The sequence below is a fragment of the Prionailurus bengalensis genome, chromosome C1 (assembly GCF_016509475.1).
Source record: "Prionailurus bengalensis isolate Pbe53 chromosome C1, Fcat_Pben_1.1_paternal_pri, whole genome shotgun sequence".
Lineage (NCBI taxonomy): Eukaryota > Metazoa > Chordata > Mammalia > Carnivora > Felidae > Prionailurus > Prionailurus bengalensis.
In genome coordinates this window covers 104,775,368-104,839,055 of record NC_057345.1, presented here as the reverse complement: position 1 = coordinate 104,839,055, position 63,688 = coordinate 104,775,368, and the positions used below count along the sequence as shown (strand labels likewise).

The 63,688-nt window shown below is 44.1% G+C and overlaps 1 protein-coding gene, 1 long non-coding RNA gene and 8 other non-coding genes across 10 annotated transcripts; 3 read left to right on the top strand and 7 right to left on the bottom strand.

Annotated features, from left to right (window-relative positions):
* Nucleotides 1-10,087: 10,087 nt before the first annotated feature.
* LOC122481077 (myomegalin-like) lies at nucleotides 10,088-16,732 on the bottom strand. Its single transcript, XM_043576079.1, has 3 exons — nucleotides 16,420-16,732; nucleotides 15,518-15,637; nucleotides 10,088-10,560 (listed from the first exon to the last, which is right to left on the bottom strand). Exons 1-3 carry the CDS (start codon nucleotides 16,535-16,537, stop codon nucleotides 10,550-10,552), a joined length of 249 nt encoding a protein of 82 aa, XP_043432014.1. The 5' UTR covers nucleotides 16,538-16,732; the 3' UTR covers nucleotides 10,088-10,549.
* A 4,751-nt stretch (nucleotides 16,733-21,483) lies between these two features.
* LOC122482389 lies at nucleotides 21,484-21,647 on the top strand. Its single transcript, XR_006297171.1, has one exon. It is a non-coding gene; the product is annotated as a U1 spliceosomal RNA (small nuclear RNA).
* Nucleotides 21,648-25,697: 4,050 nt separating this feature from the next.
* TRNAQ-CUG lies at nucleotides 25,698-25,769 on the bottom strand. Its single transcript has one exon. It is a non-coding gene; the product is annotated as a tRNA-Gln (tRNA).
* A 9,576-nt stretch (nucleotides 25,770-35,345) lies between these two features.
* On the top strand, nucleotides 35,346-35,509 carry LOC122482396. The gene has a single exon (XR_006297177.1). It is a non-coding gene; the product is annotated as a U1 spliceosomal RNA (small nuclear RNA).
* Nucleotides 35,510-40,087: 4,578 nt separating this feature from the next.
* LOC122481076 lies at nucleotides 40,088-41,912 on the bottom strand. Its single transcript, XR_006296745.1, has 2 exons — nucleotides 41,136-41,912; nucleotides 40,088-40,571 (listed from the first exon to the last, which is right to left on the bottom strand). It is a non-coding gene; the product is annotated as an uncharacterized LOC122481076 (long non-coding RNA).
* A 35-nt stretch (nucleotides 41,913-41,947) lies between these two features.
* Nucleotides 41,948-42,021, top strand: TRNAN-GUU. Its single transcript has one exon. It is a non-coding gene; the product is annotated as a tRNA-Asn (tRNA).
* Nucleotides 42,022-50,477: 8,456 nt separating this feature from the next.
* TRNAK-CUU lies at nucleotides 50,478-50,550 on the bottom strand. Its single transcript has one exon. It is a non-coding gene; the product is annotated as a tRNA-Lys (tRNA).
* Nucleotides 50,551-51,448: 898 nt separating this feature from the next.
* Nucleotides 51,449-51,520, bottom strand: TRNAH-GUG. The gene has a single exon. It is a non-coding gene; the product is annotated as a tRNA-His (tRNA).
* Nucleotides 51,521-52,348: 828 nt separating this feature from the next.
* Nucleotides 52,349-52,420, bottom strand: TRNAG-UCC. Its single transcript has one exon. It is a non-coding gene; the product is annotated as a tRNA-Gly (tRNA).
* A 1,926-nt stretch (nucleotides 52,421-54,346) lies between these two features.
* TRNAE-CUC lies at nucleotides 54,347-54,418 on the bottom strand. The gene has a single exon. It is a non-coding gene; the product is annotated as a tRNA-Glu (tRNA).
* Nucleotides 54,419-63,688: the final 9,270 nt, after the last annotated feature.

Here is a 63,688-nt window from a genome sequence, read left to right as displayed (position 1 = left end):
GAGTACAAGTCATCTCCAAAACCCATTCTCCCCTGAGACACATTGGTTAGATGTAGTAAATTCTATGTATGCCTGGCTGAATTCATCTCACACCGAGATTGTACAAGATTGTTGGCTGTGTTTAAACCCTAAACCCTCATATTATGTGGGAGTGGCTACAAATGCTAGCAGTGGACAAGACATAGAAAAACATGTCATAAAATTGCAAAATCCAAGCATGTCATTGTGCCCTTGGGGTTCGCGACCAATTTTAACGCTAGGAGACCTCCAAAGGCAGGGTTGGTGCATAGTGTCCCAAGAATATAATTGGCAGACCTCCCCTTACAAAAACTCTTGTGCAGAAGTGTACATTCCAAGTAGTTCAGATACCGATAGCGCCCAAGATATAGCATACTGAGCCCCTACTGGAGCCTGGTTTGCTTGCTCATCAGGAATTATCCCCTGCATTGCAGCTGCGTACTTTGGAGTCGGCACCCGAGAGATTTGTATCCTAGTTCATATTCTCCTGCAAATATACCTATAGAGCGGAGAGGCAGGGAGAGAACATTTACTTCTATTAGAAGGACAATCCAGGACAAAAAGGGCAGCCCCAATCCTTATTCCACTTCTGGTGGGACTAGGAATTGCGGGATCCACAGCTGTTAGAACTTCTGGACTCATCGTAGGAGACCAAAATTTCAAAACCTTGAGCAAGCAAGTAGACCTAGACCTAGGCTACTTGGAAACTTCAATCTCTCGGCTAGAACAACAGGTAGATTCTTTAGCCGAGGTTGTATTGCAGAACAGAAGAGGACTTGATTTACTCTTTATGAAGGAGGGAGGCCTTTGCATGGCCCTCGGGGAAACATGCTGTTTTTATGCCAATAATTCTGGAGTAATCCGAGACACTCTCAGCCTGGTCAGAGATAACCTTAGAGCTAGAGAACAGGACAGACAGGCCAAGAATAATTGGTACCAAAGCTTGTTCTCTTGGTCCCCCTGGCTCATATTGTTGCTCACCGCCATAGCTGGGCCGCTGCTATTGTTACTTCTTGGGTTAACTATCGGCCAGTGCATTATCAATTGGGTAGTACAGTATGTCAACAGACGAGTTGGTGAAGTAAAAATTATGATGATTAGATCCAATTATGTCCCCTTAGTCCCTAATAATGAATCAAGGGATTGATTCATTAACAAGACAAAGGGGCCTTAACGACAGAATGTCTAGAATAAACACCCACATCCTGGAACTTGTTCCTTTATGTTGTTCCCATATGCTAAGACAATGTGGTTGGGGCTATAAAAACTCTATACGCTGGCTGTTTGAGGTCGCACTCTGATCAGGAGTGTTGGTCCCGATCGGTTGGCCTTGCCTCTCGTTGCAATAAACTTTGCTGTGACTGTCACTGGTGCCCATAGCATTCTGTTTCAGGAGTCGTGTGGATGCAACAACAGCAGGCTCTGTGCTGGCAGCTCAGAGCCTGGAGCCTGCTTTGGATTCTGTCTCTTTCTCTGCCCTGGTCCCCACTGGTGCTCTCTCTCCCTCTCAAAAATAAACATTTTTTTTAAAAAGTGACTTTATTAAAGCATGGGGACAGGACCCTTGGGAAGAAAGAGCAGCACTGGGGTTGTAAAGAGAGACTGGTTATATACTATTGAGTTCGGGGAGGTAAAGACGAAAGGGAGCCCTTTTGATATGCTACAAGAAGACTCCTAAGATGCCAGGGGCATTAACATTAGGACAATAGGAGTCCCTGGAGAAGTGTTATATTCTATATTTGCCTCACTGGGCTCAGGTTATAAAGAAACTTAATTTTACCTGCCATTTCCTTCTTGCCTTTGTTTCCCACATCACTAAGCAGAGGAAGGTGATATTAGGTGCTCCAGGAAACTATAGGTTTGTCGAGATTAGGCTATTGATAAGATCGCTATTTTCTTGTCATTTACTAAGACATTTGTAAACTGATGGAGACGCATGTCCTGTATGACTGTGATTTCTGTTAACCGTTTGTCCCCCCCCCCCTTTTTTTTTGTTCTTGGGCAGCCAGGAGTGCCTGAGGAATATCACACATACCCCACCTTGGGGGTGGGGGAAGTTGTGCTAGCTCGTGTTTGGCTCCCAGCTTGCGGTATGGTCCCTCATCAATCCTACCTGAAGCACAAAGAAAAAGAATTGAAAAATACAGAACTGTAGCAACCTATATAGGGCGATATCAAAAGTTCTAATATATTTAGAGTTCAAGAAGAGGAAAGAGAATAAGGCAGGAAAAAAATCGATATCTAAATGTGTTGAGAAATATGTATTTACCGCACAACACTGTTGGCTAGGGTGTACAAAAGTTTGTCCTGTTTCAGGAGAGGGGACGACCCGAGGACAACCGCAGCCCGTACCTGTGCGCGTGGATCTCACCCACCGCTCACCTCCCTCCCTTCCTCCAGATCTTCTCCAGGCACCTCTTCCCAACGCCCAATCAGCAGTTTACACGCAAAGAGAACCAACGATGCTCGGTGGACCAGCACATCTCCAGGGGAGGAACGGAGGCTGGGACTGTCATTCACGGCCCGCAGCGCGCCTTGGGGGCGGTGACAGCAAGAGCACAGGCTCGGCCAGAACCCCGTGGGTGTTTGCATCTCTGCGGGTGGCATGTAAGTGTGGACACGCTGCCCGGTAGTGTGGAATAGAGTGCGGAACGGAGATAGCCATGTGCGGCACGGAGATAGGAGAGAAGAGGAGGACCCCAGGGGGAAAGAGCGCGCGCAGGCAGGAGGGCCTCCTTCCGCAAGCCTGAGGACCTGGATTGTTGGCGAGGAGTTTGAGAAGCGACCCTGGGACCGACATCACCACCATCCGGCCTTCATCACTGGAGCTTTGGGACTGGCCGCGGAGCCGCTTGTGCATCTGCGTCTTGCAACACGCTGGCAACCCAGGGATGAAGAGAATTCCTCCTTGAAGGGAGACATGGCCAAAACATGACCTTACCGAGAATCTAGCCCAGGCCAAGGTGGGGAAGAGCTCCAAGTCCCAGCCAGTGCATCGCCAGGGCTAGTTTTCTCGCACCCGCCGATTAATTGCGCCTCCGTTAGAGTTGAGCTCACCCATCCTTGGGGGGTGCCGTCCTTCTGATGAGGGATCATGGGATAGACTGAGGACAGAGTGCAAGCTACCCCACTTCATTGGATGTGTGTGACATTTCTCAGGCACTCCTGGCTGCCCCAGGACAAAGGAAAGGAAAGAAAACAAATGGCCAGCTGATAGAGATCACAGTCATACAGGACTTGGGTCTCCATCCATTTGCAAATATCTCAGTAAATTACAAGAAAAAGGCAATCTTATCAATAGCCTAATGTCTAGAAACCTAGAGACTCAGTTTCCTGGAGCCCCAACATCAGAGAGGTGGGGAACAAAGGCAGAAGGAAATGGCAGGAAATTAAGTCTCCTTATAACCTGCAGCCCATTGACTGATACTAAAACGTTTCCCAGGAACTCCCTACTGTCTTAATGCTAATGCTTTGCTAGAGGGAAAAACCACCTTAGCTGGACAATAGCAAGGCCTCAGGTATCTCCGGAGTCCTCTTTAGCACAGCAAAGTCCCCCTGGAGGCCTCCCTTTTGTCTTTACCTCTCCAACTTCTATAACCAGCCTTTGTCCACAACCCAGACTTTTCCAGACTGCCCCGTGAGGACAGAAGGTCTCCGCGATGAGGCGGGAGGGGAGGCGCCCCAGCGTGAGCCCCAGCAGTCCCCTACATCCCCCAAAGGACTTGCAGCGACAGAGGCCATGACGGCTTTCAAGGAAGCCTCGGCTGCCCTGAACTGGATTCTGTGTCCTTCCCCTACAGCCTGCCGCCCCTGTCAGCTCTCCCAACTTAATTGATGCCGACATCCTCCCGTGTGCCCCTGCCAAACTCTGAGTTCGTTCTGACACCAGCTTTCCTCAGACTCCATGTCCATTAAGTTGGTAATTAGTGTTGTCTTGTAGATAAAGTGGGGACATTGATCTACACCAGGGGTTCTCAACATTGCACCACTGATACGGTAATTCTTCCTTGTGGAGGGGTTTCCCATGAATTCTATGCCATTTTGGTGCACTGGAGGCTGGGGCTTCCCTGTGTACTCAATGCCAGTAGAAGCCAAACACATCCTCAAGTCGTGATAATCCAAAGTTTCTAGACATTGCCAAATGTCCTAGTGGGAAAAGGGGTGGGGCTGGGCAAGATGACCCTCTATTAAGAACCACTGATAAACTGCCCCTTGTCTGAATTGGGGTTAATAACCTTCTTCATAAATGTGGGAAACTGATTCAAGTCTTGGCCCTGAGCTCATTCAGAGATTAAGATTTGAGACTTTAGTCTCAGCATCTTTGGGCCATGCTACCTTTGCTCCTTTTCTTTGCTTTTATCCTAAAATCAGCCTCATTCAAGCCTGGCCTTCCAGGCCAGGCTGGAGTTTGAGTCAACTCAGCAAGGTTCTTCATGACCCTTTTGGAACCTCACACTTCTTTCAGTTTAGCCTGCAGAGAAGATACAGAGATAGCACTTTGTTCTTTACCTGAAACCCAGGGAGCAAGTGAATGATCAGCAACCTCGCTGATTGTAGTCTCTGTGGCTTGCGCTGCTCTCCAGAGCCTTTCGGTCCCACAGGCAGGGAGTTATGTCGTGGGTCACTTCTGGTCATTCAAAACAACCAGATTGGGAGAGACACATAGGAGAAGCCAGCTGCTACCTCGGACATGTCCACAAGGGGCCCCAAAAGAGTCCTGGCCAGAAAGAAAGGCAGCCATTCCCTCCTGTTAGGAAGGGAAGAAAGCCTGTGAGATTTCAGGACCTAAAGTTACCATAAATCAACCTCATCTGGATCCTTGTCTTCCCATGTCTGGTGAAAGTGAGTTGAGTCTCCTTGCCAAAGTAAACAGACAGACAACCTTGGTCAGGCTACCAGTGAGTAGGCAATCCCCAATCTTGCCTTGAACTTCCTTAGCCAGGATTTCTATGGATTCCAAGGGTGCAACTGAATACTTTTTTCATTTGCCCTTACTTAAAGAAGAAAGGCGGCCCCTGGATGGCTCAGTTGAAGGAGCATGTGATTCTTGATCTCCAGGTCAAGTTCGAGCCCCGGGGTGAGTGTAGCAATTACTTAAACTTTTGAAGGGAGGAAGAGAGGGAGGAAGGAAGGGAAGATCAGGTGTGAAGGAAGTAGGAAAACTGCTACATTAAGGAAAGCTATCATTCTTGATACCCTCACAACCCCTCTCCTTAATTTTAATTGCACTTTCCCAGGTACATCCCCAGGTGGGACCCATTTTACTCTCAATGTACAGTAGATAGGGCCATGTATGAGGTTAGGAGGTTCACAGATGAATATTTGAAGTATAATAGTCATTTTTTAAAAATATACATTCCAGGGGCACCTGACTAACAGTCAGTAGGGCCTGGCACTCTCGATCTCAAGGTCATGAGTTCAAGTCCCATGTTGGGTGTACAGCTTACTTAAAAAATAATAAACATATACATTCCAGAAAAACATATAACACACTAAGCTCAACAGTATCACATTTACAAAGATGGAAAAGAAGAATTATATATTAGCAAATGAACACTGTCATAAAAGGGACCCTAATTATCTGTTGTTTCCACTAAGGAAAAGATCTTTTTCCTAGATCTTTTTTTCTTTCCTAGTCTATTCTCTCACTTTCTCAAAATCTGACATTCAGTGCCAAATCCTAACGTTAGTGTTTTGATTCCAGACTATTCTTTCCACTCAGCATGTTTGCCTCTCTTTCATCCTCTTATATTTAGAAAAAAGTTGTCTCTTTTTTAATTTTTTAATGCATCTTTATATTTGAGAGAGAGAGAGAGCACAAGAGGTGGAGGGGCAGAGAGAAAGGGAGACACAGAATCTGAAGCAGGCTCCAGGCTCTGAGCTGTCAGCACCCACGAACCATGAGATCATGACCTGAGCCGAAGTTGGACGCTTAGTCAACTGAGACACCCAGGCGCCCCAAAAGTCAAGTCTTTTCTTAAATCTCCAATTTGCAACATCAGATCTCACACTCAGGTTAGCCAATTAGAGATCTTCCGTAGGCCCCTATGTTGCTAGAAAGAAAAAGTGTAAATAACACAAGGCTTTATTTCATAGTAAACGGTTCCTAAAATCAAAGGCCAGAAAAGTGATCTAAATTTTTTTTGTTCAGGAAAAATCCAGACTCTGCTGAGTGTTGTAGACACTTAGCCTCTTCCTCAGACTTCAGACAACAGATTTATTCTTCCCAGAGGGTCCGATAGAGAATCTTTGACCACGAGAGTCAACCAGTGCATAGGAGGGCATGTGTCCTACACTGAAATGAGAGGAATGAAATGCCAGCACATCTTAATCTTTGTGACTGTTACATAGAGTTTTACATTTTTTCAGAATTGAGCTGTTGAAAAAGAAGAGCAGAACTAGAGGACTTGTGCTACCTGATTTAGGACTTACGAGAAGTTATGGTAGGCGAGGCAATGTGCTAGTGGCAGCAGGGTACACAAATAGGCTGAACTGAGAGCCCTGAAATTGACATCTACTTGGTCAACTGGTTTTCATAAAAAATAGTTAATGAGGGAAGGAAATAGATTCAATAAATGGTGTTAGAACTAGTACCTACATAGGGTGCCTGGGTAGCTCAGTCAGTTAAGCGTCCGACTTCAGCTCAGGTCATGATCTCACAGTTCGTGAGTTTGAGCCCCACGATGAGCTCTGTGCTGACAGCTTGGAGCCTGCCTCAGATTCTGTGTCTCCCTTTCTCTCTGCCCCTTGCCCGCCTGTGCTCTCTCTCTCTCTCTCTCAAAAATAGATATCAAAAAAAACCCCAAAACAAAACAGTGTCCATATTGATGGGGAATGGAGACATAGAGACCTATGGCAAGGAGTTTGGATTTTAATTAAAACACGCGAAGCTCATCCTCATTTCTCCTAAAAAGCCCCCATAATTTTAAATATCTCAACCAGAAAAACAGCTACAACAGCACCATTTCATCAACGGAAATGACAGACAAGACTCCCTGAGAGGAAGCATTTTGTAGTAGCTTCTGCACATGCGCAGACGTGGAGCACAGCCAGGTTTCCCACACACCTGGCTCTAGGAGTGTTTACTGTGGGTGGGTTTTCCTTCCCTTCTGACCACGAGTCAGTGGTAAATCCCTGGTGGCAAAACAGGGTCACAGCCAGTGCTGGGGATTGAAAGCGAACTGAAAGATGAGTCAGTTGCTGTTCAGACAGACACCAGACGCTACATTTTGGATCGGAGCCGAGGTTATTGCTGCCACAACACAGAGTGCTCACCCTGCTGGCAGATGCATTTCCTTTCATATTTCCTCTGTAAGAGTATTCACATTTTGTTGCTTTGTTCTTAGCTTACTTCTGGACAGGATGCTATAGAAAACACAAATACTTAATGTGTTGTTCTTTTCAGAAATGTTGGTTTGATCAGAAGGTAGGATATTGAACAAGATAACTAGGCTGTCCTCTTCAAAAATGGAATGCCATCAGAAACAACAAAAACATGGGAATGCAAGCTGGTGCAGCCATTCTGGAAAACAGTATGGAGGTTCCTCAAAAAACTAAAAATAGAACTACCCTACGACCCAGCAATTGCACTACTAGGTGTTTATCCATGGGATATGGGTGTGCTGTTTCAAAGGGACACATGTACCCCCATGTTTATAGCAGCCAAAATATGGAAAGAGCCCAAATGTCCATTGATGGATGAATGGATAAAGAAGAAGTGGTATATATATACAATGGAGTATTACTTGGCAATCAAAAAGAATGAAATCTTGCCATTTGCTACTATGTGGATGGAACTGGAGGGTATTATGCTAAGTGAAATTAGAGAAAGACAAAAATCATATGACTTTACTCATATGAGGACTTTAAGAGACAAAACAGATGAACACATAAGGGAAGGGAAACAAAAATACAAAAACAGGGAGGGGGACAAAACAGAAGACTCATAAATATGGAGAAGATACTGAGGGTTACTGGAGGGGTTGTGGGAGGGGAGATGGGCTAAATGGGGAAGGGGCACTAAGGAATCTACTCCTGAAATCATTGTTGCACTATATGCTAACTAATTTGGATGTAAATTTAAAAAAATAAAAAATAAAATTAAAAAAAACAACAACAACAAAAACAAAGACATCGGGGGACAGTTCCAGGTAGTAAGGATGGAAGTGCAATTTAGGAACTTTAATTAGATCCTGGGGAAATATCAGTACCACAATACACACTCCTACTCCTTAATCTCTCTCTCATATTTACATGATATAGACACAGATGTTAAATGCATCTGTATGTATACACATACATGTTTATATAGATAGAACATTTTTTAAACAAAGGGAAAATTATATCTGCAGCATATATTAGGTAACATTACTGGATTAATATTGTACTTAGATTTGATAATTGAATTGTATTATTGTTCTATAGGATAATGCCCTTAATATCAGGAAATACATGCCGAAGTATTTAGGCGCGAAGTGGGCTTACATTTACTAAAGCAATAGGAATGCAGGTATGGGTGCATGTAGACAGAAAAAGCAAATGAATGTTAATTGTTGAATTCAGATGAACAGAATACAGGTGTTAGTTGTATTCTTCCAACTTTTCTGTAGGTTTGAAATGTTTCAATGTGAATAATTTTGAAGGAAATGGACTGTAAAACATGGGAGACTGAACGGCTGAGTCCTGGACTCCCCCTTACAGAAGGGTGTGACAGTCCTCAATACTACCTACTGGTACAAGAAAATGTAAGTCACTAGTCTGCTGTACACACCTATCTAAAGGATCCTTTCCTGCCACATGGGAGGGAAGTTCAAGAATTCCTTACACCTAGATAAATGGGTTAAAAAGGCTTAGGGTGGAAAGCCGCCTCCACAGGCCAAAGCACCCAAGGTTAGCTAGCGAGATATTATAATGGGATCACGAGTAACTTGCTATCCTTAAAGCTGCACGCTCCATCAATCTTAAAGAAGACGGCTAATTAGTTATATCCCCTACAGGAAACTACTTTCCATCTGGCACTAGTATCTTATTGTGCTTTGATCACAACTTCAAACGCCACTTGCCCCCCAGACCCTTTGCTTCTTACATGTAACACAGGTTGATGGTTACTATCTGATGGTTTCCTTCTGCACATTCACCACATGTAAAATCTTGAGAGCTCAATACAGAGAGGAAATCCCCGTTTGGGGCTCTTGTCTCCTCCCAGACATTTGCCTCTCTCGTTTTCATTTCTGCATTCGTTCTCTTGCCGGATAAGAGAGAACGTAGAATTCCTGATCTGTGACACTGCCACCCAGGGTTTGTCCTTCTTACACAAATCAGCCTTCTAGCCTGGAAATCTAGTAAGTTTAAGGCTACTTTATGTGTTTCAAACCTTCAGAATAAGATGTCCTGCTTTTATAGCTGCTTGCAAAAGACAAATCAATGGGTACTTATTTTCAAATATAAGGAATTTTTCAGGAAAAACAAACAAAAGCCAAAATGAGAGCGGAGTTATCTGAAACCTACCAGTTCCATGTAGATACTCTGTTTCTCCCTGTGTATTCTAAACAGAGACCTCTAGGATGGAACTTCTGCTAGACCTGTACGGGAAATATAAGGGTGAACAGCAAATTCTCAGGATCCTTCTCTGGCAGAGATTATACCATCGTTTCTTTGGGTCCCCAACAATTAGGCATGTGAGACTGCTGCTCTACTTACAGACTTTACAGATGCCTGTGAAGGCAGAATTTTTGCCTGAGTTATCTCAGTTCCCAGAGTGTGAAACACGATGTAGTTTTTGTACCTAACACCAGGTACTCAATAACCTTTAAATTTTTAATATTTTAAGTAACCTCTACACACCCAACAGGGTGCTCGAACTCAGGACCCCAAAATCAAGAATCGTACACTCTTTGGACTGAGCCAGCCAGGTGCCCCTCAATAACATTTAATTTTGGAATGAAGTGATGCACCTGGACTTTGTTGATATCACTCTGGGATGTAAATATAGTGGACATACTGAGTTTCCTTTTAGCTGGAGACAGTTTTGTGATTTTGATTTGTTAAAAAAAAATGACAGGCAACAGAATGTATATAAAATAAATTCTATTCTCTGAGATTTCTGAATCTTCATCTTTCAAGGAAAATGGCCATGTGCAGAAGAGCTGATGAATAGTCTGCAACGTCATTCTGACTTACTCTTGACCCAAATCCTTGACATTTTCTTCCAGCTGCTGCTGACTCCAGTTGTCCACAGAATGCGGGTGGGGAGAGGAGAGGGTTAGGGCATCTCGAGATTATCTGTGAATCTAGGTATTGGTGTCTCTTACGTAGTTATCAAATTTGCAGGCTGAAGGGCTGTGATTTCTGGAAACTATCCATTGGGAGTAAAAACCCAAAGTGGCCGAGAAATCTGATTCTTAGAGGTGGAGCCCTCTCGCTTTCAGATTTGGGGCTTTCACTGTTTTGTTGTTTTAGTTTTTCTCATCAATGGGGGAATGATGTTCATGACTGAGCTTTGTTGAAATAAGAACTTTTCATATTTCCACTCCTAGTTCTTAGCTGAAACAGAAGGGGGGAAAAAAGCTAAGTTAAAATGAGAATCTTCTATTGGTTCTGCTGACACCAGAGGCTGAAGTGACAGCTAAGGAAGAAAAGAGGCCATGTGCAACCTGAATGCAGTTGGTGGAGAAGCCATGGTCGGAAACTACAGTCTGGAAAGAGTTGTACTAGCAGACTAGCGTTCTAGGACAAACTAGGACAAGCATCCCGATATAAACCACTGCCCTGTGACGTGGAACACAAGGCCCCACCGCCTCATAGTGCTGAGAGCCCCACTCACTGCTGCTGCCAGTGGGTTAGCCAGATCCATACCACCTCCCCCCTCAGGATCAGTTTACTCTCCATTCTACTCTTCTGGAGAAAAATGAAGACCTTTCACACCGTCCAAAAGATGTGCCTTGCTTCAAATATGTACCATCAGAAGCAGGCAGTTCTACAAATGAGAGGTTATTTTGCATGGAAATCTTGCTCCTAAATACATGTCTTTTTTTTTTTTTTTTAAATAGGAGGGTGGTGCCAAAGGAAGAGTCCCAGAATGTGCAGGGTCCGCAGACACCATCTGTAATACTGTGGTTTATAATAAGAAATGTAAATTTGGTCTTTGTCTCAGTTTCTGGCAGAACTCCTAAACCGCTTGGAATTAGTCTTTTGATATATTAATACGGCGACATTTAGAAAGTGCCAGAAGGATGGAGGTTGATTACCAAGGGAACCGACCATGTGACAGGAGGGTTGTCTCATCCCCCCTGACCTCTGGGGATGAGAGAGGGGCTAAAGATGGAGTTCAACCATCAACAGCCAAGGATTTAATCAATCATGCCTATGTTACGAAGCCTCCATTAAAAATCCAAAAGGATGGGGATTTAGAGAGCTTGTAGGCTGGTGAACACATAGGGGTGCTAGGAGAGTGAAGCTCCCAGAGATAGCATGGAAGGTCTGCACCCTTTCCCCAAGCCCTGCCACGTGCTTCCTGAGTTATATCTGATGTGGGAAACAAAGGTAGAAAGAAGTATAAATAAAATTAAATTTCCTTATAACCTGCAGCCCACTGATAAATACTTGAGGCTGGCAGAGTGTGACACTCCTCCAGGAACTCCCTACTGTCTTAATGTTAATGCTTTGCTAGAGGGAAAATAACCTTAGCTTGACAACAGCTAGGGCTCCAAGTTCCTGTGAGTCTTCTTTAGCACACGAAAGTCCTTTCTGGGGTGCCTGGGTGGCTCAGTCAGTTCAGCGTCAGACTTCAGCTCAGGTCATGATCTCACAGTTCATGAGTTCAAGTCCTACATCAGGCTCTGCTCAGAGCCTGGAGCCTGCTTTGGATTCTGTGTCTCCCCCTGTCTGCCCCTGCCCCACTCGTGTTCTGTCTCTCTCTCAAAAATAAATAAACATTAAAAAATAAAAAAAATTAAAAAAAAACATATGAAAGTCCTTTTGGAAACTTTCCTTGTTTTTACCTTCCCCAACTCCCAAGTAATAACCAGTTGCTCTTCACAGTCCCAGTGCAGCTCCTCTGGTCCTGTCCTCGTGCTTTAATAAAATCACCTTTTTGCACTGGAGAGGTCTCAAGAATTCTTTGTTGGCTCTTGGCTCTGAACCCCAATACTCAAACCCCAATACTCAAAAAGTATTGAACCCCAGTACTTTTAAACCAGTAATCAGAGCGCCTGGTTGGCTCAGTCCGTAGAGCACGTAACTCTTGATCTCGGGGTCATGAGTTTGAGCCCCACACTGAGCACAGAGATTACTTAAATAAATAATTTGAAAAACATAAAATAGACCGTAATCTAGTAAGTAAAATATTTCTCTAAGTCCTGTGAGCCACTGTAGCAAATTAAACCCTAGGAGGGGGTTCTCAGTCAACTCTGATTTCTAGTCAGTCAGATGTACAGGTGACAACATGGATTTGCTACTAGCATCTGGAGTGGGGGTCAGAGGAGTGCAGTCGCACAGGACTAAACCCCTAACCTGTGGAATCTAGTGCTATCTCCTAGTAGGTAACTTCTACCTCTGGCCATTGAGGAAATAGCTAACTACTTTAGCTATTAGTATTAGCTAAAGCCACAGGACCTATAAATGAAAGACCTGAGGCTAAAATCCATGCCTCAAGCCTTTTCACTAATTCTCTAAATTTAAGAAAAGGGAGAAGAAAGGCTCCAATCTGGAAAAAGGTAACAGGCTCTACAGTCTATTGAGTACCATGTTTAGGACAGGAATAAGGCTTTATAGAAAGTTTCATGTAAGTATTCTTGTAAAGAGATTAGAGAAAAAGAAATCAGAAAGAGAAAAGGGAAAATTAGCAAATAAAGAGCAAAGTTAAACCTTGGACTGATCCATTTATACTCCGTATTTTCTTTTTTTCTAATTTTTAAAAAATGGTTATTTATTTTTGAGAGAGACAGACAGAATCCAAAGCAGGCTCCAGGCTTCAAGCTGTCAGCACAGAGCCAGACGTGGGGCTCAAACTCACGAATTGTGAGATCATGACCTGAGCTAAAGCTAGACGCCCAACTGACTGAGCCACCCAGGTACGTCCCTACACTCTGTATTCTGTATTCAGAGCTCCACATCAGGCTCTCTGCTGTCATTGCAAAGCCCACTTCAGGTCCTTTGTCTCCCTCTTTCTCTGCTCCTCCCCCGCTTGTGCACACGTGCATGTGCCCTCTGTCTCTCAAAAAACAAACAAACAAAAAAAACCACTAAAAAAACCCCTCAAATCTTATCTGATTTTCCTTTATCTGACCAGAGCAGAACATACCAAAAATACAGGTGCCACATGAAACCCTACTTCCAAGGGAGTTTCCTGGGAATTCAGCGGCCATGGAGACTGTCCATTACCAAGAGAATCAAAAAGTTCAATAGAGTTGTCCATACCTTTCCAGTGAAGCCCTTTGTTAAATTGGTACATAAATTTTTACTTCTGGGTGTTCTGGGAATTATTAATTACTAAGCAATTACCACATGCATGTGTAACTGAACCTTGTCTTTTCTCATGTTTATCTATTGTTAGTTAATTCAAGGTCCCTGGACCATTCAAACCTAAGTAGGTAGAGGAAAAATTCCTCCCCAGTACTCTTTTAGGATTTTGCTTAATGAAAAGACTAATCAAAAGCAAAATTTTTCAAATTGCAACTGGTAATCATTAGTAGGTTGTCAAGTCAACACTGTAGACTTTACTACAGACTTTACTTAAAGAATCAGGAAGGAAAATACTAGATAAGACCCATTACATACAGTAAGGGCTTTTTTTTTTTTTTAACATGACACTGGATCACAAAGAATTGTTTTTTATTGTGTCTTGTGATCAGAAAAATCCGAGAAACTGCTCTAGATAGACTGGTTACAGGTCTAATCTATATATCTACCTCTTCTTTTCTCTTTTTTCCATGCTATACAAACAAGCCTGTTGAGAGAGGAATTTCCAAATCCCATCAATGACTAGTGTTCGGCTTTCCTAAGAAACTGTACATCTGGGATACTTCTGTATTGGGTGACCGTGGTAGACTGACGGTCCTTCCCTTTGGTAGCCACATATTTGAATCACCTAGGAGCTTTTGAAAACTAATATCCCAAACACACATGAAACCATTTTAATCAGAATCTCTAGTATGGTAGCTAGGCATTTGTGTTAGGCAAAACCAGGTTCTTATAATGACAACGTGATTTAAAGCTACTTAGGAGACCTGCCCTATTTCCCATGGTTCTCTTTGTTTCTCTCTAGCTGTCCTACCATGGCTTCTTTCCCATTGGACCTAAAGATTTTAATCTTCCTTCTTATGGTCTCAGGTGAATCTCTCTCTTTCTCAATTGGATTTCCAAGGGAAAAGTTTCCTTCTGTTTATCTACCTGGGCCTTTTAAAAACCTCGCCTCTGCATTTCCTTTTTCCAAAGCTAATTCACCACAAAGGCCCCCTCATGTCAAGTAGCTAGGCTTTCCTATGCCTGGACCTGTCAATCATGGGTAAATATTTACAGGCAGGGTCAATGGGTGCTGTGGGATTGAGAGAAACTCCCAGGTCCTTCCAGTTCTCTGAGTCATCAGCCAAGTGGTTCTAGTAATCTGAGGACAATCCTATTCAGAAGAGTCCTTGGAAAAAAGCAGCACAGGCATGAAAAGGTAAAAGGAATCTTAGGTGACCTAAACTGGCCCCTAATAGATTTGGCAGGGATATCTACTGAGGTGGGCATTGCACACAGCAAAAACTCAAAAAATACTGAGCCTGGTGTATAGGGGATAGGCTGAAGGTATTTTGCAGGTTTGTAAATATTTTTGTCAATCTGAAGGTAATTTGGTTTGGTTTTGCTTTTCTCCTCAATGGTAAGAGTTGGAAACCATAAGGTGACTGGAATATTATGTTTGAGTGCAATAGACAGTTTGTATTTTGTACCAATATTTTATTTTCTTTATACAAAATACAAGTTTGTCTTTTATTACCAATATAAGCTATACTTATTTCGATTTTTTAGTACTTTTATTTTCATCAGTTTGAAAATTGGGGTTTTGCTCTTTTAGGCTTATGGCACCTTTCTGGTCCTCATACTTCCTCAAAGACTACTGACCTAGAATCTAAATTCTGTTTCCTTGCTCTTTCAGCATTCTAAGACAGAGTTTATCTAATTTTGGCAAATTTTACTCAATCAAAATAAGTATTCTCTTATGTCTTCTCACCTCTGAGGACTGTTCTTTTCTTCTAAGCCTTGCATTAGTGAGGTGTGGTTTGTACCTGAAAGGTGAATTTCCCAGAGCTATTCATTCCTGGAGCCTAGAGTCTGGGCACCTGTAGAGGGAGCACCTAGGAGGTAGCCCTCACTATATTGAGAAAAACTATGAGAATTATGAGTCAAGAGGCTTTGGGTAGCTGTGGCCTCCCCATCATCTTTTGTTTCTATAGCTGGGTAAGGCACGAGAAAAGAAAGCTCTGAGAGTGACCTCCTCTTGTGGTTTTTGACCACTTACCTCTGGAAATACGATTCAGGTGAGCCAGAAGGCTCAGACTTTCTTTCCTGATATCTCTGTTTTCATTGTACAGCTGGGCAAGGGAGTCCAAGCTCTCCCTGTAGAAGTCAGAAGTATATCCTATTGCAGGAAATAATTGGCAGTTTAGGCAAGTTCCACACATTTGCTTAAGATAATGCTTTCTGCAATTCCTTTTCCCCTTCTGTCTCAGCCCAGGAGAAACCTCTGGGGACTCAAAGGTTGGAACTTCAGCATTATGGGGCAGATGCTTAATTTTCACCAGGCCCTGAACAAATGCCAGCTCATTCATTTGTATTATCACACCCAACGGCTGAAATTATGAAGGAGACTTTTCTCATTAAATAGTTGCTTCTTTGATATGGAAAGAGGCCCAGTCACTGTTCTGGCCCAGCCTGAGACTGGGAAATGATGGCCTCTGCGTGAGTGCAATGTAAGAGGAAGATGTGTGGAGAAGAACAACGTTGAGAACAATGAAGAGTAACCAAGACATTAGGGAGGGGGGTAAGGATGACAGCAGCAGAGACCCTCACTCTGCTGAATGAGGTGCTCAGCAACCTGGGTTCTACTGAATGACTGCACAAGAGGAGAAGAGCAGCAGAAAGTGTACAGCTTAGGAGTCACAAGAAGGCTTTTGGAGGTCAGATAACTCTTAAGATGGAGGGACAGCTCAGTCTTGGGGCAAACCTCTATCTGAGCCTATTTACTCATCTAAAAAGTAGGAATGTTAATACCTGCCCTATTCTCCCTAGTTGGGCCATTTGTAAGAATAAGTGAAGTATAAAGCATGTCAAGTTCTTGAAATCTGTGAAGCCCTGCAACACATTACAAGTCCTTAGAAAGATACATATTGCCAGAAGCAGACAGACTTGGGCCTCCCCTACCGTTTCCTTGGTCAGAAATGCTGAGATGATGTTCCAGCTTTTCTTGAAGGCAGGCATTGATGAAAAGAATTTCCCTCAGGTGCTGGTACAGGTTCTGGATCTCATCTTCTGCAGCCATTCCACCAGGACAGGGAATGAGGTAGAAGATGGAGAATCCTTATCACTAATGGGGTGGCCAAGGGCCTCTCAGCAAGATCCCTGCCTTGCACCATTCTTCTGCCAACTTCCACTTTCATCAGGAAATACCTGGGAACCTCCTGTAGGAGCCTGCAGGCCTTCAAACAAAGCATGACCCAGTGCTAAGCAAACTCCACAGGGCCACCTCCCATACAAGGATATGGGAAGTATAAAGGAGGTTGATATAAGGTGGTAAAATATGGAATCAGCCTTCAGAGTAGGGCTTATCTAGTACTGGGAAAGGTGTGGCCCCTCTTATATAAGACTTTTGGGTACTAAGGAATGTCTCTACTAAATATCTCTCCCACATGATTTGTGTCTGAACGTCATTAATAGAGGACAACCTCCCACTACATCTCAAAGTGAAATGGGAATGAGGAAGCCTTTGTAAGGGGATTGCCTGAGTAAGAAAAGGCACCCACCACTGGCAAAAAGACAAAGCCTGGCATGGCTTATATCACTATTAAAAAACTCACTTAACAGTGAGTGAATTAATATAGTCTCTTTCTCATGCCTACAAGAAGACATAAGACATATAGTTCTCTAATAATCCAAACTTTTATCCCCAAAGGAAAGTCAAATAGTCAAAAAAAAAGGGGGGGGAGAAGGAAATGAAGGTTGAGGCTTTAATCTACACACACCCAGGAGGCTTTCATGAGTCAGGATTCACTCTTACTGGCAGATCCCTGCTCCCTGACAAGGGATAAAAATAAATGAGGCTATCTATGATCAGGAACTTCTTAATTCTTAAAGTTATTGCAGAATCTGCTAAAGCAGTAATTGCCCAGCAAAGATCCTTAGACTCTCTGGCCAAAGTTGTTCTTTAAAAAAAAAAAAAAATTGGGGCGCCTGGGTGGCGCAGTCGGTTAAGCGTCCGGCTTCAGCCAGGTCACGATCTTGCGGTCCGTGAGTTCGAGCCCCGCGTCACAGATGGCTCTGATGGCTCAGAGCCTGGAGGCTGTTTCCAATTCTGTGTCTCCCTCTCTCTCTGCCCCTCCCCCATTCATGCTCTGTGTCTCTCTCTGTCCCAAAAAAATAAATAAACGTTAAAAAAAAATTAAAAAAAAAATTAATGTTTATTTATTTTTGAGAGAGACAGAGTGTGAGTGGGGGAGGGACAGAGAGAGGGGGAGAGCCAGAATCTGAAGCAGGCTCCAGGCTCCGAGCTGTCAGCACAGAGCCAGACGCGGGGCTCGCCGCGGGGCTCGAACCCACGGACCACAAGGTCATGACCTGAGCCGAAGTGGGAGGCTCAACCGACTGAGGCACTGAGCCACCCAGCCACCCCCAAAATGGTTCTTGATAATAAAATAGCTCTTGATTATTTTTTAGCGGAGCAAAGAGGTGTCTGTGCTGTGGCCAGCACCACCTGCTACATCTGGATTAACACCTCTGGGACAGTGAAAACTCAAGATATGTTTTCCTCAACACCCTCCCCTCCCCCTCTTCTTAGCAGAGGTCCTGTGAGCACATGGCAAGAGGGGGCTGCCTATAAGCCATGACAAGAGGCCTCAGAAGGAAGCTGTAGGGGAGGCTAAACTCTTTGCCCTACCCTCTTAGGGTCTCAGGCTGGGCCTCAGCATTAAGTTGACATAAAACAGATTAGCAGGAGAAGAACATAGAAATCCTTCCCATGCACATGGGAGCTTTCAAGGAAGAAGAAAGATCCAAAAAGTACTTAGACCTAAGTGGCCATGTACTAGGTGCGGCAAAGAGTAGTAATTACGAAAAGGAACCAAAATATACGAGGAGGCAAAAGACACAGATGAGGGTTTTTTTAACCAGGTCTGTTTGTATAGATTTCTCTCAGCCTCGACTTCCTAAATCTGGTGACAAGAACCTTTCTCTCCTCCTGGTATAGGGAGGGCATCTTTCCCATGGCAATTTTATCTTCTGCTCTTAGGAAGAGGAAAGGAGGTCAGAGCACTCTTGCATCTGTTTTTCAAGCATGCCCTTCGTTGAAAATAATCCTTAAGCCCAAGTGGCCTATTTGGGGGTAGCATATTTGGCCGGATTCGAAACCTACCCTAATGGCACCTGGATCTTGGACTTCCCACCCTCCAGAACTGTGAGAAATAAATTGCTGTTGTTTAAGGCAGTCTGTGGTGTTCTGTTAGAACAGTCTGAGCATGCCAGTATACCCATCCACAATGCCAGGACTTGGTAATTGATAATTTCCCTCGTGTTTGTTCCTGCTTCCAACTTAGGACCGGCCAGAGAAAGCCAGGTATGCACCCCCACCAACCTCACAGGATGCCTCTAAATTCTAGTCAGCCAGTGTGAAAATTAAGAAAGGGAAACCTCACTAGAATGGAGTTGGGAGGCCAGAAGGGGGAGCTATACCACTCAACATGAATTACAGGAAGAATTGCCAATTGTAGACCCCAACAGAAGAATTCTCAACGGGAAAGAGTCATCAATGACAGGCCCCAATAGGAAGAAGAATGTATACTGCATCTCCTACAAGAAATTGACGACCACCCCCCTCCCCCCCTCCCCCCCCCCCCCAGTGGAGGGAGCCAATGAGAAACAGTCATCACCCTGAACTCTTGCTTTTCTCCGATGGACTTTACTTCAAAACAGCCTCTCTCAACTGCCTCCTTCTCCTCCATCTAGTGATATTCCCCTCCTTTGTTTATTCAGCTTGCCTGTGGCTCTGCCATAGCATGAATGTCCTGGATTGCATTTCTCTGCTGTTCCCAAATAAGCCCATTTTTGCTGGGAAAATAACTTTTCTTTTTAAGGTTAATACCTGCCTACAGCTTACCCATGCCAACGGCCTCCAATCAGGGCACACCTGAAGCCTTCCCATTTTTCTCCTGTAAAGTTCTCCCGCTCCTCTGCCTTCCTTTCAGTTCAGTCTCTGCAAAAACACAAGCCCTGAATAAATAAGCCTTTGCTCTTCTTGCTTGGCTTTTGCTTTTTAACAGGAGCGTCACTGCAGGGTTGGCAAGGACTCCCTCGTTGACTAACTTAAGTCAGGCTCCTGGGGCCCTCAGTTAGTCCTAGTCCTCAGCCTTCCAAGCCCAGTCCAGCAAGAATCCCCCCATCCTTGATATCTAAACAAGTTCCTTGTGGCAATTTTCCAGTCACTGACTCCCTCACTCTTTCCTTTGGCTGTAAATCCACAGTTCTCCTTGCCGTCTTTGGGAGTTGCCCTCGGTTTTATACTGAAGTTTGTTTCCCCGACTGCAGTATCTAAAGCCAAATCTCTCCAGGCAATCCCTTACAGGCTGATGCCACGTCTTTCCTCTCAGGCTGTTAGCGAGTCCAAGCTCCTCCTGCTCCCTGTGTGACAGGCAAATGGAGAGGCAAGACGTGGGGACAAAGAAAGCGACTTTATTCAGAAATCCAGCAAACCGAGGAAATGGTGGACTATTCTCCCAAAGAACCATCTCCTCTTGGCATGAAATCCAAGTTTCTTTTATGTTGGCAAAAGGGGGAAGTGGGAGGGGGCTGGAGTCAAAAGGTGGCTGACATCTGCAGACATCTGAGGGAGGCCGTGTAGGTTTTTTGTCCTTGGTCAGTTGATCTCTGTGTACAGGAATCTGGTCATGTCGATCCTGTACATCTTAAACAGAGCATAGTCCTTTCTGTACCTACTTCCTCGTCTCCTCAGGTGAGGTAGATTTCAGGTGCAAAGCAGATTTTGCAAATCTTAGCTGTCACATGCCCAGTGTAGAGCTAAGCAAGCAGATCATTCTAAGCTGTGAGATGCAGCAGCAAGGGAAATAGAAGCAATATGGAGTCGGACATGGTGTTTCTGTTACAAGGCTGGTCAGATTCTCCGGAAAGTATTTCTTCACTCGCACCTGGACAGTGCGTCTGGCTGCCAGGATTCAGGGAATGGGGTCTGGGTCAAACTTGATTCACATTCAGTTGCGACACTGTCACCTAATCCCTGTTGCCATGTCCTTCAGTGGCCTCAGTGGCCACAGAGCCCTTGCTTTACCGTTTCCAGAGGAGAACTTTTCAGTAAATGTTCTGTGATTTGAGCAACAGAATAGAATCTACTTTTAATGTTCACATAGCCTTGAAGCTGGGTTTCCAGCCTGGAACACCAATAGGGGTAAAAACAGAAGGGTTGGTTTGCAGTCACCTGGCTGTTGTGTCTAGTTTCATAAATTCAGTTTCTTTCGATACCGGATAGCTTCAAAAATTTTTTGAAATGCATCGCAGAGGTAACTCACCGAACTTGAAAGGAACCCTTTCCTTTGTAGTCCTAAATGTTGCGCTCTACACATTGAAAGGTAATTTTTTTTAACGTTTATTTACTTAGAGAGAGAGAGAGAGAGAGAGAGCGCGCGCGAGAGAGCGCAAGCGCGCACACATGTGCGCTTGTGAGTAGGGGAGGGGCAGAGAGAGACGAAGCGAGAGAACCCAAACCAAGAGTCAGACCCTAAGGGGACTGAGCCACTCAGGCGCTGCAAAAGGCCTTATTTAAAGAAAGGTACACAGGCGCCAGCAGCCTCCCAGACAGGTTCCCCGCCGGCTGGAGGTTCAAAACTCACACCCTCTGCCCCAGCAGGCGGGCACTTGGAGGAAAAGAGGGACAAGCCAATTTCACCCTCCTGAGGGTTGGCTGGCTATATTGAGGAGGGGGCAAGGGCGAGGCATGGGCTGGAGGGAAGGCGCGTTCCCGTGACGTCACGGATGGGGCGTGTGCTATGTAAATAGGGGAGCGCAGGGGCTGCTGTTTGGGTAACAACGGCTTAAATAGCGTATGATCTCGCGTGCTGTGGGAGCCATTCCAGGACTGTTGGTTGCAAGTGCGTGTGCTGCGTGTGGCAAAGTCTTAGGGAGGCTCGGGGTTGTGTGGACGGAAGTGACCGTGTGTAGAGAGTGTCAGGCGTGAGCGGGTGTAGTGGGGCGGAGGGGGCGGAAGTCATACTTACCTGGCAGGGGAGATACCATGATCAGGCAGGTGGTTTTCCCAGGGTGAGGCTTATCCATTGCACTCGGGATGTGCTGACCCCTGCGATTTCCCCAAATGTGGGAAACTCGACTGCATAATTTGTGGTAGTGGGGGACTGCGTTCGCGCTTTCCCCTGGTTTTTCGTGGTAGCAAAGACAGAAAGAGAACGTGCTGTTCTGCGTGGTGGTGTCTTGGTTTAGCTAACCAGGTTTTGTTTTATTCGGTTTCTATGCATCGTCCCGGTCCTTTGAGAGCTTTTTACCTTTCTGAGTTTTGCCTTCGTTTCATTTTGTGGGTTCTGTACTGGTGTTTTGGGGCTTGGAAGTTCTATGCTCCTGCGTGTATATTTAGGCCAAAGGTGTGTTTGTTATGTGTATATAACACGTGTGAGGGCACCGTAGTGCATGCAGTTTGCATGAACGGGTGTGTTTTTTCGTAGGTGCTTTCTTTAGTGTACAGGCTTAAAGGAACTCTTTGTGGGTGGTTCGTGCTGGGTAGGCCAAGGCCATGGTGCACACACTTCCGGAAGCTAGGGAGAAACTGCCTGTACCGTGGTCCAGATTCGTTTCCGTTCGTAACATGTTTAGGCTACGCGAGGAAGCAGCTCTGAAGTTTACACGTGTTATATTCCCTGCAAATCTGAACCGCAGTCAGACCTGAATCTTGGCCGGAAGCATTGTGATCCAACCAGAAACCTACACTAAGAGAGTCTTGGGAGTCAAAGGTGACCACTTTCTCCTCTTGTGAGAGGCTGCAACTAGGCGGCCTTGCTGCGTCCTACTCTTTAAATACCTAACCTTGCCTAAGACTTCATTTTTTAAGCGTTAGTTTGCCTGTTTGGTGTCTGTCTTGCTTTTTTACGCCTTAAAGCCGTTACTAGCCAATTCCAAAGACACCACGCACTCATCCTTCCCACCCCAAAGCAGCTTTTTCTATTTCTGGCTTTGGTTTTCTCTTCCTTCCATCTCTTTTCTCAGGCCCTTTCTTGATACCTTTTATAGACACGAAAACACGAGCTCTCTCTCAGCCTCCAGTTTGCACCTGGCACTCTTCAGTAGTGTGGCAAAATTAGGAAGCTTCCTTAATAAGAGGGCAGCAAGAATTGTAAGTAACTTTTTTTTTTTTTTTAAGCTCTCAAGTAATTTTAGATGTTCCCTGTCTGAAAATGCAGTTGCGGTGGTATATCCAACTCCGGTTTAAAACCAACCAGGTCCAGTGTTGACAGTCGTGCACATTTTGCCAATTCCCAGGAACTTGCTCACTTCTGATCCACAGTTGTCCTGGCAAATAGAAACTACTTGACCAAAAACAAACGGCAGGGCCATGGCGGGAAGAACCATCAAGCCTCCCTGGTGGCTACCTCAGGAACAGCATTCAGAAGCTGCTGAGACCACTGGAGAGACTAGGAGCAGGAGTTGAGTTGGAGGTAGGGAGTAGAGTTGGGGAAGGGGTTGTATACAAACAAGGGCAGGTCCAAAGAAGACTAAAAAAGTACACTGGAATGCGTCTCGAGTATTGAGGACACTGAAAGTAGAAGATGAACCTCAAAAACAGCATGCTGAGTGATAAAAAGAATACATACTTGTTGCGACCGGCGCAACAAACACCGAGATCAGGGTCCTGAGGGTAGGGGAATGTAAGAAAAAAGGAGAGAAGAGAAGACAGTTTGGGAACAGGAGGGTCCCATGGGCTGATGGCCCAAGTGACGGCTTTATTGTTGCTGTACACAATCTTTTATAAGACTCTTATGGATCAGGTCATTCTAAGAATAAACAGGTTTCACATGATCACTGCCAGCCAAAACATTTAGTTCTGTGTACCTTGTGAACTTTCTGAACGGGTCACAAGACCTTGTTGATAGATTGCTAGCAAAACACAGTTCCCATGTTTGTTTCTATTTGACTCGGGGTAGAAAAAGGGGAGGTAACATTACTGCCAACACCCGCAGACCACAGGCTTCAGGAATTAACTTTCTCAGCCTTGACAAGGCTTTCGTATGCCCTTGAAAGTGGGGGAATGGGAGGGGGAACCACCGGGTTGGCTGAGTCAACAGGGAACCGTTGCTCGACCCGGTCTCAGCCTGGCACCGGGGCCCAGCCTCCCACACATACTCTGTGGTTCCATCCATGTCAGTGTCTAGAACAGGCAAAGCTAAGCCATAGTGACAAAACTAGATCATTGGTTGCCTGGGACAGGAGGTGGTGTGGGGGATTGGCTGCAAACGGGCACAAGAAGACATTTTGGAGCAATAGAAATGTTCTTTGCTCTTGAACAGGGTAGTTGCCTGGGTGCATCCAACTTGTCAAAACTCATCAAACTTGAAATGGATCCATTGTATTATTTACAAATTACACCTTAAGACTTTTGGTTTTAAAAACAAATCATTCCAATTTTAGTGTCTCAAGTGCAATTAATTAGTATTAGCCTTGGAAAGTTCTTTTAGAAAACTATCACTCATGTAGTGAACAATCCCTCCATATTTGTTTTGTATCTTTTTCTTCCGTGAAATTCATGCCCTATTAAACTCAATACTTTCAAATAAAAATAGGCTGTATAAGAGCTCAGTTTTTTATACAAGAATATTTGTAAATATATCCTCCCTATAGATTTATCAAATATGACTCCATTAGTAATTACCTAATGCATACAAAATTATTTTTTTATTTTAAGCTGTTTCAAAATTTTACATATACGTATTTTGTACATCATTTGCATTTTACCATTTGTGTAATTTTACCATGTATAGCTTTTGCAAAAAATGTAGAACAACTTAAAAATAGATTTGAAGAAAAATATGTAAAGATGTTAGAAGTAGTTAATTCCAGGTGGTGGCATAAGGATGAATGCTTATCTTCTTCTGTTTGTTTGTTTGATGCCCGAGGTGGGGCTTGATCTCAAGACCCTGAGACCAAGAGTCGCATGCTCTATGGACTAAGCCAGCCAGGCGCCCCTATTTTTCATAGTTTTAAACTTAAAAAATGAGTGTCCTGGAAGTGAAAGAACAGAATAGATATGAAAGAGGTGTGGGTAGGTGAGAGGAAAACATAAAGGGGAGGGAAAATCTGGTTCTGGCAGGAAGTGTGTTTAAGTTGGAGAGTTTGAGGGAGCACTTGTGGGCATAAGAAGGGTTTGCGGGAGGCAGTGGGGTCATAAGGATGTTCGGATAGTTTGATGCGTGTTGCATGGTTCCTCCTAGGTGTTTTTTCAAAAGAATTTATATAGACTTAAATTTCTTGTCCAGCATTTTTAGCGGTTTTTAAAAGTAGGAGGAGTATAAACATTGTGGTTCTCAGCCTATCTTCTGGAGCCAGGATGTCTTCAGTCCAAATTCCTGCTTTCCAATCCCACTCACTGGCTGAGTGACTGGACAGGTTGCTTAATCTTTCCGGATCTCAGTTTTCTTACATGGAAAATGAGGACAGTGATATGAGGTGGGCCTGTTGAAAGGATTCAATGGTTGACTATGCTTGAGACAGGGCACTGTTCGTACAATCATTGACTGGTATTGGGGCGCAACACTGCGTAAAGACTGGATGTGATGAGAACTGATTTTATTTAAGTTACAGCCGTGATACTTTTCAGTGGCTGTGGGCCCTCCAGGGACAGGGAAGTACTGCTCTCTGACCAACCGTAATCTCCTGGGCTGGGCCGATCTGGGAGTTTATCAGCTCATCTGATCAGCTCAATCAATGGAGAATAGGAATTCAATTCCTTGCTCAAAAACACCCCGGTAATACTTCCAGTTTAGGTCTGTGAACCATCGACCTCAAAACCAGAACACTCTCTCATATCACAAACTGACTCAGAGACAAAGTGTGCAATTACGGGACGCGCCGCGTGACGTGCGTCGCGGTGCAGGGTTCAGTAGCCGCAGCCCGTGGCTTTCACCCTGAGGCCTGAGGGTGAGCCCGACGAGGGGCGGTGCTGGCCTGCCTCCCCCCGCCCCGCCCCCCGCCTCCGTGGCTGCAGTGTCCGTGCGGAGCGCGCTGCTCTGGGAACCCGGCTCGTGGGTCCCCGAATCCCGAGGAGGCGGTGGCAGCGGAGCGCGGGGGACGCGGCTGCGAGGCGCCCAGGGTGGCGCGGGGCCCGCGGGACTTCTTTCCTGGACACAGAGCAGGATCCCCCGGTCGGAAACTGCGTCCCACTCGAAGAGTAAAAAAAACTACCCTGTCCCAGTTAAAGGGAAAGGTCCCACCGAGATTTGAACTCGGATCGCTGGATTCAGAGTCCAGAGTGCTCACCATTACACCATGGAACCGCTACAGAGAGTAATGTGCTATCCCTCACTAGAGGTGTGTAAATTATGCTTTAGCGTCCATATTCCCACTGATAATCCCAAGGTATTTCTTCTACTGACCCAAGACTAGAGTATAGTTGACCTTCGAGAGTAGTCAGCTCTCTTGCTGTCTCTCTGCAAACAACCCCCCCCCCCCCCCCCCCTCCGCCTTTGACTGATTTCTGTCCTGTCACTTGTACCTCAGAAAATAAGGTAAACGCTCCCTGGGCCTTTGGTGAGGGAAGAGCTCATAAACCACATATTCTGCCTCCGTTTACCCAGAGTTTCCTGTCCAGAGGTGAAAGTTTTGCACATAGTACAGTGATTTTCGTTTTCCTTGCCTCCACCCTTTTCCCATTGCCCAGAGAGGGCAGGGGATTGTCAGAGCAAGACTTGGGTCTTCCTGGGTCCTTGACCACATAGCATCCATCACGCACCAAAGCCACCGCTGACTCCTACATGTAATCTATAAAGATGTGTCAACAGTGGAGTGGTATTGGGAAGCAGGGGAATTTTCCTTTAATTTTTCATACACTTCTGGGTTTTGTTGTTGTTAAGTTTTTCTTCTATTTCTATACCTGTTAGAGCTACAACGTGAAGTAATCCACCATGCTTTAACATTGACCTAAAACACTCAGGCACATCAAACCAAACTCATCTGCCGTGACTTAAAATCGACCACATACCATCGAGGCCATAAGGCAGGGCTCTGACTCCTATACAGTCACAGATGGTTCTTGGAGAGTTTGACCAAGTCCGTTTCATTCCAATTTCTCAATATATCATGATCTGGAAACTGCACGCTTTTAAAAAAAATCGAAGATGTATCAAGGTGCCCAAAGAGCACTCCTGACTGGGCCACAGGGAATGTGTACCCACAGTACTTACGCACAGTACTTATGTACACAAAATACCACCACACTAAATATTTACATGTGTAATGGATATAAATCCACATTACATCTCAAAATAACAATCTGTGTATTTCATTTCCCCTTTACCTCTTTTATTTTATCCCGAAGCCATTTCTTCCCTCACCCCAAAACACAGAACAGAAAAAAATTGACATCGAAAGGAAAAAGTGGCTGGCTAAACCACAGAGTCAGAAAGATGCCCAGTGCTCTGGAAGATATATTTTGTTCCTAGAGACTGGATGAGGGTTGAATTGAGGAAGGAGGCAAAGGGGGCTACTCTTGTTATGAAGACGAAGATTTTCCCCTCAAAGTTTGAGAAGACAGAACTTCCTTCTGGAAAACGAAAAGGTTGAGCAGTAACAGCATAAAGCATTCCTCCAGGAGAACTTTAAAAGGAGTCAAGGTTTATGACTGCAAGAAGCAGAAATAGACTCTGGCTGATTTCAAAAGGAAAGAAATTGGTTGAAAGGATGTTGGGAGATCACAGAAGGGCCAGGAAACCTGGAGCCCCAGGCTCTGACTAGGAGCAAGGAGAGAAATAAATGAGGTTGGAAATTGAGAGGGCAGAGAGACTGTCCTTTGTGGGGTATGAGAGCCCAAGGTCAGAGGCAGGATGTGTGGCAAGGTTGGGGGGAGGCTGTCGTGTTGGGGGCCAGTGATCAGAACTGCTGGAGAATGTAAGTCCCCCTCCTCCTCCTCCACCAGCTCCTCCGGCCTCTTCTGTCCTCCTCCCACTCTACTGCTGCACCTCACCTCTCTCCCCTCTTCCTCTCTTTCTCCTTATCTCCTTGCCCCAGCCCCTGCCGCCTCTTTATTGGAGCTGGTCTATACCTGGAACCAAGGGTTGGTGGGGTTTCTTGCTCCAGCATCAATGGTAAGTGACTTTTGTTTCAAATGACGAAGTGATCAGGTTTTGTGCCAATAGTAGCTGATCACGATCTGCATGCCTGTGCCACTGAGGCAGCCTAGAGTCTCTTGCTCTGCCCCCACTTTTTTTTTGGAGGGGGGTGGAGGGATGAACCCTTGGTGGAGGCCTGAGGAAAACACCTGAAAAGTAGCAAAAACCTGCTTAACATAGGAGCCTCTGAGATTGTAAAACGTCATGATAGCCCACACTTGGCCTTTAAGACGTGGTTAAAATTTCAGTGACTTTCCCCTTCACAACTTTTATGGCTGCCATCTTTCCTTTTCAGTATCTGCCAGAGATGACAGGGTCCATGTGTATGTCCCTCCTCTGAGAGGTTACTACGCTTTGGACTTCAGTTTACTCGGTGATCTTGCAACTTAGGTCTCTGGCAGGCTCAAACCAGGCATGATTTTGTAGATCATCCAGCTTTATCTTCTTGTCTGAGTGGCAACAGCTTTCTCTTACAACTCTATATCTTAAGCCCATGTGGATTACACTTGTTTTGTGAAACCTTTACCTTTTCATCTGCATCTGGACTAATTTGCTCTCAGTACAACCACATAAATTTCTTTAACTGATGACAGCTTCTCATGAGGCCTCATGAGCTTCTAATGAGGCTCATTAGGTGGGGATAATGAGCACCTTGGAGATCCCTGTATAACATAGGCCTGTATATTTAGTGCTGAACAGAAACCTTCCTACAGGCCAGTTGAAACATAATTATCATCCACAGCCATAGTTGAGTTTTTGTAATGGGGCTCTTTCTCCTTAATTACCATACTTGCCTTCGTACAAGTTGGAGACTGGGGTGATATTAGGTCAGATTTTCCAGAGGCAGTTAAGCGTTGCTGGGATTCCAAGTTTATGGTCCACATCAGGACTAGCAGAATGAAAATGACACTCTGGGCATGGGAAAAAGACAAAGAGACATAACGTTACATGGACACACCACATCTTTATCACCCTCAGAACGGTGGTCTCAATGAAAATGGGAATAGGGAATTGAAATCCTTGTTTTTCTAAGCAAGTGAAGTGAAATTTGGAAAAACTGGCTTAGTTGTTTAAATGACTGTGTACTCAGAATCTGAGGGTGCGTGAAGTGCAGACTTCACTGAAACGGTTCTAGGATCTGAAGGTGATGAGAGGAAGCAATACTGAAGCTTGGTATGTTCTACTTTCCAATTATTTTTCATTTTGCCTGATTTTGTGGGCCCAGGCCCATGTCACTAAGGGAGGCAATGTCAACATAAAAGACATGATACTCATTCCATTAAATTTGATAGTGCCTGTTCCTAGACATACTTTCACTTGCCATTATCTAGTCAGATTAGTGAATGCAACCTGATTCCTAGGTACATTAGTCAGTTCAGGCTGCAGTAACAAAATACCACAGGTTGGGGGGCTTAAACAACAGGCATTTATTTTCCTCACAGTTTTGGAAGCCAGAAGACCAGAGTTGGCTTCTTTTTTAAAAAGTTTATTGATTTATTCTGAGAGAGCGAGCGAGTGGGGGAGGGGCCAAGAGGGAGAGGGAGAGGGAGAAAAAGAGAGAGAGTCCCAAGCAGGCTCTGCACTGTCCGCACAGAGCCCAATGCACGGCTCCATCTCATGAACCATGAGATCATGACCTGAGCTGAAACCAGACGCTTAACCAACTGAGCCACCCAGGTACCCAGGTGGCTTCGTTTATTTATTTATTTTTTAGTGTTTATTTATTTTGAGACAGCGTGAATGGGGGAAGGGCAGAAAGAGAATCCCAAGTAGGCGTCAAGCAGGCTCCACACTCAGTGCAGAGCCCAAGGCAGGGCTGAATCCCACGACCCTGAGATCATGACCTGAGCTGATATCAAGAGTAAGACGCTCAACCAACTGAGCCACCCAGGTGCCCCTGAATTGGCTTCTAATGAGACCTCTTTCTGGCATTTGGAGAAGGCTGCATTTTCGCCGTGTCCTCCAATGGCCTTTTCTTTGTGCAATGAGAGATCTCTGGTATCTTTTCCTCCTCTTAAATAGACACCAGTCCTATTGGATCAGAGCCCAGTTCTTATTGCCTCATTTAACCATAATTACCCCCTCAAAGGCCTTACCCCCAAATACAGTCACTTTGAGGGGTAGGGCTTCAACATAAGGATTCAGGGTGAGAGTATGGAGCACAGTTCAGTCCGTAACACCAAACAGGGACAGTCCTATGATTCTTTATCTGTCAAATCCTGTGATGCTTGCCTGGTGATGGGGCTAAGTGTTAGCAAGGCTGCTGATATCGCTTGTGCTATTAGAAAAGCAGACCTGAGCTGGAAAGCATGGCCACACAGAAAAGACTGTAGGTCAAACAATAGAGCACACGGTTGCGGGGACAAGAAGCAGTTTTGCTGGGGTGATGAAGGGCAATAGTGGTAACACTCCTATTTCTACCCTTTGATGCTGGACCCATGGATCCTGGCTATGGGAGAAACAGCACCGCATACTGGATGCCAATTCAGAACATGTACAGCCTCCTGGAGAATCTTGCTCAGCCCTTCAAGGTTTTGCAACCCAGTTGGCACTATAACTGAGTCTTCAGAAGGCCGTTCCACTGGTGTCTCAAGCCGGCTGCTTCAGAATGGTGGGGATCATGGTAAGACTAGTGAATCCCACAGCCAGTGCTGCACTCTATAAATTCTGTGAAGTGAGTTCCGTGATGAAAAGTGCATTAATTTTGGGCACCTGAGTGGCTCAGTCAGTTAAGCATCTGACTTTGGCTCAGATCATGATCTCACGGTTTGTGGGTTCAAGCCCTGTGCTGGGCTTTGTGCTCACAGCACTCTCTCTCTCTCTCTCTCTCAAAAATAAATAAACAATTAAAAAAAAAGAAGTGTATTAGTTTTCTTGGGTTGCCATAACAAAATACCATAGACAGATGGTATAAATAACAAACATTTATTTTAGTACAGTTCTGGAAGCCAGAAGTCCAAGATCATGGTGCAAGCAAGGCTGGTTTTTGGTGAAGACTCTTCCTGAGCTGCACCTGTGTATGTGTGTGTGTGTGTGTGTGTGTGCGTGTGTGCGTGCGCGTGTACACAGACACACACACAACTCACACAAAGCCAGTTCTGTCTCTTCCTCTTCTTATAAGGACACCAGTCCTATTGGGTTAGGACCCGACCCGACCTCATATAACCTTAGTTACCTCCTTAAAGACCCTATCTCCAAACAGTCATGTTGGGAGTCAGGCGTCAACATATGAATTTGGTGGTTGGGGGCAGGGGACAGGGGGCACAGTTCAGGTCATAACCAGAAACAGTGCTGTGTGGAATCATACAAGGCTGGGTAAGGCATTCTATAAGTGCTTGGATGGTGGGTTTGGCCAACATTGTGTGCAGGGAAGGCAAATCTGTGTTCAGAGTAAGTGTCTATTCCAGTAAGAACAAAGGAGTGTGCCATCCATGATGGAAATGGCCCAATGTGATCAATCTGCCTTTTGGTAATTGGCTGATCACCCTGGGCGATGGTGCTGTACTGGTGACTCAGTGTTGGTCTGTGCTCCTGGAAGATTGGGACGCTCAGCAGCAACTGTCAAGGTCAGCCTTGGTGAGTAGAGGTCCATGTTGCTGAACCTGTGCATAAACTCCAGCCAGGTCAGCATGGCCACTTCGTTCATGCACCCATTGGGTGATGACAGGCTGGCTGGGGAGAGGCCGACTGGTATCTGCAAAACAGGTCACCTTATCCACATGGTTATTAAAATCATCCTCTGAGGAGGTCACCTTTGGGTAAGCATAATTTACCCAAAGATGGAGTGTTTTCACTCCATCTGAGAGGTCTGTCCACATACTTCTTTCCAAGGCTTCCTTGTCACCAACTTTCCAAACATGTCTAGTAAAATGAACAGCCACGTATACTACTCAAAGCTCTGCACACCGGAGCGGTTGCCCTTCACCGCTGTCCTTCAGGGCTGTCCTGGAAAGCAGGTGCAGGGCTCCAACTGTCCACTTTTAGGTGGAGCCTGTATATCATGCAGAACCATCTGTGAACCAGGCCCCAGGTTTCCCTTTCTATGGTAACTGTAGGGAAGTCCCCATGACACCCTAGGCACAGGCTGTGAGAGAGAAGGGAGTGTAGCAGGAATGGGGACTGCAGGGGTGTGTGACACTTCTTCATGTGGCTTCCTTGCACATTCAGGGCCTACTTGGACCCTATTTCTTATATACCACTTCAGTTCAATGACGGAGTGAGCCGCTCATTACACTCGTTAATGTGACAAAAATGTTCAAAGGTATAGTATACATGATGCCCCAAGTCCCTGCCTTTTGTAAGTGCTTGACTAGGAGTTTCCAATGATAGTTTGCCTATCTCTATTGCCACATCATGCCATGGACGATGTTTCCGTTGTTTCTTTTTTAAAATTTTTGGTGACTGCTCTCTAGTTTGCAATATACATTTACAACTAATCTAAGTCAACTTGCAAATAACACTAAAATGCTTCACAGCTAGTGCAGGTCCTTATAACAGATGCAGTTTGAGCCCCACATCGGGCTCTGTGCTGACAGCTCAAGCCTAAGCCTGCTTCAGATTCTGTGTCTCCCTCTCTCTCTGCTCCTCCCCCACTCACACTCTGTCTGTCTGTCTGTCTGTCTCTCTCTCTCTCTCTCTCACAAATAAACATTAAAAAAATTTTAAAATTTATAATAAAGGACTATAACGAACAACTGCTCACAAATCTGATAACTTAGATGAAATGAACCAAATCGTTGAAAGACACAATTTATCAAAACTCACACAAGGAGAAATTGGCCATCTAAATAGGCCTAAATTGAATCCATAATTAATAAGCTTCTGAAAACAAAACCAGACTTCAATAGTTTCACTGGTGAATTGTACCAAACATTTAAGGAAATGATACCAATTCTCTACAGTATCTTTCAGAAAATAGACAAAGAAACATTTGCTGACTCATTTTATAAGGCAAACTTTAATACCTGTTTAAAAACTAAATTCAATCAAGTACATTTGAAGATCCAATTAACTTTATTATTAAACAATTCACAAATAGGGGCGGCTTTCCATCTCGCAAGTCAAGGGGAGCTCCATTGAGTTTAAACAAAAGTTTTTAAAGGGGGAGAGAGGGCATTATAGAAGAAATTGGGAAGAGGAGAGGAGGAGGAGGGAATTGGTGAACAAGGAATGTATTGGGGTTTTTTTTTCTTAAAATTTTTTTTAATGTTTTATGTACTTTTAAGACAGAGAGAGGGACAGAGCATGTGCAGGGGAGGGGCAGAGAGAGAGGGAGACACAGAATCTGAACCAGGCCCCAGGCTCTGAGCTGTGAGCACAGAGGAACTCACGAACTGTGAGATCATGACCTGAGCTGAAGTCGGACTGAGCCACCCAGGTGCCCCAAAGAATGTATTGTTTAGGCAAGGTTGCCCTCCTACAGGGAGAAGGGGTCTATCAGTAAATTTCCTGGTATTGACCAGGAAACTCTGAGTTGACTGGTTAAAGATTACATTCTGGGGTGGGGTGAAAGTGCAGCTAGGTTAGGTATTAAGACCTCATTTACTGACCTGGGGGCCTTACCTTAAGTGATGACATTCTGGGCCTGTGGTTTTCTTTTTAACAATTACCATCTTTTTTTTTTTTTTTTTAAGTATTTTTTAAAGTTTTTTATTTTGAGAGAGAGAGAAGACAGAAACAGAGAACATGAGTTGGGGGAGGGGCAGAAAGAAGGAGAGAGCGAAAATCCCAAGCAGGCTCTGTGTTGTCAGCAGAGGGCCCAATGAGGGCTCGAACTCATGAACCGTGAGATGATGACCTGAACAGAAATCAAGAGTCAGTCAAGGTGCCACGTCAAATTCCTGTTCTTTTGATCAAACTCAATTACACTGAGAGATGTGATAAAAATTTAAGGCATTGGTACCACCCTCAGTTACCTCTTCGTGGTTCTCTGTAGCTTCTGTTGATCCTTTCTTTGGCACTTACAGGTCATGATGTTTTTGTTTAACATCTTTGATACCACAGATTACTTCCATTAGAGTTGGAGGATGATGTCAAGAACATTTCCCAGAAACCAAAGTAAGAACAAGGAAATAAAAACAGACATTTAGTTCAGGAAAGTGGATGAGTTCAGGAGGTCCAAACATGAACCGTAGTGTAACTTCCCTCCTTGGTGAGTTCCAGGTAGAGACTACACCCGGTGGAATTGTCACCCAAACTTTATTTACAGCCAATAAGGAGATCACCGGAGAGAACTTCCAAAGCCTTGACTACCTGAGCAGGGGTAAGGTAGTTCCCGGTTCTATTTAGGGTTAGGATGAATATTCAGAGTTTTGTCATTGCCTGTAAAGGCAGGCATAAAGTTATGCAGGCGTACTTAAAAACCAAGCCTCCTAAGTGCATCTAATGTCACATTAGTGAAGACTTTAACATTTTAATGAAGGAGATGTAATTGTCTGGCAAGGGCAAGGGGGAAGGAGATGTAATTGTCTGGCAAGGGCAAGGGGGTTCTGCTGGATGGGGCCTTGGGTTCCCTATCTCTGGTAAGGAATGCAGTGTCTTGGGACACCTGGGTGACTCAGTCAGTTAAGCATCTTGATTTCAGCTCAGGTCATGATCTCAGAGTTTGTGGGATCAAGCTCTGAATCCGGCTCTGTGCTGACAGCGCTGAGCCTGCTTCAGATTCTCTCAACCTCTCTCTTTGCTTCTCCCCTGCTCATGTGCACCCACCCTTCAAAAAAAAAAAAGGGGGGGGATGCAGGGTCTTACTTTTGAAATAGTAGTGGGAGTTTTATTGTCTCTGATATGGTTAGGCTACTTCGTAGCCTGGTAGAGACGGTTAGTTTTTGCACTCTTTTTTATTCATTCCTTTAAAATCCTTAACTACTGAAAATCTGGCATTTCTTTTTAATTCTGACGCCTTCTAGGAAGGTTTTTAAGAAGTGTGCTTACGCAAGTAGAGCCTGTAGGGCATCATAGATCACGGAAAACCGAGGGCCTAAAATGACTTCTCTTGTGTCACGAAAGCTACGTCTAGGCTTTCTTCTTCTGGGGACCCTTAGCCCTTTCTGCTTACAGAATAACATGTGTTCCAGAAAAAGACTAGAAAAAGAAAATTCAAAACACTCTCCCACACCTAAAGGTTGACAGTGAAAGGAATGAAATGTTCCACGAATGAAACTGAACCTTCAAGAATGGAACAGGTTTCGCCACCCGTTGTGAAGCTTAATGAGTTTTACTAGATATACTCAGTGTATATACACAGCTCTTTTGTAATCCTAACCGTTGCACTCTCCACCCAGAAAGCACTGTTTGAAGAAAGGTGTACTGGCGTCAGCAGCCTGCCAGACAGATTTCCCACAAGCCCAAGGTTTCAAAACCCACGACCTCTGCCCCTGCGGGAAAAGAGGGACAGGCCCTTGTCTCTGCTCGCGCCCCGCCCCCATTGACGGGCTGTGTGTCAGGGGAGAAAGGAGGAGAGGGCAAGGGCGGGACGTGGGCGGGAGGGAAAGGAGCGTTCCCGTGACGTCACGGATAGGGCGTGTGCTATGTAAATAGGGGAGCGCAGGGGCTGATGTTTCGGCAACTGCCGCTTAAATAGCATATGATCTCGCGTGCTGTGGGAGCCATTCCAGGACTTTTGGTTGCAAGTTCGTGTGCTGCGTGTGGCAAAGTCTTAGGGAGGCTCGGGGTTGTGTGGACGGAAGTGACCGTGTGTAGAGAGTGTCAGGCGTGAGAGGGTGTAGTAGGGCGGAGGGGGCGGAAGTCATACTTACCTGGCAGGGGAGATACCATGATCAGGCAGGTGGTTTTCCCAGGGCGAGGCTTATCTATTGCACTCGGGATGTGCTGACCCCTGCGATTTCCCCAAATGTGGGAAACTCGACTGCATAATTTGTGGTAGTGGGGGACTGCGTTCGCGCTCTCCCCTGAGCTTTATGGTGCGAAAAGTAGGTTTATTACATCCCTGTGGGTTTTTGGCTTGAGTTGAACTATGCGGGGTTATGCAATATAGAGTGTTTTCTGGGCACGTGATGGGTGATATTTCAGTAAGAGTTGCTTCGAGGTTTTTTCAGAGGTTTGGGTGGCAGATATACCGTTGCTGTAAGTGTTTGTGCCGGTTTTAACTTTATCACAGTTTTTTGGGAATATGCTCAGGTCACTTGCTTCGGTTTATATATACTGGTTTGTTGTAGTTTTAACTGATTTATTTTTTTTGACCTGGATTTTTACTTTTATTAGTTTTTTAAGTATGAAATTTGTTAAGTTGATTTCCATACAACACCCAGTGCTCATCCCAACAGGTACCCTGCTCAATACCATCATTACCCACCCCCAATCAACCCTCAGTTTGTTCTCAGTTTTTAAGAGGCTTTTATGTTTTGGCTCCCTCCCTCTCTAACCTCTTTTTTTTTTTTTTTTCCTTTTCCTCCCCCATGGTCTTCTAAGTTTCTCAGGTCTGTATGACTTATTTCACTTAGCATAATACTCTCCATCCTTGACTTTTAATCAGAGTGTACTGAGTTCCAAGAGGTCTTCTAAAGGCTTTCGGTTTTCTGAGGGCTTTCCTCATTCTCAAGTACTCTACTTGCTTCTTTGTGTAGTGGCACTCCAGTTTTCTCTTGTCAGGATCAGTCATTCCACTCAGGAACTTTCTATTTGTTCCTTCTCTGTCGTGAGGAGCCCCAAATGGCCCGGGAGCAGTCTCAACGTACACTTTAACACAGCCATTATGGCATTTGTTGCTGAGAGCATTTCTCTCAGGAGCTGAGACTTCCAGGGCCCATAATTACAGAGGTGAGAGGGAAGCAAAACGTTTACTAGTGTATCCGCCACTCCCATTTTGACCACTTGATTCCCAGACCTGGGAGAAACAGCACCATATACTGGTTGCTGATATAGTGTATATGTGTGAAATATCCAGATTCTCAAGGCATTGTCTTGTCATCCAGGTGGCAGCGAAACAATCTTCAAAAGCACATTCCGTTCCATCAGGCTACTTCCTTCAGAGCAAATTTGGCGAGTGAGCGGGGGGCGGGGGCAGCAACTGTCACATGAGTTCTTGGTCAGAAGCAATGCTGTGTGGAATTCCAGGATATGGAAGAGGCATTGAAAGTACACACAGATGATTGTTTTAAGCAGAACCACTGCAGGCAAAGAAGGCAAAACCATAATAAATGTATCTATTCCAGTGCCTCTCCCATGATGTAAAGGTCCTGCGTGATCAACCTGTGACCCACCAGCCTGGCTGATACCTTCCCTTCTTTCCTACCGGGGACTGGTATTATATCAGGAGCTGAGTTGTTCTTTGGTATTGGCTGTTGGGCCCTCGGTAGTGCTGGTTACCATTCGCCATGGTGAGTGGAACCCATGTCGCTGAAACCATGCATAATCTGTATCTTTCCTTGTTTGTGGGTCCATTGGGCAATCCTAGAACTTCTATTTGATTCTTTTTTATGATTTTCACTTTTTGTGAGATTCTCTGTTAGAGCACAGAGCACTCATTGACATTGTATATTCCTTTTGCTTTTCATATATATTATTTATATATAAAAATATATGTAAAATATATAATGTATACATTGTGTATGCATTTTCAAGTCTGCTAAATCTACTATTGGGACATCTGGGAGTTGGTTTCTCTTGACTGCTATTTTTTTAAAGTATGAGTTAAATGGGCTTCATCCTTTGTTTCTTTGTATGTCTAGTATTTTTTTTTATTGCTTCAGCACACTTTGAAAGATACATTTTAGAGACTCCAGATTCTGGTATCTTCTTCCAGAGAGTATAATTTGTTTTACCAAGCAATTTGATTACTAGCCTATGACGTTGAACTTGTGTAGGACTGGTTTTGTTTTATTTAGGTGGATCTTTGGAGAGTCCAGGGTGTTTCCAAAGTTCTCTAACTTGATATGACTCAACCTCGAAACCCTGTCTCCTCTGTTAATCTTGTCAGGGCTTGGCTTTAATATTTGCTAGGGAGAGTCAAGAGTAAGCCTTATACTAGGGTGTGGTTTTCACACCTAAAACAGAGCATTTCTGGAGTATCAGCTGAATGCTCAAAGTGGTAGAGTTGTTAAATTGTTAACAAGGCCTGAATTCCAGTGTTGACAGCACTGATCTCTAGGATCTATTCTGTTTTCCATCTTGTAGCATCTGTAATCTGGTAAGCCTTGGATAATAGCTCTCTGTACTTGAGCTGCCCTACACTCACCAAATGACCCACTGGGGACCCAAAATGGACTTCTAAAAACTGGCATCTTCTGGTGCTCTGCTCTGATGATTCAGCTGCCCTAATTTTGATCTCTACCTTCTCAGCTCAGTGTGAAGACTGTGTTCTGCTGAGATTCCACCTTGCTGGGATCAGATCATTTCCCGAACCCTTTCTCAGGGAATCATAGTCTTGCCCTACTTCTGTCCAGTGTCTATAAACAGGTGTTTCACATATTTTGTCCATTATTATGGTTGTTTAAAGCAAGAAGACTAATCTGGTGATATTACTGTGTTATAGTTGTAGGTGCAAGTACTGAATTCTTGCCAGTGACTGTAAATGAAGGATTTTAGCGGCGCCTGGCTGGCTCAGTTGGTGGAGTAGGAGACTATTGATCTCCAGGTGGTAAGTTCGAGCCCCATGTTGGATGTAGAAATTACTTAAAAATAAAATCTTAAAAATAAAATGAAGGATTTTAGGGGTGCCTGGCTGGCTCAGTAGAGCATGTGACTCTGGATCTTGAGGTCATCAGTTTGAGCCCCATGTTGGTTGTAGAGATTACTTAAAAAAAATAAAATTTAAAAAAGTGCTTTAAAAAATTACAAAAGATAGAATGAAGGATTTTACATAGATTACTGATTTCTAAACAATTTTAATACTATTTTCCATGTTTACAAATGACCTAGCCCAAGGGTTTTCTTTTTACTTTATTAACAAATAATAAGAATGATCTGAGACTGCTGGACTCACTGTCAGCATGATGACCCCACAGCACCGGAAGGAGATCTGGACTAAGTATCCTGTTCTCTGAGCATATTCCCATGCTTTAACTTGAAGAGTGGCAGGATATGCCATTCCCAAATCTGCCACTTCAACATAAGGATTATTTTGAGCCAAAGGCACTTGGGAAACAGCAGGTGCAACGTAAGCACTCTGATCTCCCCATTCCTTCCTGAAAGCAGGAGAGAAAACTCATGTGAAAGGTGCCCTCCCCAGACCAGAAGGAAAGAAACATTCTTGTCATCTGAGACAGGAAGTCAGGACCCAGAGAAACATGGAAAGACATTGTTAAAATAACTCGTGTCTCCCTTTAATCTTGCCATATATTTTGCTCTCCTTTGTTCAACCTAGTACAGAAACACGTAGGCGTACTCACTTCTTTGAATTTTCATTTTCCTGTTGGACCTTCCCATTGTATATGTAAATATCAGTGTGCTTTTCTCCTATTAATCTGCTTATGGTCAGACCCATTTGGAGTCCCCAAGAGGGTAGAAATAAAGTTTTGCCTCGCCTACAGACTTTCCTAGGACCATAAAAGAGAGGATTAGCAAAAGGCCAACTGTAAGGTGCTGGATCTGGTCCTGGTAGAGGGAACATAGTGTAGGCCTAGTACACCTAGTAGAAAATGCTAGAATTTCCCAGAATCAGCCAGTTGGAAGAGAGGCTGCTTTGAAAGACAAAATGTTGGGATGGGAGGTCCAGACAAACTGTCCTTAGTGGGGACCAGCCCCCAGAATCCATCTCTTTCCTCCCCTCCACCCAATTTTGTAGCTCTTCCTTCTGAATCTTCCTTCCCATTCCACCCCCCCCCCCCCCCCCCCCCCCCCCCCGTTTCTGGAGTCACGGAGTCTTTTCTCCCAAGCATGCAGATTTTAAACCGCTTTTCTACTGAGGACTCCTTTGGTGATCTGTGGAAACCTATGCACCATTCTTGGAATAAGTCTTTTAATGCGTAGAATAAAACATTTAAAATTACAAAGGAAGTCAGTTGCTTTCAAATCCTGTTGCCTTTGTGCCTTTTCCCATAGTTTGGTAGCAGCAGAGAGAATGAGGTAGCACCTGAGCTGGGCAGCTGAATATACGGCAACCAACCCCCCATGCCCCGACTCAAGACGATACTAGAGTTGGGGTGGTAAAAAAAAAAAAAAAGAAAGAAAGAAAGAAATACTGGGTTTCTGCCAGTCTCAGAGACAATGAATCGACAGGGCATCATTATTCTTTACCATCCAAACTGAAAAAAAAAGTAGTGGTTCCTGGGAGCCGAGTTCCCAGGGGAAGGGACCACGCGCCCTCTCGTGGCCACCACGGGAACCGCATAGCACCGGCCACGGAGGGTACCCAATGCGAAGACCGCCAAATAAAATGCACTGGAAGCTGGGAGAGGCTCAAGACCCTGAAATTAGAAGTCGTGAGCGCTACAAACTGAGCGAGCTAGATGACGCGAAGTAGATGCGCTTCTTTTCCCTCTAGCAGCTTGGAATCGTTGCCCAAATGTAAAATATCTGAGCCGAGACCGAAGACAACCTCGGCGTGTATGTTTATTAGGAAATAGGTCTGTAGAGAGTTTAATAGATTTCCTCAGGCCGGCAGCTGATTCGCACTAAGTCACAACCCAGGCCTTTGAACTTCCTACTTCTACTTCCTACTTCCTACCCAGCTCGAGGAGGGACCTGGGTAATGGATAGAAAGTGCTGCGCGGGGATACGGTCGGGCTGAGGGAGCAACTCCGCCCTCCGCTGGGCGGTTTAGAACCGCCACTCTCGGTGCTAGTTTGCGCCCAGACGGAACCCCAGACTTCGGTGGAAAGAACGTCCGGGATGATTCACCCCACGGGGTCTCCACGGGACTCACCACGGACCCTCACCTCCTTATTCCTGTTACTGGAATTTTCCAACTTTCCACAACCGTCGTGGGCACTTTTCTCCAAGTTCTTTAGGCACAAGTGTAGGTTTCCGTGACGCCAAGTGCACTTTCTGTGCCCCCGCCCTGCTTGTTCGCCTCTTCTTTGTCCGTGGTTGGGGAAATACGACAGAAAGGAACACGCATATTGATAAAGAGAATATTATTAGCTACTTTATAAAGAAAAAATATCTGAGTACACGCTTGCGGATAGCCTGAAAATGGCTACCAAGCTATAGCGAATTTCAGCTCTACTGACGTGGAATTAAAGCTACAGCTGTCTTCGTCCTACTCTTAGAACACATTGAGCATCACTGAGTTTACTCCAGTCTTAATATTAAGCCCCCACGGACGCCCTGTTCTTCAGAATTCTTTATCAGCCTCTCCTACGGTTGCCTCAGGCAGTGCACCTACGAGGAATACAAACGGTCGGTCACTTTCGTCTACATTCCTCGGCAGGGCACGGGGGCGAGGAGGAGGGATGCGCGGCCGGCTCCGGGCCGGGGCAGGACCGGGTCCCCCCGGGGGGACGGTTTGTAGCGTTTCCTTCTTTCCTGCTGTGAGCAGGGATTGTGGGCCTCCCACCTGCACCGAGGCCTGCACTCGGGGGTCGCTAGGGCCAAAGGGTGACATCTCACGGCGCTGCGGTCTTCAAACCAAGCACTTACAAGCGGACTATGTATCTTTCGGAATCGAGAGCACCAACCGCACGCAGTTGCGGTCCGAGCGGTGGCCGGCAGAGAGAAGGCCAGGGGCAGGTGATCGAAATGGAGGAACATCGGCATTTTCAGTTTTCTGTTGGCCTTTTTCTTTAGCGGCCAGAGTGTTCGCGCGCTCTCCCGGGCAGGTCGCCGGGCTGCCCCGCGCCCGCTCCGTCTCTTCTTCGGCTTTTCCAGTTCAACCCCCTCCGCCCCAGCCGCGGACGGAGGCCGCGTGGCGGTCCCGGGCGGCCAGCTCAGTCGGACCCTAGTGCGGAGTGAGTGGCTCCTAGGTGCCCGGCTCTGCCCTGGGGCACGGCGTGCATCGCGAGCCCAGGCCAGGTCCTGCCGCGTTGAGTCCCCATCTTAGCGGCGTCGCGGGCGGGCAGCGAGGTGGGGGCAAAGGGGTAATGTAGTGTCCCCACGCGCGTCCGCCTGGTGTCGCGGGGACTCACTGTGAGCGCCCCGAGTAGTTCTGAGCTAACAATTGGAAGCTGGATGACTTGGGCCTGAGAGGCTGCGGGCGACACCTGGAGGCAGGCGGCTGTTGAGGAGGCGAGGAGCCGGCGGGGACGCCGTGGATCTGGCGTTGGGCTCTCCGAGTTCCCCCCGTGAATCTGGGCCGGTATCGGTGTTCAGACGTGCCCAGCGACACGACTGTTGGCCTCAGTATCTCCCACGCCTCCAGTTTCCCGAGTAGGGGAATGTGAAGACATATCCAACCAGAGGTTGAGAAGCAATTTCTGGGATCAGGAAATGAGTTTAGGAAGTGGAGTTTCCGTGTCTCTGTGGCGCAATCGGTTAGCGCGTTCGGCTGTTAACCGAAAGGTTGGTGGTTCGAGCCCACCCAGGGACGGTCTCTTTTACTAGCTACTTGCAACTTTAGGTTACCTGTTAGTGACCTTATTTACCCTGAGAGTCGTCTGGACTTCTGTCCACTTTAAATCAGGCTCCAGAGCATGCTGCCCGAAGACTCTAGTCCCATGAAATTGCCTAAAAGAAGAAATTTTTCAGCAAAGGCATTTTTTTCAATAGCTCACGTGTAGGCCTTACCCCTGAGCCACTGCCGAGTCCTTTCCCAAACTGGGTTTTTACAACTGCACATCCTGGAAACTTGAAAATTCCCAGAACTGGGAACAACAAAACTGCTTGCCATGAAGCCTCAAGTTCTGAATGGAAATTTTGATTCCTTCACCATGGCTTTGAACAAATTATGGAATTTTCTGTGCCTCAATTTCTTTGTCTATAAGAGGGGACACATAGGAGGACTTTCCTTATGGGTTAATTTAAATGTTATAGAGATATACACATGAACCATTTGACCACTGAATAAATGTTTATTAAACATTAGCTGCTGTAACTCTTTTCAGTGGCACTTCCTCACCATTTTCCTTATTGGCCTCGTTCTTTGAAACAACTGCATATCTTTTCATGGTATGGATGGGCTAGTGTAGATGTAAACATTCCCTAATTGCTGGACAGGACATTGGTTCTAATGTTTATTCTTATAAAAACTTCTTCAGAGAACACCGTTATGCAAATATCACTGTTCAGAGAACATCACTTATGCATGGATTTCCCTAAAAGAGATTCCTGGAGGTGGACTTTCCGGATCAAAGTATTTGCCATTTCTCATGTTGCTACTTCTTGACAGATTGCCTTCCACAGAAGTTGTACCTAGTTATATTCCCACCTTCTAAGAGAACACTCTTTTCTTGGCAACCCCATCTGACATTTGATAGCAGCACAAATCCATCACTTTGGCTTGGGGAATGTTACTGCTTGTTGGTCTCACACATCCCTAAGTCTGGTAGGTGAGGGGCTAGTGCTGCGACAGTCTCTTTTGTTTTCTTGCCACCTGGGGATCCTGGGGAAGTGGTTCACAAGGTTGGATTCACAGGACTGTAGAGGAGCGGTTCCCAGTGTTCCTGTGACAGGAAGCCCAGGCTTATGCTGCTGAAGAGGAACCAAGAACTCATGCTTCAGAGAGGGATCTTCATGGTTGGTCCTGAGCCAAATACAAATTGGAAAGGGGACATGTTTGAAATGTTCATCAGACTAAGACTTTAGATAATGGATCTATTTATTTATTTATTTATTTATTTATTTATTTATTTATTTATTTATTTTTGAGAGAGAGACAGAGCAGGGGAGAGGCAGAGAGAGACTCCCAAGAGGCTCTGCACTGTCAGTGCACTGTCAGTACAGAGCCCGATGCCGGGCTTGAACTCACAAACACTGAGATTATGACCTGAACCAAAACCAAGAGCAGACACTTAACCGACTGAGCCACCCAGGCACCCCTAGATAATGGATCTTTAAAATTTTCTCTTGTGGCAGCAAGAGGAGACACTGCATTCTCAGGACTTTATTTGGGGGAATTTAATAATGGTGGCCATTCTATTGATCTTGTGGAATTGTTCTGTCTTTGCTGGTATGTGACACTTGTTTTAAAACCTCGTTTGGTGAGCTGAGGTGAATAGCTAAAGGGAACTTCTCAGAGGAAACAGAAACAGGGAACACATTCTCAAATAGATTTATAAAGTTTTATTGTGATCCTTTCCGAGGTTTTGCATGGTGTCCTAGCTCAGGCTGCTATAACAAAATACCAATAGATATGGTGACTTAAACCACAGACATGTGTTTCTCACAGTTCTGGAGGCTGAAAAGTCAAAAATTAAAGTGGTAGCAGATTCAGTTCTTGGTGAGGTCCCTCTTTGAGGCTTACGGATGGCCACCGTCTCAGTGTATTTCAGAGGGCAGAGAGAGGAGGGTCTGGAGACTTCCTGTTTGTATAAGGCTACTAATCCCATCATGGGGCACCACCCTCATGACCTCATCTAAACCTAATTACCTCCTGAGGGTTTCACCTCCTAATACCATCACATTGGGGGTTAGGGCTTGAACATACGGATTTGGGAAGGACAGAAACATTAAATCCGTAACAGGTGGGAACATAAAGAGGCATCTCCTGAGTGTCTAATATGCCCTTTATAGTGAGTGATCAGATTGCAGACTTGATTTTTTATTTTTATTTTTTAATTTTTTAACGTTTATTTATTTTTGAGACAGAGAGAGACAGAGCATGAATGGGGGAGGGGCAGAGAGAGAGGGAGACACAGAATCGGAAGCAGGCCCCAGGCTCTGAGCCATCAGCCCAGAGCCCGACGCGGGGCTCGAACTCACGGACCGCGAGATCTTGACCTGAGCTGAAGTCGGATGCTTAACCGACTGAGCCACCCAGGCGCCCCCAGATTGCAGACTTGAGAACAGTCACGTGCAGTTGGGAGCAGAACTTGTCTTTTATCTTTTCCTCCTAGAGGAATTGTGTGTGTGTGTGCGTGACAACAGAAAATCAAGGGATTATAGAAAGATACATTAAAAAATTCTCATCACCTCTACTAGCTCCCCCCCCGCAGTTCCCAAAGGCTAAACATGTACTAACTTGATTGTTTTTAATAAACAATTTTATTTTTCCATAAAGTCAACAAGCATGGCTTTATTACTTTTATAACAAAGGAACCATCTGCTTTATAAGTATACATTAAAACCCTCAGATGAACCAGGCTATCTTCACATGCTGTAGAGAAGTTGCTTGAGAACCAAACTCTTTGAGACATTGTATGTCTGAAAAGGTCTATTATATCCATATCCTATATTATATCTGCTAATTGATATTTTGCTAAATAGAGAATTTTAGGTTGAACTTATTTGTCCTCAGAGTTTTGAAAGCATTGCTTCATTGTTGTTTTATATTTGCTAGAGTTGCTATTGAGAAAGAAAAAATGTCTCTTCACTGCTGTCCGCTTAGAGCTGGCCTGACTGAAAACACCTGGGCTGTGATGTTCACCTGTTAAAACGAAAAAATTTCACAGAGCACCAACATCAGACAAAATCACTCTGTAATCATGATGAGGCAAAGAGGGAAAAAAAAGAACTACTTCATGATTGTTCGAAGGCAGAAGAAGTGTAAAGTATCCCCCAAACTGAGAAGGCACTTTGAGAAGGAAAAACAAATCAGACAACAGTTTTGGGTAACATTAACACCTCCTGGTGCCATGTGTGCACCAGGAAGTGAAAACTGTTATCCGAGTTTGAACCTTTCTAAGTTTATTTATTTATTTATTTGGAGAGAGAGAGACGGTGTGTGGGGGGGTCGGGGGTGAGGGGGTGTGCAGAGAGAATCCCAAGCAGGCGCCACACTGCCAGTGCAGAGCCCAATGTGGGGTTCTCACAAACTGGGAGATCATGACCTGAGCCGCTTAACCAACCAGCCAACCAGGTACCCCTCTGAGTTTGAAACTTAATAGACCTGCTAGAGGCCATAATAGAACACTTGGTCCCCTTGTCTCCCCTGTGATCACAAGACATGGACAGTAATGTTTGGGGGCGTGTGGAGAACATAAAACTAGAAAGATCACCAAGCAACACAGTCAAAGTGGCGGCCAAAAATGGAGTCAGTATGGCCAGCATTCCTACAATGATCATCTCTGAGCATGAGCAGAACACAGTCCAAACCACAAAAAATGACCAAACTTCCCCTCCTTTTCCCAACCAAGTAATTGTTGCTTCTTTACCAATTTCATATTTAGCCCTGTTCTTCTCCTTCTACTTTTTGAATATAAATTATTAAGATTTCCAAAGGTAGAATTGTCCCATAGTTCCCCACTGTGTCTGCTGTCTCCTTCGTTGCAATGAGCCAAGAAACCCAACTTTGATTACAGGTTTGTTCATGATGGTTATAGACTGGAGGGTATCAACACTGTAGAGAAGGCAGATGCCATTCCGATTCTTGACGATTTACATTAAACTGTTCTCCCACCTCCCTTCCCAAAAGCTTACAGGATCTCCTCTTTGTCTCTACTGTTTTTTTTAAATATAATTTATTGTCAAATTCCTTTCTATACAACACCCAGTGCTCATCCCAACAAGTGCCCTCCTCAATGCCCATCACCCACTTTGCCCTCTCCCCCACCCCCCACCAACCCTCAGTTTGTTCTCAGTATTTAAGAGTCTCTTATGGTTTGCCTCCCTCCCTTGTCCCTACTGTTTTGAAACTTGATGATCTATTTTTATCCATGATACTGAGTACTTAATGGGCCCTTTCGTTTATATTAATATTTATATAAATTTATATTTCTTCTGTATCACTCCAGAGATGTTGATGTATATACAAGTAAAAGTGTGTATCTCTTGCAACCACCATTATCCTTTTGATATAAATGATTGCAGATGATAAGATGGTTCCTCACTGTGGAATCTTTGCTTGATTTATGTCTCAGTGAATTTAAGTTAGCTTTTACTGAACAAACTATCCCAAACTTACTGACTCAGAATAATGATAATTTATTATTTTTTTAGTGCTTCTGTGAGTTAGAAGTTTTTTCTGGCCTAAGCCGACTCATTTGGGGCTGGGCGGTGTAGGATGGCTCAAGCAATGTCTGAGGTACAGCTGAATTGACTAGAAGAGCTGGGATGGACCTTTTTCTCCATGCAATCTCTCCAGCACACTGACCTGGGGGTCTTCAGACTGTGGTCTCAGGATTCCCAGTGCAGCAAAAAGAGGCTAACCCCCACTCTGCAAACATTTTTCAAGCCTGTTCTTGCATCAGGTTTGCTAAGGTGCCAGCACTGGCCAAAGCAAGTCACGGAGCCAATCCCACATTCAGATGGTGGACAAATAAGCTCATAAGCTCCACCCCCTGATGGGAGGAGTTGCAAAATGTTAGGACCATTTCTTTCCAATCACACCAGATTGTAATATCAGGAACTTCCTCATTCTTTTTGACAGCTTGCCCAACCATATTTAATTGTCTAGCTGTACTGTCCTATTTTTAGTTACCCCCCCCAAACTGATGGGCATTTAGAGAGGTTTCCAGTGTTGTGCTTAATGAAAAATGCTCCCAGGGCCTTTGGAAGGCAGCGGGGGTGGGGGGGGGGGGGGCGGCTCAGCATGGGGCGGGGTTCGGGAGTTGGGGAATTCCCCCCCCCCCCCCCCCCCCCCCGGGATTTGATGAGTGAACTCCAGGTGCCTGGGGGTGGACCCCAGGAGATGGTGGGGGCAGCTGGGGAGGGCGGGAGGCCCCCAAGTGCAGGCCCACTGGGCAGCCTTGTATATATTTAATTTCACACGTGTGTAGGCATGTCTGTGGAATAAATTTCTAAATGTGGAGTTTAAAAGTAAAAAAAAGAAAAAGTTTGTTTAAATATTTGAAAGATGTTGTTTTAAAAGCACCCTTTAGAACTTGCACCAATTTACCTTTTCGTTAATATTTTTTAACCTCTCCAACAAATTAAACTTTTAAAAATTTTATCATTCCCTATAGGTAAAAAAATGTTATTTCAGTGTAGTTTTAAATTGTATTACTTTAATTAATAACAGCATTGAACGTTGAATATCTTTCCTTATCATTGCATTTTCCTTTTTATTTTCATTATTTTTAATTTTTAAAATATTTATTTATTTATTTTGGGAGAGGGAGAGTGCAAATAGGGGATAGGCTAGAGAGAGAAAGAGGAGGGAGAGAATCCCAAGCAGGCTCCACTGCCATCACAGAGGCTGATGCCAGAGGAACTCACCAATCCGGAGACCTTGACCTAAGCCGAAAGCAAGAGTTGGCCGCATAACCAACTGAGTGCCCCAGAAATTTCTTTTTTTATTCTTTATATGTTTGCTATTTTTATTGGGTTGTTGGCCTATTTCGTACTGGTTTTGTAGTTCTGTAAATATTAGGGAAATTGGCTGTTTGTGTATGATGCATGTTCTAAGAATGTAGATGTTGGGTACGGTTTGATGAAGTTGGTGCAGCCACAGAAAAGAAGCAGGTTTGATCCGTGAGTTCGAGCCCCGCGTCAGGCTCTGGGCTGATGGCTCAGAGCCTGGAGCCTGTTTCTGATTCTGTGTCTCCCTCTCTCTCTGCCCCTCCCCCGTTCATGCTCTGTCTCTCTCTGTCCCAAAAATAAATAAACGTTGAAAAAAAAAATTTTTAAAAAAAAAAAAAAAAGAAAAGAAGCAGGTTTGAAAGGAAGAAGTTTATTATATTCACAGTCCCAAAGAGGGGGGTCACCTTGTGTAGAGCAGGGGCCTAACGGGCAGGGTGCTCCATTTAACAGGGGGGAGTAGAGACAGTGAGGAGCTGTGGGCCATAGTCTTTACTGGGTCTCGGGTGGGGTGGAGGGAAAGCAAAGCGAGGGAGGTGTGGAGGGAGTGAGAAGCCTAGGGTGGGGGTGGGGGAGAAGGGAAGAGGCAAAGGAAGTTAGAGTCCAGTGGTTGGGTTTGTTATCAAGGGGTTTCAGCTGTTTTGGGGTGTGAATTCACAATTAGGGCAGTGAGAAGGATGTTAACCACCAAAGTATGAACTTAAAGTGGAGGATTTTTAGCGCAATGTGAGTTGCAAATATTTCTCCAAATTGTTGTGTTTGGACTTATAAAGATTTCATTTGATTTATGTAGTCAAATTCATGGATATTTTCTCTCAGGACTTCTGAATTTATGTCATAGAACAACTTTTTACCACACACACCAAGATAATAAAATAATTGTTCCATGTTTCTACAAGAACTTTTATGTTTCTCTTTATTATTATTTGAATCTTTGATCAATTTGGAATTTACCTTATGTAAAGGACATGATATTCATTGACCATTTTTTTTTTCTAGACACGTACCTAGTTATTCAAAAACTCATTAGAGTTACTGGTTCAAGATCTTCTTTCTAATATACTACATTTCTTTATGTATTTTGGTCTACTTCTGGATTCTTGTCCCATTTATGACTGTCGATTCATACACGATATCTTAACTATTTTAGTTACTGTAATTAATATTTCATAGGATTAGTTCTTCCTTATTGTTCTAAAAAAAAAGAATTTCCCTGAGTTATTTCTGCTTGTTACTTTTCCATTTCCATTTAACCTTTAGAATTATATTGCCCAGTTTGAATTCTAAGAAACACTTTTTGATATTCTTATGTAAACCATAAAATTAAGGAGTGGTGTTATCTTTGTGATGTTGAGTCCCCTACCCGTGAACGTGCTGTATCTTGGTTGACAGGGAAGCAGGCTGCACTGACCCAGTGATTCCTAAACTTGAACATTTATTTACGTAGATCACCTAGAGAGCTAAGTCACAGATTGTTGGGCCAGCCTCTGGTTTCTGATGCTGCGGGTCTGAGGTGGGACTTGATAATTTGCATATCTCACAGGTTTCCAGGTGATGCTGATGTGTGTCCCGGCACCACACTTCTGAGAATAACTGACCTCATGTATCGATCATCCCGGAGATGGTTGGTGGGATACATAAGGGAGACTGAAGCGTATTTACAAACTACAAAAACAAAACAAAACAAACAAAAAACCCACAAAAAAAAAACAAAGAAAACCCAGAACCGTTGAACGATCCTTAGGGAGGGGAGGCGGACGACTTGTATGAGGATTTAAATGTCCTTGTGGTGGTGGAGAAGCCTCTCGATTTGGGCCAAACTTGGCTCCCATTCGCCTTGAACAATTTAAGTCACACCTACCTATTCCAACACTGAAAGGCGATTTGGCAGGAATAAATGTAGCGCACATTCAAGCTTTCCGGGCAAAGTTCTCGGGTGGATCAATAACTACTACACAACCCGCGGGCCCCACCCGCCGCAGGGCGGCACCAGAGGCTCCCCGCGCGCGCGCCCTTAGCCTGCAGCCCCGCCCCAGCCACGCCTCCCCTTCTCGGGGCACTTCCGCGTCCCTCCTCCGCCTCCGCAGGTCCTTTTCCAGGGCGCGCTCCTTTTTTCCCCGCTTCGGGATCTTCTTAAACGAGTTGTATTTTACAGCCCTTTGAGGCTGATGAACGCTTCAAAACCTGGAAAGGAAAAACAGATGCTCCTCAGCACGTAGCGGAAGACCTTTTTAACCAGCTAAGAAGACCTTTCAAAACCTCAACCAAAATTCCCACCAAGCAGAAGAGAACGAGCGTGTTTCCATCCAGTCCGGTCCTGAGGAATCTTCTCTGTGGAGCAGAGTCGCGGCAGGACAAGGGGGGAGCCCCGCGGGTCAGGACTCGGAGCTGCTCCGGCTCCCGTCAGCTTTGCCCCCGCAGAAGCTTCGGCCCCGGGCAGCAGTGGGTCAGGGAACCTGGGTCTCAACGACCGCAATCTCTGATTCAGATTTCTCAATTTGGGGCGAATAGAGGAGATTTCCGAATATTGTTGCCAAAGTTTGAAACAACAGTGGCCGCAATGGCTGTTTAGAAATTCGTAATTATTGGCTGCTGACATAAGATTTTAATAGAAACAACAAAAGATTTTAATAGAAACAACAAAAAGGTCAACGCCCAACGTGGGGCTCGAACCCACGACCCTGAGATTAAGAGTCTCATGCTCTACCGACTGAGCTAGCCGGGCGCTGGCGGACAAAACACTCTTTTAGGAAAGTCATTTCTTTCCAGAGCCAGGCTGCATGGCCCAGGTACAAACTAGTCCTTGTGAATGAGACCTCAAGGTGTAGGATTTTGTGAACACAATAGTAGCCTTTTACCACCGGAAACTCAAAGCTTTGAGAAGATGTTGCGGACTGCGCGGAGCCAAGCAGGCAGCCTCGCAGAAGACGGGGAATCACGAGTCTCGAAACCTACATGTGTCCGCAAATTCTGTGTGGACCTGGTCACTTTGACAGCCGGGTTTCTCCTCCCTGAGGCGAAAGAGCTTGCGGGAACGGGAATGAGAGGCTCAAACACCCGGAGGGACGTGGGGACTTGCGCTCCCGGGACCTTGGGGCTGCTGCCCCTGCTTCCTTCTCCGAATCCCCTCTTTTCCCTAAACCTGGACCACCAGGGCGGTGGGTGGAAGTGGGGCTAAGGGACGCGTCACTGGGTGCACGAATTTATTTTTAAATACTAAAATTTTGTGTGGCTTGAGTAAAAGACCATATCCATTACGTGTAAACGTCCTAGCGAGATTTCAGGTCAGATGGAAGTCAGCCTGAAGCGATTTCACTCCACTCGCCCAACTTTTCATTTTCCAACACCTGGTGGGCGCTGAGTTCCCGAGTCAGAAGCAAAGGGGTCTCACCTCCGCACTCCTGGTGGCAGCTCCAAGGATCCCCAAACTTCCCTGAAGGGCGGCCCCGCCAGAACTGTTAAGTTTGCCTTGAGTGGGCGAGCCACGGAACGAGTTGAACAGAAACAATTCACCCAATTTGTCGAGAGCATTTCTGCGATGCTGCTAGAAACGAAAAGGTTACAAACTCTTTGCAACTCTTAAAAAAGAGTTGAAAAGGTAAGGCCGCCACCAGTATCTGGTATGCCGTGACTCGGATTCGAACCGAGGTTGCTGCGGCCACAACGCAGAGTACTAACCACTATACGATCACGGCGCGCCACCTGCCAGGCGGCGCAGTGCGAACTTATTTTATGCCCTTTGGAACAGCCATACCTACCCTGTGCTGCCATCTTCCTGCTCCAGTTCAAGTGATCTACACCAGTCAAAATACCAAACAAACGTTTCTATTCCATAACCTGGAAGCCGTGACCCTTGAGTCCGGTTCTGAATTCCCAAATCCCGCGCTGCGAGCGCCAGCATCGCCCCTCTGCTTCTCCGCGGTTGCTGCCACGGACCATCCCCAGTCGCCCCCCGCGAGCCACTTCCCTGCCTTCCAAAGAATCAAGCCGCCCCTCCCAGGCGAGCGAGAGGCCGCTCCGGAGGATTTTCCTGGTTACGCCTCCAGATTGTACCCTGGAATTAAGGTTTCTGTCTCCGGAATGGTGGAACCTGAAGAGAAGTGCTGCTATTCGGAGACCCTCCTCTTCGTTTGTTCTTGGCTTCCTTCCCGGTTCCAAGTAAACTGGTGCTGTCTCGGGAGCTGCGGGCTCTTGGGCTGACTTCCTTATTCGTACATTTCAGTAAACCAGAGCGCATCGGAGGATTGAGAAAAACAAATCTGAGAAACCTCTATTTCAGACACTTCCCTAAAGGCCCCCAAAAGATAATTACTGTGAACTGGTGCGACGCCAGCTGCCGAACCCAGCAGACGGGCTTGGCTCTTGGCTGCAGCTACAAAAACCCCGGAGGCTCTGTTTTGCAAGAGAATCCCCCAGAACCAACAGTCTCAGAACTCAAGGGTGGTCAAAAGTCTTTCCTTCTTCTTTGCTTTACTGATTTGAACTACTTAAAAGTTTCGGGGGGGGGGTGGGGCGCGGAAAAATGCGTTGGCCGGGAATCGAACCCGGGTCAACTGCTTGGAAGGCAGCTATGCTCACCACTATACCACCAACGCACACGGAAAGTGGAGCTGGTCGATTTCCCTATGAGGAGTATCTCGTCCAGTTTTTGTTACATAGTTCAGTATCTGAAGATTCATAGTAAAAGATATTCCCAATATAAAGCCAGGGAAGGACTTGGAAGAGAAGTTCTCTAGGATTTCTCCTCTGGTGACATTAAAAATTCTGTGGTGGTTTCTTACTGATTCACAGGTTTTTAAAAGTCAATTCTTGTTTTTTCTATTGTGGTTTGAAGGGGGCGTCTGAAATCCAGTGAAGGAGTTAAGGCTCCCCTGATGGAGTTATCTCCATACACAGGTCGTTACGAATTTCAGAGTATTTTCATAGGGCAAATGCATTAAGATAAAACTCCAAAGGAAAATACGCATTTTAAAGCTTTGAATACATATTGCCAAATTGCTGTGTGGAGCGAGAACACCAATTTCGCTATTCAATGAATACTATCATATTACACCTGTCAACAGGATGTCATTCTTTTCATCTTAACGAAATCGCCAGGTAAAAAGTCTTGTCTTAATTTGCATTTATTCTATTACTATTGAGGTTGATCATTTTTCATACTTACCAATTATTTTTATTAGTTTATTTTTCTATTATTTATATTATATTGATGTTACTGATTTATACCAGTTTGTCACTTGTCTTTTGATATTATTTATAGGATTTTTAGGTGAGCAGAAGTTTCCTGTTGTTATCTAGTCTAATCTATCAGTTTTGTTCTTTATGATTTCTGTCTTTGCTTTTATCTTGGAAAATACTTCTGCCCAATAGCAACATAATTATCCACTAATGTATTTTTCTTAGTTTTTTTATTGCTTCAGTTCTCGAATTTAATTCTTTAATTCATTTAGTATATGGTATGAGGTAGTAATTCTACTTCCAAGGATTTATCCTAAGGAAATATCTAGGCATAAACACAAAGGTGTGTCTACACACCTGTTCATCAAAGTGTTATCTGTAAAGTCAAAATTTTAGGGGCGGGGGAGGGGGAATCCTAAAATTCCAGAAATAGGATAGATTAAATCCTTTGATGAAAACTCACGTTTTGTTTTGTTTTTTTTAATTCTATATACATTGTACACTGCTGGTGGCAGTGTAAATTGGCACGAACTCTCTGGAAGGTATACTGGCAGTATCTATCTATAAGTGCATATACCTTTGAGCCAGCATTTCAATTCCTAGGCATTTATTCCACATACATGCAAAATGACAAATGTACAAGATTATTTATGGTAGCATTGTTTGTAATAGCAAAGGATTAGAAATAACCTAAGTGTCCATCAAAAGGAGGTTGGTTCTGTTAATTGTGGAATATCATCAATATAATGGAATACTATGTGCCATAAGAATGAGGAAACTCTTCATGTCTAATCTGGAACTATTTCTAAAATATATTATTAAGTGAAAAAGACAAAGTGCAGAAAAGCATGTGTAGAGTGCTATCATTTGTGCAAGGTGGGGAGCATATTTAAATATATAGGCAGCTATGTATGTACTTGCATTTCCATAAAATATTTATGTCATTATAATTATGAAACACAACATTGGTTACCTTATTAGATGGCAGAAGTAAAAATCAGGTTTATCAGTTATATCCTTTACATATTTGAATCCTAAACCATGTAAATATATTACCTTTTCAAAAACTAAGTTAAATTGAAAGAAAATATATTTGTAAAGAATATTTCCACTGGCAAGTGTTGGAAATATAATTTTAAAAAGAACTTTATGACTAGTATAATTCCATTTCTGTTTTGAAAGTTTGATGTCAACACTTACTAGGTGGTAGACTTGTGAGCAATTTTTACTATGTATATTTCTTCATTTCCTGTATTTCAGCTTCGGAGGGTTGGGGGAACTGACTAGGAGAAACAATGTTACTTTTTAAAAGGCTTCTGTGGAATATTAAAATGAAAATATTCTTCCCTGACCGGGAATCGAACCCGGGCCGCGGCGGTGAGAGCGCCGAATCCTAACCACTAGACCACCAGGGAGGCTGTCAGCTGCTTTTGATAGAAAGTATAAGGTTCTGTGTATATGTTTCTCCTTGTTCTTTGGCGTATTACTCTAGCCGCTTTCGGTTTTAATATTCCCCCAAATTGGACCTTCCTCAGGTCTAAATTTCTTCTTCGCATTTATTTTTTGAAGTAGAAAACCTGTGAGAGAACTCCGAAGACTGTCTCCCAGAGCTGAGGGATGGATGATCTTTTTTTTTTTTTTATGAAATTTATTGACAAATTGGTTTCCATACAACACCCAGTGCTCATCCCAAAAGGTGCCCTCCCCAATACCCAGCACCCACCCTCCCCTCCCTCCCACCCCCCATCAACCCTCAGTTTGTTCTCAGTTTTTAACAGTCTCTTATGCTTTGGCTCTCTCCCATTCTAACCTCTTTTTTTTTTTTTTCCTTCCCCTCCCCCATGGGTTCCTGTTAAGTTTCTCAGGATCCACATAAGAGTGAAACCATATGGTATCTGTCTTTCTCTGTATGGCTTATTTCACTTAGCATCACACTCTCCAGTTAGGGATGGATGATCTTATACACAGGATCACAGTCCTCTCTTAAGACCAGAGACAAATATCAGGGAAGAGACGCAGAGACACAAAAGAACCTCTCAGCTTCACGTAGTTGCAGAGATTTCCTGAATTGTGATGAGGAGAAAAGTAAAGAGCTCCCGTTGGAATTTTGCCCCAATTGACCAGGAATATAAAGGTTGTCGTGTGATTAACTCCAGAAGATTCTGGTCCTACTGCAGCTTTTTTTCTTCTGTGAACTTAGGCCAAATTCTGTTGGCCAAAACAAATATTACAGACAATTGAGAGCCACTGGACCTACTGGTCCTTGGTGGTCAGCAGGACGTGAACTTAACTCTGGTGGGAGACTAAAAGAAGGGCATGGGTTTGGAGTTAAAAAAAATTTTAATATGAAGAAAGGAGAGCGGGAGTAAGGAGGAAAAAAAGAAAACTGGGGTGCAGCCTCCACTTGAGGGAACCTTTAAAACGATACCCATCAATGTATGCAAATTAACTTTATATGAGAGTGAAAAAAGAAAGCAAATGCAACGAAATGTTGACAATGACTCTAGGTGAGGGGTAAGTGAATGCTCTTTATTTTCTTCTTTCAAGGTTTCTGCGGGTTTGAAATTTTTAAAAATAAGAAGTTGAGAAAAACAAGAATGAGACAAATGAAAGCCTCCCTCAGGCCTTTTTTGGTCAGATGACTACAATGTAATTAACTCTCTGCACGTGAGTTCAAACAAATTTTTAAAAGCAGTCCCCCTCCACGCTAACTCAGAAAATACATTTGATAATGTGAGTAAAAAAGTAAATTCAAATATTGAGTCACCAATGATGTGTCCATATCAGCAGGGCCCGACAGAAAAAAAGGGTGGTAGGACATGGGGTGTTTGTGGGGGTTTTATGTTGTTTGGCTTTGCTTTTAAAGTATCAACATTAAAATATTGTTTAAGAAAAGCAATCGTTCTCTGGTCATCCAATCCCTAACTTCCTGTGGGTTTAAATGCCAGAAATTAGCGAGAAGATTTACTAAATGCTAGATATTGATTTTCACAAAAACCAGTAATCCTGTTGTCACATGCCACCGTGAAGCCTAACAGAACCCACTTCTTTTTACTCCAGCTCTGTTCCCACTGTACAGCAACGTGTGCTCCAAGGGTGAAAAAAAAGTATCTCACTTTCAGAGCAACATTTTGCAAGCGTACCTGGGGGCGGGGTGGGAGGGTAGGCTAGTAGAATTTCTCTACGTCGGAGGAAATCAACCTCGTTGTGTTTTGGACAACGGTCCGTTTTCATCGATTATTCTGCCGCCTGCTGGTAATTTTTGGTAACACATGAGAACCTACGAAAGAGTATCAACTCTGGAAGCTGGTCACCTTTCTCAATATCAAAACACCCCAAGAGGCCTCATCATTCAGAACAGGATTAGGCCACCTCCTCTTCCTGGCACCACACGCCTAAGGGCAGATGGGGGAGGAGTGTAATTCACTTCATTTCATGTTCTATTTCTTTTTTTCCTTTTTTCAAACATTTACAGATCGTGTGCCACACTTGTTACTGAAGTTACAAAACTATACCGAAAGAGCTCATAATCAGGGGCGCCTGGGTGGCTCAGTCGGTTAAGCAGGGGACTTCGACTCAGGTCATGAGCTCCCAGTTCGTGGGTACGTGGAGCCTGCTTCAGATGCTGTATCTCCTTCTCTCTCTGCCCCTCCCCCACTCCTGCTCTGTCTCTCTCAGAATTAAATAAACATTTAAAAAATAAATAAAGAGCTCATAATCAAAGGGCACCTGGCTGGCTCAGTCAGAAGAGCATGCAACTCTTGATCTTGGGGTCGTGAGTTTGAGCTCCACGTTGGGTGCAGAGATTACTTACATAAATAAACTTGAAAAAAAAAGTTCACAATCAAATGGAAAATGAAATAAACAAGTGAATAAAAGGATCAGAGAAGACTGAGTTAGATGTGCTTTTCCCAATTCCTCCTCTTGCTAATACATCTAAAAACCTTGGACATTACACGTAAAACAAAACATAAAAGACTTGAAAGGTGGAGAAAAGAGCCTCAGAACCGAAGGAACTACACACTGGTGATTTCCCTGGGTTTTCTTTTTGTCTCATGTATTCCAAATGTGGTCCTGAAGAAGCCAGCAACCTGGCAATGCCAGGAGGTACAAAGGAAAACAAAACCAAACAAAACCAACAAAAGCCTGTTCTTTCTAGCCAAAGGGCCAGGAAGGCAGCCTAGCAAAATAGAAAACTTCTAGATAATAACTGCTCTACTCCAGCCAAACACCGCAGAAAGAACTGTGGCTCACGCCTGCCCACACTAGTAAAGGCTGAATGGGATGCCTAGACTTCTACCTTCCCCAGGCCTTTTAGGAGGTTTTCCTTGCCTTCTTTGCTGGATTGGTTCCAGAGGAGACATGGTAGAGAGTCAGTATTTTCACCAAACACCCAGTGACAACAAGGCCACCTCCACCCCCCACTGTCAGTGGAGGCCATGCGGGGAGGGTTAAGAAGGCTTTCCTATCTCTCCCAGCCAGGTTGGTGTCAGTGGAAGCCAACCGGCAGCTGAAAAATTCCTGCCCTCACCTAAGCAGTAAGGAGAAGCCCCTCCCCTCAGGTGTCAATGTAGGCTGAGTGGGGAAACTGGAAACATATACTCACCTGGCTGTAACAAGACACTCACCCCTACTTACACTGCCTGAGTAGTGTCAGAGAAAGGTTTAAACAAGGTTTAAATAAGATCCAGAGTTCTAAATGTCCAGGTTTTAATAAAATAGCACTCATCATACCAATGAGAAATATCTTCAACTCAATGAAAACAGACCATACCTAGATGACGGATATTAGAATTATCTGACAAAGATTTTAAAGCAGCCAGCATAAAAATGTTTCAACAAGCAATTACAAACATGTGTGAAAAAAATGAAAAAAAAAAAAAAAGAAAAGAAAGTCCTAGTAGAGAAAGGAAAACTTTCAGCAAAGAAATAGAAGATTTAAAGAAAAACTAAATGGAAATTTTAAGACTAAAAAATACGATAACCTTGGGACACCTGGGTGGCTCAGTTAAATGTTCATGAGCTCATGAGCTCTAGCCCGGAGTCAGGTTCTGTACTGACAGTGTGGAGCCTGCTTGGGATTCTCTCTCTCCTTCACTCTCTGTCCTCCCTCACGCTCACTCACTTGCACACTCTCTCTCTTTGGCTCAAAATAAATAAGTAAACGTTTTTACAAGATACAATAACCAAAACAAAACAACTCAGTGGATGGGTTCAACAGCAGAATGGAGGGGGCAGTGGAAAGAATCAGTGAACTAGAAGATAGAACAATAACAATTACTCAACTTAGACAACAGAGAAATAAAATGAAAAAAAAAAAAGGCAGAGTCTTGGGGACTGTGGGATTATAGCAATAGGTCTGTTATGTCATCAGATTTCCAGAAGGAGAAAAAAAAAAAAAGAACAGGACTGAGAAAAGCACTGAAAGAAATAATGGTTGAAACTCCCTAAATACAGCAGAGGGATAAAACCTATGCATTCAAGGAGCCAAGCACACCTCAAAGAGGATAAACCTAAACAAATTCATGTCATTAATTTGACACATTATGGTCAAACTGCTGAAAGCTAAAATCAAAGAAAAAATCTTGAAAGCAATGAAAAATGACATCTTACTGCTAGGGGAAGAACTGTGACAGATTTCTCATCAGAAACCATGGAGGCCAGAAGAAATGACACAAAATTTTCCAAGCACTGAGAGAAAAGACGATCAACCCAGATTCCTATATCCAGTGACAATATCCTTCGAGAGTAAAGGGAATATAACGGAACAACAAAAAGACAAACAGCCTAACTGAAAAATGAGCAAATGACTGGGATTTCTCCCGAAGAAGATATTCAGAACGACCAGCAAGCACATGAAAAGATGCTCAATGTCATTGATCATTAGGGAAGTGCAAGTCAATACCATAATAAGATACCATTTCACACTTTGGGGGTGGCTATAACTCTGGAAAATAGCAAGTGTCGGTGAGGATGAGGAGAAATTGGAGCTGGTGGGAATGTAAAATGTTTCAGCTGCTGTGGAAAATAGCTTGGCAGTTCCTCAATAAGTTAAACATAGTATATGACCCAGTAATTCCACTCCAAAGTAATTATACCCCAAAGAACTGAAAACACGTACTCAAAAGAAATACCTATCCATGCACATTCATAGCAGCATGCTGTTCACAGTCACCAAAAGTGGAAACAACCCAAATGTTGAGAAACAACTATGGTATATAAATACAACGGCATATTCTTTGGATATAAGAAGGAAAGAGATACTGATACACGCTGCAATTTGGAGGAACCTTGAAAACATTATGCTAAAAGAAAGAAGCCAGACACAAAAGTCGCATATTGTATGATTCCATTTATATGAAATGTCCAGAATGGGCAGATTCATAGAAACAGAAAGCAGACTGGTCGTTGCCAGAGGTTGGGGAATGACTGGGTAAGAGTATAGAGCTTCCTTTTGGGGTGATGAAAATGTTCTGGACTAGTGGTGATTGCTGCACAACACTTTAAACGTATTAAATGCCACTGAATTGTACACTTTAAAATGGTTAAAATTGTGAACTTTGTTTTATGTGTATTACCACAATAAAAAAAAGACAGTGAAAGAGAAATCCTAGCAAGATTTTTTGCAGATGTAGACTAAATTATTCTAAAAGTTGAATGGAAAGGCAAAGGAACTAGAGTGGCTAAAACAAATTTTGAAGAAGAATTCAGTGGGAAGAATCACCTTACCCATTTTCAAGACATCTAAGACTACAGTAGTCAAGGTGGTGTGGTATTGGCAGAAAGATACAGATTAATGAAACAGAGAACTCAGCAACAGACTCACACAAATATGCCCAACGGATTGTTTTTTACAAAGGTGCAGAAGAGCTTTTTTTAATATACATTGCTGAAGAAAGTGGACATCCATAGGCAAAAAACAGACAGATCTCTCAACTTTAGCTTTATACCTTATATAAGAACTAACTCAAAGTGGATTACCAACTTAAATGTGAAGTGTAAAACTTTTAGGAAAAGGAAAAAAAAAAAGCTCTTCCTGAGCTAGGGCTAGTCAAAGATTTGACACCAAAAGCATGATCCATAAAAGGAAAAACTGATAAATTAGACTTTATCAAAAGTAAACACATTTGCTTTGCAAAAGACCCTGTTATGAGGATGAAAAGACAAGTCAGTGATTGGGAGAAAATATTTGTAAACCACATACACGACAGAGGACTATTACCTAGAATATATAAAGAACTCTCAAACCTAACAATAAAAATAAACCCAACCAATAAGAATATGGTCAAAAGACATGAAAGGACATTTCACCAAAGGGAATATGCAGGTAGCAGATAAGTACATGAAAAGATGTCCCACATTATTAGCCATTATGAAATACAAGTTAAGACCACAATTAGATATCACTACATACCTCTCAGAATGGCTAAAATTCAAAAAAATGATAACACCAAGTGCTGATGAGAAGGCAGAGGAACTGGATCACTCATCCATTGCTTCTGGGAATGGATAATGGTACAGCCACTCTGGAAAATAGTTTGGCCGTTTATTAAATGAACAAACCAAAAAAACCCCTCAATATGCAACTTTTATATGACCCAGCGTTTGCTCTCCTGGGAATTTATTCCAGAGAAATTAAAACTAATGTTCACACAAAAACCTGTACGCAAATGTTTATAACAGATTTATTAATGATATCCAAAAACTTGAAACAAAGCCAATGTCATTCAACAAATGAGTGGTACAGACTACGGTATATCTACAGCATGGAATACTACTCAGCAATAAAAAAGGAATAAACTACTGATACACACATGACTTGGATGACTTTCCAGAGAATTATGCTGAGTGAAACAAGCCAATCCTGGGGCACCTGAGTGGCTCGGTTGGTTAAGCATCTGACTTTGGCTCAGGTCATGATCTCATGGCTCGTGAGTTGGAGGCCCACATCAAGCATCGGGCTCTGTGCTGACAGCTCAGAGCCTGGAGCCTCCTTTGGATTCTGTGTCCCTGTCTCTCCCCCTCCCCCGCTCATGCTCTGTCTCTCAAAAGTAAGTCAACATTTTTTTTAAAAAGCCCTCTTATAAAAAAAGAAAAGAAAAAAGACAATCCTCAAAGCCATACATATTATGACTGTTAATATAATATTCTTAAAATGACAAGATTATAGGAATGGAGAACGGACTGGGTTTTACTAATGTTAAGGTAGGGATGGAAATGGGAAATGGCAACATGAGGGATCCTTGTGATGTCCTTTATCTTGATTGTATCAATGTCAGCATCTTGATTGTAATATTGTACTATAGTTTCCCAAGGTGTTACCATTGGGAGAAACTGGGCAGAGGGTACGTGGGATCTCTCTGTATTATTTTTTACAATTGCACTATAAATCTATAATTATCTCAAAAGAAATAAGTTTATGTTTAATGAGTACAGAGTTTCAGTTTTGCAAGATACAAAGTTCTGGTGATTTAGTTGCACAACGTGAATGTACTTAACACTACTGAACTGTATATTTAAAAATGGTTAACATAGTAAATTTTATATTACGTGTATTTTACCACAATTAAATTTTTCTAAAGAAACAAAAAAGTTTAATTTAAGTTTTAAAAAAAAGGAGAAAGATTTTACAAACAAACAAAAACTAGAATTGAATGGGACAAAATATAATTAATTCCACCGGAGGGGAGTGAAGAAACGCTGGAAACACTGCCCCACATCAGGAGCAAGGCCAGCATTAGAAGTCATAGCTCCTCACCAAATTATTTGAGATTCTCTTTTACTTAGAGCTTTAAGATCCATATGAGCTCCTAACCCTTTTATGACTCAGATTTTCCCACATAATGCCAGATGGCATCAAGCTCAACTCTTCCTACTGTTCACAGAAATTCCTGTTTAAATGGACTTTCCTGTCTTCATCATCCCTTTAGACTGGTGGTTCTCAACTTTAGTCACACATAAAATCACATAGGGAGTATTAACAACAAAAGTCCTGGTGGTTGGGTTCCACCTCGAGAAATGCTGTCTTAATTGGTCTGGGGTATAGTTTCAGCATCAGTATTTTTTTTTTAATGTTTATTCATTTTTTGAGAGACAGAGGGTGAGCACAGGAGGGACAGAGAGAGAGGGAGACACAGAATCCGAAGCAGGCTGCAGGCTCTGAGCTGTCAGCACAGAGCCCAATGCGGGGCTGGAACTCACAAACTGTGAGATCATGACCTGAACCAAAGTCGACCACTTAACTGACTGAGCCACTCAGGCGCCCCCGCTGAGCAGCAGGATTTATTAAATCCTCCCCAGATGATTATAATATGAAGCCAAAGTTAAAAGCTGCGTCTTCGGCACTGGATGGTACCTTTTTCCAGTAAGTATTATATTATATTTATCTTGCATTTGACTGTTATTTTTCATTTGTGTATATTTGTCTCCATGGGAAGACTGTAATCTCCTAGAAGGCCTTAATTCTAACAAACATTTCTAGCGAATTTTAGGTGCTCAATCCATGCTTGAAGAAGTCTCAACTAGCTGAGAATGTTCCTTGGTGTGGCACCAGGATCCAAGTGAATTTTGGTTAATGAACACAGTCCAAATCTAAGATGGAACAAAGGAAGGAGAAGAAATCTAACATTTGGTGAGAATGACAGACCAGTATTCCTGGTATAGCAGTGGCTAAAGTCCAGGCCCAAATAACTGAGAAACCTTTGCCTAATTAGCAGTCAATGTCTGGGGACAAAACAAAACACAAGGCATCAATCCTCAACCCTAATTACCATATGTTTCTCATGATAAATTCTCCTACCAGTTCTATTTGACTTATCTGCAACACTTTAATAAGTATGTCAAGAGCTCTTCAGAAGACAGAGGAACCTATGTTGCTGGAGTCCAGGAGTCAATCAGAAACCCCCCAAATCCTTCTGAGGAACAGTCTAGCTGGATGTCACCACTAGATAACTAAAAATCTAGCAAGTAGACCTAAAGGGGTAGTAATTCACAGACTGAAGGCTCACCTTGTAGTATATCATGGACTCTGATAATTTGGAATAATCTCTGACATATGGAGGAGATATCCTGCTGTGTAACTTAGCAGTATAAATGTCCCCTATGCCCATTCAATTTCCAAGTTCTACTCAAATGAGGGGACAGGGAAGTGATGTAATTATATATAAGGACTTTGGCACCAAAAGAGATACCTTAAAAAACATAATCTGTTGGTTTTTTAATCCACTTAAGCAATAGAACTCTTTTTTCCTAATGAACGCATACCCCGTATCCCAAAATGTAAAACAGCTCAAAGCAGAGCTGCTGGGTTAGGACTAGGGTGTAGGAAATCCCTAGAGCTTTGACAGCATGGGCTTGAAATCCACATTCTACAGGTGATGGGACTGAGGTATGTGTTTGTGTGGCCCTGTCCTTGGGAGGCTCCAGAGAGAAGCCAAGTATGTGAATGAAAAGGAATCAATCATCTCTTCTCTGTGAGAGAGTGCAGGGAAGGTCACGTCCTTGAGCTCACAAAAATAAACTGTTTAGATCTAAAGCAAGGATGGTCCTTAAGGCGAAAAGACTTCTACTGAGCCAGTTGAGGTCATGGTAGTGTGAGACCACTTGGGATTGAAAATATCTAGAAGGATTCCTCTACCAGAGTGGTATCACCTTTGGGGTGGGAGTGGGGCTTTGGAAATTTGTGG

Coding starts and splice junctions, on each gene's coding strand:
- LOC122481077 (XM_043576079.1), bottom strand. CDS start 16,537: ATGGCTGCAGAAGATGAGATCCAGAACCTGTACCAGCACCTGAGGGAA. Junction 15,638..16,419: donor CATTTCTGACCAAGGAAACG/GTAGGGGAGGCC, acceptor TTCCTGCAATAG/GATATACTTCTGACTTCTAC.